This window comes from Vitis vinifera, chromosome 10, assembly GCF_030704535.1.
Source record: "Vitis vinifera cultivar Pinot Noir 40024 chromosome 10, ASM3070453v1".
In the NCBI taxonomy this organism is placed as follows: domain Eukaryota; kingdom Viridiplantae; phylum Streptophyta; class Magnoliopsida; order Vitales; family Vitaceae; genus Vitis; species Vitis vinifera.
In genome coordinates, this window is record NC_081814.1 from 19,879,384 (window position 1) to 19,951,472 (window position 72,089).

General features: G+C 36.9%; 1 protein-coding gene, 1 long non-coding RNA gene and 4 pseudogenes across 2 annotated transcripts; 1 reads left to right on the plus strand and 5 right to left on the minus strand.

Annotated features, from left to right (window-relative positions):
- Positions 1–25,161: 25,161 nt before the first annotated feature.
- LOC104878125 (uncharacterized) lies at positions 25,162–38,430 on the plus strand. Its single transcript, XR_785027.3, has 4 exons — positions 25,162–26,544; positions 35,606–35,823; positions 35,952–36,044; positions 37,799–38,430. It is a non-coding gene; the product is annotated as an uncharacterized LOC104878125 (long non-coding RNA).
- LOC100854314 (amino acid permease 2-like) lies at positions 28,688–31,687 on the minus strand (annotated as a pseudogene).
- An 8,818-nt stretch (positions 38,431–47,248) lies between the features above and the next one.
- On the minus strand, positions 47,249–47,909 carry LOC132254453 (auxilin-related protein 2-like; annotated as a pseudogene).
- Positions 47,910–47,957: 48 nt separating this feature from the next.
- On the minus strand, positions 47,958–52,371 carry LOC100854190 (uncharacterized). The gene is made up of 5 exons (XM_059740455.1): positions 52,076–52,371; positions 50,650–50,886; positions 50,354–50,524; positions 48,826–49,121; positions 47,958–48,568 (listed from the first exon to the last, which is right to left on the minus strand). The coding sequence occupies exons 1-5, from the start codon at positions 52,369–52,371 to the stop codon at positions 47,958–47,960; spliced, it is 1,611 nt and encodes a 536-aa protein (XP_059596438.1).
- Positions 52,372–55,105: 2,734 nt separating this feature from the next.
- Positions 55,106–57,573, minus strand: LOC132254543 (mitochondrial dicarboxylate/tricarboxylate transporter DTC-like; annotated as a pseudogene).
- A 3,029-nt stretch (positions 57,574–60,602) lies between these two features.
- LOC100267704 (uncharacterized) lies at positions 60,603–64,286 on the minus strand (annotated as a pseudogene).
- Positions 64,287–72,089: the final 7,803 nt, after the last annotated feature.

The following is a 72,089-nucleotide window of genomic DNA, read 5'->3' on the forward strand; positions in this document are numbered from 1 at the left end:
GGTTTCTCAGGAGCCAGAGCAGTTTAGGAAGATGTACTTCTTCCATAAGTTTGCTTCGTATTCCCTGTTCTCTCCTATATCCCATTGTTCGTTATCTCTTTTATTTTTTTATGTTGTTTGTTGACTGGGTGCACCTGTGATAAAATTTATTTTTCATGTGTTTATTTTTGTGTCTGTTTGTGCGGTTTATGTTTTGTATGGTATTTATCATTTCTTTGGTTGTGTGTTAGAAGAATTTGATTTCTTTTTCGCTGCATGTTGCCATGCGATGCTACTTTCCTTTTTTGGCCTCTTTATCGGATCTCGGTTTCTTTGCCAACCATTAATATGTGCACGTAACTAGATTTTTCAGGTTTCTCGGGAGCAGGAGAAGTGTCTGAAGAAATACTTCCTGCGTATGTTTTCTTCGAATTCCGTGTTATCTCACAAATCTCATTGTTCGTTATCTCTGTTATGTTTGGGTATTATTTGTTAACTTGATCTATGCGCAATCGAATCGATTTTTAATTTGTTGATTTTTGTGTTTGTTTGTGCGCTTTATGTTTGGTGTTTTATTTCTCAATTCTCTTGTTGTTTGCGAGAAGCGTTTTATTTCCTTTTAACTGCATTTTGGGATGGGGTGTTGTTTTCATTTTCTCGTCTTTTCATCTTATATGGGTTTCATTGCCCACCGCTTATATGCATATGAGCGGATATTTCAGGTTTCTCGGGAGCGAGAGAAACGCATGAGGAAATTCTTCATAGATAAGTATACTTCGTATTCCACGTTCTTTCCTATATGGCATTGTTCAATATATCTGTTATGTTTGGGTATTATTTTTTGACTTCATCTATGCGGTACCCAATTGATTTTGATTGTGTTGATTTCCATGTTTTCTTGTGCACTACGTGTTTGGTTTTTTTTTTTTGTTTTTAATTTTTATTTTTGATTTCATTTGTTTTCTATTATAGGAATTTGATTTCCTTTGCACTGTATTTTTCAATGGGATGTTATTTTCCTTTTCTCATCTTTTCATCGGATCTCGGTTTCTTTGCCAAACATTTATAAGCGTATACTGGATTTTTCAGGTTTCTCGGGAGCAAGAGCAGTTTAGGAGGAAGCACTTCTTCCATAAGTTTGCTTCGTATTCCCTGTTCTCTCCTATATCGCATTGCTCGTTAACTCTGTTATTTTTTTGTGTTGTTTGTGGACTGGGTGTACGTGTGATAAAATTTATTTTTCATGTGTTTATTTTTGTGTCTGTTTGTGCGGTTTTTGTTTGGTATGTTATTTCTCATTTCTTTGGTTGTGTGTTAGAAGAATTTGATTTCTTTTTCGTTGTATGTTGCCATGCGATGCTACTTTCCTTTTTTGGCCTCTTCATCGGATCTCGGTTTCTTTGCCAACCATTAATATGTGCACGTAACTGGATTTTTCAGGTTTCTCGGGAGCAGGAGAAGTGTCTGAAGAAATACTTCCTGCGTAAGTTTTCTATGAATTCCGTGTTATCTCCCAAATCTCATTGTTCGTTATCTCTGTTATGTTTGGGTATTATTTGTTAACTTGATCTATGCGCAATCAAATCGATTTTGAATTTGTTGATTTTTGTGTTTGTTTGTGCGCTTTATGTTTGGTGTTTTATTTTTCATTTCTTTTGTTGTTTGTGAGAAACATTTCATTTCTTTTTAACTGCATTTTGGGATGGGGTATTGTTTTCATTTTCTCAGCTTTTCATCTGATATTGGTTTCATTGCCCACCGCTTAAATGCATATGAGCGGATATTTCAGGTTTCTCAGGAGCGAGAGAAGCGCATGAGGAAATTCTTCATGGATAAGTATACTTCGTATTCCACGTTCTTTCCTATATGGCATTTTTCAATATATCTGTTATGTTTGAGTATTATTTTTTGACTTCATCTATGCCGTATCGAATTGATTTTGATTGTGTTGATTTCCTTGTTTTCTTGTGCGCTACGTGTTTGGGTATTATTTTTTGACTTCATCTATGCGGTACCCAATTGATTTTGATTGTGTTGATTTCCATGTTTTCTTGTGCACTACGTGTTTGGTTTTTTTTTTTTTTTTTTTAATTTTTATTTTTGATTTCAGTTGTTGTCTACTGTTGGAATTTGATTTCCTTTTCACTGCATTTTTCAATGGGTTGTTAATTTCCTTTTTTCTTTTTTTCATTGGATCTCGGTTTCTTTGCCAAGCATTTATGAGCGTATAACTGGATTTTTCAAGTTTCTCGGGTGCAAGAGCAGTTTAGGAGGAAGTACTTCTTCTATAAGTTTGCTTCGTATTCCCTGTTCTCTCCTATATCCCATTGTTTGTTATCTCTGTTATTTTTGGTGTTATTTGTGGACTGGGCGTACGTGTGATAAAATTTGTTTTTCATGCGTTTATTTTTTTTCTGTTTGTGCGGTTGATGTTTGGTATGTTATTTCTCATTTCATTGGTTGTGTGTTAGAAGAATTTGATTTCTTTTTCGCTGCATCTTGCCATGCGATGCTACTTTCCTTTTTTGGCCTCTTCATCGGATCTCGGTTTCTTTGCCAACCATTAATATGTGCACGTAACTGGATTTTTCAGGTTTCTCGGGAGCAGGAGAAGTGTCTGAAGAAATACTTCCTGCGTAAGTTTTCTATGAATTCCGTGTTATCTCCCAAATCTCATTGTTCGTTATCTCTGTTATGTTTGGGTATTATTTGTTAACTTGATCTATGCGCAATCGAATCGATTTTGAATTTGTTGATTTTTGTGTTTGTTTGTGCGCTTTATGTTTGGTGTTTTATTTCTCAATTCTTTTGTTGTTTGTGAGAAGCATTTGATTTCCTTTTAACTATATTTTGGGATGGGGTGTTGTTTTCATTTTCTCGTCTTTTCATCTAATATGGGTTTCATTGCCCACCGCTTATATGCATATGAGCAGATATTTCAAGTTTCTCGATAGCGAGAGAAGCGCATGAGGAAATTCTTCATAGATAAGTATACTTCGTATTCCTTGTTCTTTCCTATATGGCATTGTTCAATATATCTGTTACGTTTAGGTATTATTTTTTGACTTCATCTATGTGGTACCCAATTGATTTTGATTGTGTTGATTTCCATGTTTTCTTGTGCACTACGTGTTTGAATTTTTTTTTTTTTTTAATTTTTATTTGTGATTTCATTTGTTGTCTATTGTAGGAATTTGATTTCCTTTGCACTGTATTTTTCAATGGGATGTTATTTTCCTTTTCTCGTCTTTTCATCGGATCTCGGTTTCTTTGCTAATCATTTATAAGCGTATACTGGATTTTTCATATTTCTCGGGAGCAAGAGCAGTTTAGGAGGAAGTACTTCTTCCATAAGTTTGCTTCGTATTCCCTATTCTCTCCTATATTGCATTGCTCGTTAACTTTGTTATTTTTTTGTGTTGTTTGTGGGCTGGGTGTACGTGTGATAAAATTTATTTTTCATGTATTTATTTTTGTGTTTGTTTGTGTGGTTTATGTTTGGTATGTTATTTCTCATTTCCTTGGTTGTGTGTTAGAAGGATTTGATTTCTTTTTCGCTGTATGTTGCCATGCGATGCTACTTTCCTTTTTTGGCCTCTTCATCGGATCTCGGTTTCTTTGCCAACCATTAATATGTGCACGTAACTGGATTTTTTAGGTTTCTCGGGGGCAAGAGAAGTGTCTGAAGAAATACTTCCTGGGTAAGTTTTCTTCGAATTCCCTTTTATCTCCCAAATCGCATTGTTCGTTATCTCTGTTCTGTTTGGGTATTATTCGTTAACTTGATCTATGCGCAATCGAATCGATTTTGAATATATTGATTTTTGTGTTTGTTTGTGCACTTTATGTTTGGTGTTTTATTTTTCATTTCTTTTGTTGTTTGTGAGAAGCGTTTCATTTCATTTTAACTGCATTTTGGGATGGGGTGTTGTTTTCATTTTCTCGTCTTTTCATCTGATATGGGTTTCATTGCCCACCGGTTATATGCATATGAGCGGATATTTCAGGTTTCTGGGAAGCGAGAGAAGCACATGAGGAAATTCTTCATAGATAAGTTTACTTCGTTTTCCTTGTTTTTTATTATATGGCATTGTTCAATATATCTGATATGTTTGGGTATTATTTTTTCACTTCATCTATGCGGTATCGAAGTGATTTTTATTGTGTTGAGTAGCGTGTTTGGTTTTTTTTTTTTTTTTTTTTAATTTTTATTTCTAATTTCATTTGTTGTTTATTGTAGGAATTTGATTTCCTTTTCACTGCATTTTTCAATGGGATGTTAATTTCCTTCTTTCTTTTTTTCATTGGATCTCGGTTTCTTTGCTAAGCATTTATGACCGTATAACTGGATTTTTCAGGTTGCTAGAGAGCAAGAGCAGTTTAGGAGGAAGTACTTCTTCCATAATTTTGCTTCGTATTCCCTGTTCTCTCCTATATCGCATTGTTTGTTATCTCTGTTATTTTTTGGTGTTATTTGTTGACTGGGTGTACTTTTGATAAAATTTATTTTTCATGTGTTTATTTTTGTGTCTGTTTGTGCGATTTATGTTTGGTATGTTATTTCTCATTTCTTTGGTTGTGTGTTAGAAGAATTTGATTTCTTTTTCGCTGCACGTTGCCGTGCGATGCTACTTTCCTTTTTTGGCCTTTTCATCGGATCTTGGTTTCTTTGCCAACCATTAATATATGCATGTAACTGGATTTTTCAGGTTTCTCGGAAGCAGGAGAAGTGTCTGAAGAAATACTTCCTAGGTAAGTTTACTTTGAATTCCCTGTTATCTCCCAAATCGCATTGTTCGTTATCTCTTTTATGTTTGGGTATTATTTGTTAACTTGATCTATGCGCAATCGAATCGATTTTGAATTTGTTGATTTTTGTGTTTGTTTGTGCGCTTTATGTTTGGTGTTTTATTTCTCATTTCTTTTGTTGTTTGTGAGAAGGGTTTGATTTGCTTTTAATTGCATTTTTTGGTGGGGTCTTGTTTTAATTTTCTCGTTTTTTCATCTGATATGGGTTTCATTGCCCACCGTTTATATGCATATGAGCGGATATTTCAGGTTACTCGGGAGCGAGAGAAGCGCATGAGGAAATTCTTCATGGATAAGTATACTTCGTATTCCTTGTTCTTTCCTATTAGACATTGTTCAATATATCTGTTATGTTTGGGTATTATTTTTTTAACTTCATCTTTGCAGTATCGAATTGATTTTTATTGCGTTGATTTCCATGTTTTCTTGTGCGCTACATGTTTGGTTTTTTTATTTTTAATTTTTATTTCTGATTTCATTTGTTGTCTATTGTAGGAATTTGATTTCCTTTTAACTGCATTTTTCAATGGGATGTTATTTTCCTTTTCTCGTCTTTTCATCGAATCTCGGTTTCTTTGCCAAGCATTTATAAGCGTATAACTGGATTTTTTAGGTTTCTCGGGAGCAAGAGCAGTTTAGGAGGACGTACTTCTTCCATAAGTTTTTTTCGTATTCCTTATTCTTTCCTATATCGCATTGCTTGTTAACTTTGTTATTTTTTGGTGTTGTTTGTGGACTGGGTGTACGTGTGATAAAATTTATTTTTTATGTGTTTATTTTTGTGTCTGTTTGTGCAGTTTATGTTTGGTATGTTATTTCTCATTTTTTTGGTTCTGTTAGAAGAATTTGATTTCTTTTTCGCTGCATCTTGCCATGCGATGCTACTTTCCTTTCTTGGCCTTTTCATCGGATCTCGGTTTCTTGCCAACCATTAATATGCACATAATTGGATTTTTCAGGTTTCTCAGGAGCAGGAGAAGTGTATGAAGAAATACTTCTTGGGCAAGTGTACTTCGAATTCCCTGTTATCTCCTATATCGCATTGTTCGTTATCATTGTTATGTTTGGGTATTATTTGTTGACTTGATCTATGTGCTATCGTATCGATTTTGAATATGTTGATTTTTGTGTTTGTTTGTGCGCTTTATGTTTGGTGTTTTATTTCTCAGTTCTTTTGTGGTTTGTGAGAAGCGTTTGCTTTCCTTTTAACTGCAATTTGGGATGGGGTGTTGTTTTCATTTTCTCGTCTTTTCATCTGATATGGGTTTCATTGCCCACCGCTTATATGCATATAAACTGATATTTCAGGTTTCTCGGTAGCGAGAGAAGCGTATGTGGAAATTCTTCTTAGATAAGTTTACTTCGTATTCCTTGTTCTGTCCTATAGGGCTTTGTTCAATATATCTGTTATGTTTTGGTAATATTTTTTGACTTCATCTATGAGGTATCGAATTGATTTTGATTATGTTGATTTCTGTGTTTGCTTGTGCGCTACATGTTTGGTTTTTTTTTTTTTTTTTTTTTTTTTCTGATTTCATTTGTTGTCCATTGTAGGAATTTGATTTCCTTTTTACTGCATTTTTCACTGGGATGTTATTTTCCCTTTCTTGTCTTTTCAACGAATCTCGGTTTCTTTGCCCTACATTTATAAGCATATAACTGGATTTTCAGGTTTTTCGGGAGCAAGAGCAGTGTAGGAGGAAGTACTTCTTCCATAAGTTTGCTTCGTATTCCTTGTTCTCTCCTATATCGCATTGTTCGTTATCTCTGTTATTTTTTTATATTGTTTGTTGACTTGGTGTACATGTGATAAAATTCATTTTTAATGTGTTGATTTATTGGTACGTTTGTGCGGTTTATGTTTGGTATTTTATGAATCATTTCTTTGGTTATGGGTGAGAAGAATTTGATTTATTTTTCGCTGCCTGTTGCCATGCGATGCTACTTTCCTTTTTTGGCTTTTTCATCGAATCTCGGTTTCTTTGCCAACCATTAATATGCACATAACTAGATTTTTCAGGTTTCTTGGGAGCAGGAAAAGTGTATGAAGAAATACTTCTTGGGTAAGTTTACTTCGAATTCCCTGTTATCTCCCATGTCGCATTGTGCGTTATCTCAGTTATGTTTGGGCATTATTTGTTGACTTGATCTATGCGCTATCGTATCGATTTTGAATATGTTGATTTTTGTTATTGTTTGTGCGGTTTATGTTTAGTATTTTATTTCTCATTTCTTTGGTTGTGGGTGAGAAGAATTTGATTTCTTTTTCGCTGCATCTTGCCATGCGATGCTACTTTCCTTTTTTGGCCTTTTCATCGGATCTCGGTTTCTTGCCAACCATTAATATGCACATAACTGGATTTTTCAGGTTTCTCGGGAGCAGGAGAAGTGTATGAAGAAATACTTCTTGGGCAAGTGTACTTCGAATTCCCTATTATCTCCTATATCGCATTGTTCGTTATCACTGTTATGTTGGGGTATTATTTGTTGACTTGATCTATACGCTATTGTATCGATTTTGAATATGTTGATTTTTGTGTTTGTTTGTGCGCTTTTGTAGTCCCCCATTTGGAGGCTCGGTTTCATGCACTTTCATGCAGCTTGTTTTGCCAAGTGTCGCAACCCCAGGAGACCACATGGCGTCTTTTAATTGGCTGCTATGGAATCAGATATTGCTTTTTGAAGAGCTATCAGGAGGCGACACCTGGAGGAGGATATGCAGGGGGCGTTCAGAGTCTGTTAGAGGGGGAGCGTCTCCTGGAGGTGGCTGTTTTCTGCAGAGAGGGTTGGAGGGGCAAATGGGGTACTGAAAGAAAGATATTTTGAGGGAAAAAGTTGAGGCTGGCAGCTAGAGAGAGGTGGTCCGGGGATTGCCGGAGGATTCCGGAGGGAGTTTTTCCATGAGAGAGGGAGTTGAGAGCTGTTATTGGGATAGCAGAGGAGGCTGAAGCTAGAGAAAATGAGGAGCGTATGAGAGAGGGAGGAGAGATCTTTTGGCTGAGAGAGAGAGCTGCAGAGGGAGGTTTTTCATGGCTTTTTGACAGAGATTTTAAGGCGTTTGAAGCTGAACAGAACCTTACCGGAGAAGGGCACTCTCAGGTATGAATGCAACAGGTATATTGTTTGATTTCCGATCCTTGCTATCCCTCTGCATTTCTTGTTGATATCTGGATATTTGTTGGTTTGCTTGGGGTGGATGATGAAGGCCACTTGTTGCTTGTTGATATATAATCTTGAACTCATGCTTGCCGTTGTTGATCTTAATGTACCTTGTCTCCGTTATGAAATACCCAATAATCCTTCCAATATTTGCATTTGATGCTATTTTTCTCACCTAAGAAGGAGGTTCACTGATGATTCATGATGTGAAGCCCCTTTTGAGGACATTTTTATTTGTTTCTTCTACGCTCTGTTTTCATTGCATTTTTCATTGTTGAGGCCACTTCCATTCCTGGATCTTGTTCATTATATGGACTGAGAGGGGGGTGAAGAACAAGAAGAAGCAGCAAGGATGAGTAGAAGCTTGGGAATTCCGGTGAAGCTACTTCATGAAGCTGCAGGGCATGTGGTTACAGTGGAGCTCAAGAGTGGAGAACTGTACAGAGGAAGCATGATCGAATGCGAAGACAACTGGAATTGCCAACTCGAAAAAAATCACCTTCACTGCTAAGGGTGAAGAGGTTTCCTAACTTGAGCATGCCTTTATCCGTGGTAGCAAAGTCAGGTTCATGGTCATTCCAGATATGTTAAAGAATGCTCCTGTTGGAAATATATTGAAGCTCTGGCTCCTTGGGATTGAGTGGACCAGGAACAGGTCATGATTACTTAGCCTTTGGAGTGTCAATTTCCAAAGTTCACTGCTCAGTCACAAATTCTGTGGGAGCCCCTGAATGCCCTTTGGACAGTGGCTTTGAGAAATCTGCTTCTCCCTTCTTTGATGATTTAATTCCTTCCAGTGCCTCAGCAGCTGCTTCAAGCATTGGTTTTGGAAAGTTTCCTGGTCAAAATATCAAAGGTGCCAACCCATTCAGACTTCTACAAGACTATGCTTCTGACGACAGTACAGAAAATGGTAATGTGCCATGTGCTGAAGATGCTATCCCTGTAACTGTGTCACCATCAGTCACAGCTGATACTGGTTTGCATAGAGATATTAAATACAATCTGGACTCTGGTCTAAGATCTGAGCGCACTTGCAGGACTGAGAGGAGTTTTGAGCCATCCTCTGAACCTGAATCACCAGTGGATGTAAAAGAAGTTAAAACATCTATTACTACCAGAACCATTGATGAAGATGTTTTGATCTATGAGAATGAGGCACCTATTTCCCATGGTGCTTTTGACAGGGATGGCCATGAAAAAAAAAGTGCTAGCGGTGGTGTTGATATTGTTCCTGAGAGTGGGAAGTCTCAGAAGGAAATGCCTCCACTGAAAATCGATGAGTTTGGGCGATTGGTCAAAGAAGGTGCTAGTGACAGTGTTTCTGATGATTCATGCTATGCTAGGAAACATGGTAAATCTGGGAGTTGTGGAGATACAACTGCTCAGGTGCTGGAAATGTAAGAAGTTCAAGAAGGGCCTGCAAAGGCTGCCACTCATGTTCTAGATAATGAGAATTTTCAGGTACCAGAGGGGACCCATTAGCCATTGTCAGTTGACTGTTTTCCCTCTCAACCTGTAACTGATGCCGATAACCTGAAGTTAGCTGGTGATACTCCTCAAGGCCACAACCAAGCTCTACAACAAGCCAAACCATTCCATCATCTTCACAGAACCTATTCCCCATACTCGTTCCATCAATTCTCATGCACATCTATCAAATTCACTCCCTGCTTATGCATGTAAAGTCCTATGCATGTAACCACCCCGTCGTCCCCCACACAACCATTCACTTCCTTGAGCGCTTCCACGTCGCATTCTCCTTCTATATCTTGAGAATGAGAGGTACCGATGGAGCCACTTGTGAAGAGTACACCCTTGAGGAGCCTGGGAAGTATACTGACAATCTGAAAAGTTCCAGATCTCAATCACTGGTGCTGACGCAATTGTCCACCCATATTTAAGAAAGTCAGCGACTGAAGCAGCTCTTGCATTTTTAAGCCTACACCAGTCACCTCTAGTGGCATTGCAGTCATCCTTGGGTCATTACTTTGCGCATGTAAATCAGAAATGGAGAAAAGGTTATGAGGTTCAACCCTATCTCATAGAAAACCATATTTCTGATCTTTCTCTCTCTCACGTTATCGGCATCTCCATTTCTAGAGGTTTTGATGGTTACCGGGTAAGATCAAAATTGGAATCCCTTGATGATATTGTGCCTCCCACCCACGGATTTACCATTAGTAGCACTTGAACAAGCTCTTGTCGAGTGGCTTCATGCCCGGTAATGAGGACTGAGATGAATTCGCATTTGTTTGTTGCATAGTTCTCGCCTGGAACTGAATTTTCTGAACGCATATCTCTGCAAGTTCCCTTTTAATGATTAGGACGTTGTATTTCCATACTTCCAAACTGGTTAGGGGTGTTTTGTATAAAAATCTGGCGATTAATTCTGAAGGATTGGCTTTGCTGGGATTCCGGGCAGGAGTGGACTGTGATCCATATGGCACCTTTTCCAATGGGAATTCCAGTGACAGTGATGCTTGCATGTGGCTGGGTGTTCACTGTGTTGACAGTAAAGTGCAAACACCTCACTGATCACCACCCTACTCTCCAATACCCAACTCATCCATTCTTTTCCTCACCATGTCCCACATCATCCATTTTCATTCCATCACTTAATACACACAAAGTCCTTTGCTCTCATTATTCAACCTTCTCATACCCATCTCCTGCACCACGCGTCCTTCACGTTCATCTACCCACTTCTTTTTCTAAACCTCCATGCCCTTGGTCCAATACATGCTTTATTCCATCATCAATCTCTGAAACCCAAGAAATCTGTAAACCATCCTTGGTAACATACCCTACACTCTTGGCTGCCTTGACCCTCCAGAAGCACTTCGATTCCATTCGTTCAATTATCTCTCAGGTGGTGAGAGTTTGGTTCTGGGTTAGCGAGGGAATGTAGAGGAATCTATTGGTACCAAAATTGATGAAGGTGTCTTGCGTGCACACAGATTCGAATTTCTTGCTGCTATAACAGCGGAATTAGCAATATAGTTCTAGTAGCAGTGGGTTTATCATTAAATGAATGAGGGTGCAGAACTGCTACAAGGGGTAATTGAAGAGGAGGCTGCCACTAATGCTGTTCCTGAGTCGGAGAAGGATGGAAATATTGAAGCAGAAGAGGATACGGTCTAAGAGGGTGACCAAATTAGCTGTGTCAAGACAACTGATGTCACCATGGCAGACTATGAAGCTCCAGACATGAATGAATCAGAGCAACATTCGATTGGTGAAAATCTAGAAACTCATGAGCTTGAAGCACTATTTCAACATGCAACAGAAGGGGAGCCCGCCATAGGTGCTGTTTCTGAGTCCGAGAATGATGAAAAGATAGAAGCAGAGGAAGCTAAAATTTCAGATGGTAGTCAAGATGAATGTGATGAGGCAATTGACATCACGTCATGAGATGATGAAGCTCCAGATTTGAACCAATTAGAAGAGCACTCAATGGAAGCGGAAACCAAAGATTTAGCCACGGCTAAATTGCAGAAAGAGGAAGTTTCAGAGACCGAGGAAGCCCACGTCTTGAGATTTTGGTCCCTCACTTAGTGTGGCAGGATGATACTCTCTTGGTCATTGGTTGGGGAACATCTGTGAAGATTGCTTCAGTAAGAGCAAATCAGTCTAATGGAACCAATGGGACTCACAGGAATGTTTCCAAGTCCAGCATGAACCAGCCTATATTCCTGGAGAAGAAGATGGAGAGAATGAATTTAGCAGCACCATTCCATCACGCCAGGGAAATGCGCGAAGACCTGAAGTACGCATAGTCACATGGAATAATGATGAGCTTGCGACAGATGCCTTGTCTGTACATGGCTTTGAGCATTACAAGGCAAAAGACTATTCCCTTGCTCATGCTCTTTTCTCAGGTAGTAACCATGCTGGTGGTCAATGGAAAAACTGGGGAGTTGAAAGAATACTCAGTGGAAAAGCTGGAGAGTTGAGAGAATACTCGGTGGAATTACTGCATGCAGAAGAAGTTAAATTTGAAGGTCATGGGCAAATCCAAGAAGCTTTGGCTGCTTATATCAATACCCTTTTACTAGATCCGGGTTATGTGCCTTGCAAGATCTTGATTGGTGCTCTGTTGTTGAAGATGGGCTCGAAGGCATTTCCTGCTGCAAGAAGCCTACTTTCAGATGCATTGGGGATGGAGCCTACCAACCGAATGGCTTGGTGCTACCTGGGAATGGCTCACAGAGACGATGGACGAATAGCTGATGCTACAAACTGCTTCCAAGCAGCCTCCAATCTTGAAGAATCCAATCCCCTCATTCCACCCTGGTCCATACACATATCCAGTTGCATGACCACCTTTGGTCACGTGACATCTCCCCTTTTATCCTTTTCGACTTTGACAATAATTCTTCAGACCTCATTATTTTTAGAAATAATCTCAACTCCAAAATTTTAATCCTTAGAATTCTTTTAGATGCCAAAATCCTATCTTCAATAAATTTTGGTTGCCACTTTCTTTCCGGCAAGCCACTTTTGCATTTTCTTTGTTTTTAAAATGTTTTAAAAATAAACATGAATTTAAATTCCGTAAGTCCGAATAATGGAATTTATGGAATTAATTCATGTAAAAATAAACGGGCTTTGGTGGGGGCCCAACATCAAATAAATTTCATTTGAAATAAAAATGGAATTGAAATAATACCATGTATGATATTGGTGCTCCTTTATCTGGTTGGGTGATATGAGTGATATACTTTGTGTTCATTACTATGCACTAATCCCATTTTGTGCTAGCGTGTTGCCGTTTGCTAATCAGGTACGCATCCACTTCCACTTCGGTTATCCTCTATTGCATATTCTGATACTCATATGCGCATGATTGATTCAAGTATTCATTGATTTTCTTATTGATTGCCATGTCAGCTTCATCTCATTAGTAGAGACCCGACTTTAGGGACTTAGAGGGGTGCTACGGTCTTTACCGTACCTTCCCGATAAGTAACCTGACCCCCGAACCCGATCCGATTTTTCACAGACCGCCTTTTCCAAAATAAGGAGTCACACTTAGGGTTTTTCTTTCTTATTTTGTTTACCCTTTAAAAATAAAACAAAAATAAGTGGCGACTCCAAGTCATTTTCAAATAATCAATAAAAATCAATTTTTCAAATAAAAATCGAGCTCGCCATCGAGTAGGAAACGCATGTGCCCGAAATGCGGGGTTTGCTTTTTTATTTCTCATTTTTTTTGTGGTTTGTTAGAAGCGTTTGCTTTCCTTTTAACTGCAGTTTTGGATGGGATGTTGTTTTCATTTTCTCGTCTTTTCATCTGATATGGGTTTCATTGCCCACCGCTTATATGCATATAATCGGATATTTCAAGTTTCTCGGTAGCGAGAGAAGCGTATGAGGAAATTCTTCTTAGGTAAGTTTACTTCGTATTCCTTGTTCTGTCCTCTAGGGCTTTGTTCAATATATCTATTATGTTTGGGTATTATTTTTTGACTTCATCTATGCGGTATCGAATTGATTTTGATTGTGTTGATTTCTGTGTTTGCTTGTGCGCTACATGTTTGGTTTTTTTTTTTTTTTTTTTTCTAATTTCATTTGTTGTCTATTGTAGGAATTTGATTTCCTTTTCACTGCATTTTTCGTTGGGATGTTATTTTCCTTTTCTCGTCTTTTTATCAGATCTCGGTTTCTTTGCCCAACATTTATAAGCGTCTAACTGGATTTTTCAGGTTTCTCGGGGGCAAGAGCAGTGGAGGAGGAAGCACTTCTTCGATAAGTTTGCTTCGTATTCCCTGTTCTCTCCTATATCGCATTGTTCGTTATCTCTGTTATTTTTTGGTACTGTTTGTTGACTTTGTGTACGTGTGATAAAATTCATTTTTAATGTGTTGATTTTTGTGTCTGTTTGTGCGGTTAATGTTTGGTATTTTATTTCTCATTTCTTTGGTTGTGTGTGAGAAGAATTTGATTTCTTTTTCGCTGCATGTTGCCATGCGATGCTACTTTCCTTTTTTGGCCTTTTCATCGAATCTCGGTTTCTTTGCCAACCATTAATATGCACATAACTGGATTTTTCAGGTTTCTTGGGAGCAGGAGAAGTGTCTGAATAAATACCTCTTAGGCAAGTTTACTTCGAATTCCCTGTTTTCTCCAATATCGCCTTGTTTGTTATCTCTGTTATGTTTGGGTATTATTTGTTGACTTGATCTATGCGCTATCGTATCGATTTTGAATATGTTTATTTTTGTGTTTGTTTATGCGCTTTATGTTTGGTGTTTTATTTCTCATTTCTTTTGTTGTTTGTGAGAAGCGTTTGATTTACTTTTAACTAGAGTTTGGGATGGGGTGTTGTTTTCATTTTCTCGTCTTTTCATCTTATATGGGTTTCATTGCCCACCACTTATATGCATATAAGCGGATATTTCAGGTTTCTCGGGAGCGAGAGAAGCGTATGAGGAAATTCTTCTTAGATAAGTTTACTTTGTATTCCTTGTTATGTCCTATAGGGCTTTGTTCAATATATCTGTTATGTTTTGGTAATATTTTTTGACTTCATCTATGAGGAATCGAATTGATTTTGATTGTGTTGATTTCTGTGTTTGCTTGTGCGCTACATGTTTGGTTTTTTTTTTTTCTGATTTCATTTGTTATCTATTGTAGGAATTTGATTTCCTTTTCACTGCATTTTTCAATGGGATGTTTTTTTCCTTTTCTCGTCTTTTCATCGGATCTCGGTTTCTTTGCCCAGCATTTATAAGCGTATAACTAGATTTTTCAGGTTTCTCGGGAGCAAGAGCAGTGTGCAAGGAAGTACTTCTTCCATAAGTTTACTTCGTATTCCCTGTTCTCTCCTATATCGCATTGTTCGTTATCTCTGTTATTTTTTGGTACTGTTTGTTGACTTGGTGTACGTGTGATAAAATTAATTTTTAATGTGTTGATTTTTGTGTCTGTTTGTGCGGTTTATGTTTGGTATTTTATTTCTCATTTCTTTGGTTTTGTGTGAGAAGAATTTGATTTCTTTTTCGCTTCATGTTGCCATGCGATGCTACTTTCCTTTTTTGGCCTTTTCATCGGATCTCGGTTTCTTTGCCAACCATTAATATGCACATAATTGGATTTTTCAGGTGTCTCGAGAGCAGGAGAAGTGTATGAAGAAATACTTCTTGAGCAAGTTTACTTCGAATTCCCTGTTATCTCCTATATCGCATTGTTCGTTATCTCTGTTATGTTTGGGTATTATTTGTTGACTTGATCTATGCGCTATCGTATCGATTTTGAATATGTTGATTTTTGTGTTTGTTTGTGCGCTTTATGTTTGGTGTTTTATTTCTCATTTCTTTTGTGGTTTGTGAAAAGCGTTTGCTTTCCTTTTAACTGCAGTTTGGGATGGGGTGTTGTTTTCATTTTCTCGTCTTTTCATCTGATATGGGTTTCATTGCCCACCGCTTATATGCATATAAGCGGATATTTCAGGTTTCTCGGGAGCTAGAGAAGCGCATGAGGAAGTTCTTCTTAGATAAGTTTACTTCGTATTCCTTGTTCTGTCCTATAGGGCTTTGTTTAATATATCTGTTATGTTTGGGTATTAGTTTTTGACTTCATCTATGCGGTTTCGAATTGATTTTGATTGTGTTGATTTCTGTGTTTGCTTGTGCGCTACATGTTAGGTTTTTTTTTTTTTTTTCTGATTTCATTTGTTATCTATTGTAGGAATTTGATTTCCTTTTCACTACATTTTTCAATTGGATGTTATTTTCCTTTTCTCGTCTTTTCATCGGATCTTGGTTTCTTTGCCCAGCATTTATAAGCGTGTAACTGGATTTTTCAAGTTTCTCGAGAGCAAGAGCAGTGTAGGAGGAAGTACTTCTTCCATAAGTTTGCTTTGTATTCCCTGTTCTCTCCTATATCGCATTGTTCGTTATCTCTGTTATTTTTTGGTATTGTTTGTTGACTGGGTGTACGTGTGATAAAATTCATTTTTAATGTGTTTATTTTTGTGTCTGTTTGTGCGGTTTATGTTTAGTATTTTATTTCTCATTTCTTTGGTTGTGTGTGAGAAGAATTTGATTTCTTTTTCACTGCATCTTGCCATGCGATGCTACTTTCCTTTTTTAGCCTTTTCATCGGATCTCGGTTTCTTTGCCAACCATTAATATGCACATAACTGGATTTTGCAGGTTTCTCGAGAGCAGGAGAAGTGTGTGAAGAAATACTTCTTGGGTAAGTTTACTTCGAATTCCCTATTATCTCCCATATCGCATTGTTCATTATGATTGGCAATGTTGAAAAGAGAGAAGGTTGCACTATCCGGAACCTAAAGGAACTTCCATCCAAGCTTATCATAGAGGAAAATGTTAATAACAAGTGAAAGAAATCCTGCTGCATCACCTACGACATGGTCATCCAAGTTGCATGTCCTTAAAAACTTTGTATCCAAATCTTTGCTCTAGTCTAGATCTTTCCAAATTTAAATGTGAGAGTGGTGAATTCGCAAAAAATCATTGTATGTCTTTTCTTTAAAAGAAAAAATGAAAGATTTTTTATTCCTTTCTCCTTAGTTCATAGTGATGTATGGGGTTCATCTAGAGTTAGCTCTCTCTTAGGTAAAAAATGGTTGTCACTTTTATAGATGATTGTACTTGGGTCACTTGGATTTCTCTTCTCAAAAATCTTTGATTCCTTTCTCCTTGGTTCATAGTGATGTTTGGGGTTCATTTAGGTTACCTGTCTCTTAAGTTTTTTTTTTTTATGAATAAAGAGAAATATATTAAAAGAAAAGAGGCACATCAAAGAAGCACCCCAAAGTATACAGGTAGTATAGAAAGGAGAGAGAAAAGAACCCTTAACCAGGGCCTAACCAATCTACAAAATCTACAACGGAAGGGGGACAAGAGCCAAAAAAACCCTTATATTCCAGGTCCATAGATTACGAAGGAAAAATAATTTACACCCATGAATCAAATGCTCCTTGTTTTCAAACGCCCTAGTGTTTCTTTTCTTCCAAACAATCCAAAAAGGGCACAAGGGAGATGAAAACCATACTTTCTTCCTTTCCTTACCCACACAAGGCCCAAACCATCCCAATAACACCTCTCTAACTGAAGAGGAGAGCACTTACGAAACCCCAAATAGAGAAAAAAAGTAAGCTCCATAAACTTCTGGTCAGCCCACAATGCAAGAGGATATGATCAATAGACTCTTCCTCTGCCAGACACAAGTAACATTTGTTAGCCAAGGAGAACCCTCTTTTTTTAATACAATCCAGTTGGGTAAGTTTCTTCTGTATTCCCTATTCTTCTCAAATTTACGACTGTTCTTCATTTTTCTCTGGTATGTTTGGGTGTTATGTGTTAAATGTATGTGTGTACTAGCAAAATTAATTTTCATTCTGTTCATTTCTTTGTTTTCTTATGATCTTATTGTTGCGTTGTCTATTATTAATCTATTTAGTTTCGTATGAAAGTACTTTGATTTCCGTTCAACAACACTGTGCCTTAAGAGGTAATTTTCTTATTTTCGTTTTTATATTTGATCTCTATTCGTTTCCCTACCTTCCATAAACGCAAGGGTGAAATTTTTCAGGTTTCCAAGGGAGAAGAGAAGTTTAGTCGGAAATACTTCTTTGGTAAGTTTCCTTCATATACCGTATTCTCTTCCATTTCAGACTGTTCTTCATTCTTCCCTTTTAGCTTTGGTTGTTTCGGCAGTGTGAGCACCCTGGATACTGGGGCATATTTCCCTTCTTAGTTTCAGTAGTCCGACCCTTGACATTTTGAGTATGTGGCTTTGAGCCAATTTATTTCATGTCCACTTTCGAGTTGGTCTTCTCTATTATTCCCTTCTAGGCCCTGAGCCTCATAGCTTTGAGTTATTCATTCCTTCTAGACCCCGAGTCTTATAGCCTTGAGCATCCTTTTTCCCTTAGGCCCTGAGCCCGCTAGCCCTGAGCTATCCTTTTTTAGGCCCTGAGCCTCGTAGCCATGAGTTATTCATTCCTTCTAGGCCCTGAGCCCGCTAGCCCTGAGCTATCATTTCCTATAGACCCAGAGTCTTTCCAGCTCTTAGCTGAGCTTTCATCACTTGGTCGCCCATGAGTGGTTTGACCTGGAGTTTGCGTATCGCATTCTCCTTCTAGCCGATCAGTCATAGAGCCCGGAGCTCATAGCCCTGAGCTATTCATCGACCCAGAGTCATTTTCCATCTTGACCCAGAGTCATTCATAGCACCCCGAGCCCTGAGCTCACGACCCGGAGTCATTTGCATTATTCACATCCCTGAGATGTTTCGTTTTCATCATTCTAGCCACTTGTGAGTGGCCTCGACCCGACATCTTGAGTCGGAAAGTATCCTGATCGGCTATCTATTTAGAGCCCGGAGCTCTCGACCCAGAGTCACTTTCCATTTCGACCCAGAGTCATTGTTTCCTATTTTAGAGCCCGGAGCTCTCGACCCAGAGTCACTTTCCATTTCGACCCAGAGTCATTGTTTCCTATTTTAGAGCCCAGAGCTCTCGACCCAGAGTCACTTTCCATTTCGACCCAGAGTCATTATTTCCTATTTTAGAGCCCGGAGCTCTCGACTCAGAGTCACTTTCCATTTCGACCCTGAGTCATTCTTTCCTATTTTAGAGCTCGGAGCTCTCGACCCAGAGTCACTTTCCATTTTGACCCAGAGTCATTCTTTCCTATTTTAGAGCCTAGAGCTCTCGACCTAGAGTCATTTTCCATTACGGCCCAGAGTCATTCCTTTCCATTTAGAGCCCGGAGCTCTCGACCCAGAGTCACTTTCCATTTCGACCCAGAGTCATTATTTTCTATTTTAGAGCTTGGAGCTCTCGACCCAGAGTCATTTTCCATTACGGCCCAGAGTTATTTCTCTTCCATTTAGAACCTAGGGCTCTCGACCTAGAGTCGTTTTCCATCTTGACCCAGAGTCATTCTTTCCGATTAGAGCCCTGAGCTCATGACCCAGAGTCTTTTATCCTATTTTAGATCCAGAGTCGTTCACCTTGTCCATGATCCAGAGTCATTCATGTCATCTATGACTTTGAATCATCCTTTTCACCTCTTTCCATCTATGTACTACTCGTCACATGCCTTCTCTCTTTATTGTCATTTTCCCCCACATAGAGTTGTCTCATCCATATCATTGAGACCCCATCTTTTGATCTTACCTCTTCATGTGCTAGGACAAAATCTCTGGTTCTTCTTTAATTCTTCGGTATAGTTCACTTCATTCTACTCATTACTCGTATTTTTACTCACATTCTCTACACTCGTGATCTATACCGAAGAGGGGCATATTTGTAGACCCTCAATTTTGTCCCTTTAGCATATGTCTTTAAAATTCATTTTCAATGCTCCACAATAGTTCCTTGGTGGCCCATGGCTACTCATACCACTTACCTTTTTCTGAGTCACCTCGGAGATTTTGGTTGAGGGATTATTTGATCCCTTATTGTGACCCTTGGCAGCCCTAACTTAGACTTAGGCTTTTCTTGTTTTTTTAGGATAGCTTTTAGATACACTTGGCCCATTAGGCACTACCCTAGGCCCACTTAGTCTCACCTTAGGCCCGTTTAGGCACACTAGGCCTACGAAGACTTTTATTTTATTTTATTTTATTTTATTTATTTATTTATTTATTTTGTTTTTAATTTTAATTTTATGATTATCATTCACTTTTTATTGGTTATCTTCCTCTTTATATTATTTTCCTTAACTTATTTATTTATTTATTATTTTTACCATTTTTTAATTTATTTACTTATTTATCTATACATGCAATTATTTAACTTCAAAAATTTCATATTTTTGCAAGGAAACTTACCATTGGAGTTTAAGGAAGATGGGACTCTCCTTGGAAGGTTTTGGAGGGGAATTTGAAATTGGGAAGATTGCTTTTGATTGGAGGATTTAAAAAAAGAAGAGAAGAAGAAAGGAAGGAGGAGAATTTTCCTTTTTGGAAACAAATTTAGGTCTTGAGGGGTGATATATATAGGTGAGAAAAGGAAAAAAATAGGAGATTTTTTTCTTGGGGGCAGAGCACACGGAATTTTGGAAAAAAGCAAGGGACTTCGAACGGAGATCGGGCTGTCATTTAATCATCAAGAGAGGATTTTCTCTTTCACTTCAAAGGTTAGTTTTCTATATAGTACTTTTATTTAGCCTAGATTTTTTTTTTTTTTTTTTTTTTTTTGGAAATTTTAGTTTTTGATTAATTCTTTGTGTTAAAGTTTATATTATTTTCTTTTTAAATCCCCAATTAATTTAATTCTAATCTATCTTTTAGTTTAAGTTTGTTAATGATTTTAATTCTTAAGTTTAAATAATCATATTGAATAAAGTTTGTATTTTTAATCCCAATTAGTTTGATTTCAATTCGTTTTTAATTTAAATGCATTAGTCGATCTTAATTCTTTGTTTTAAATAATCACGTTAAATAAAGTTTGTATTTTTAATCCCAATTAGTTTGATTTCAATTCATTTTTAATCTAAATGCATTAGTTGATTTTAATTCTTAAGTTTAAATAATTGTATTGAATAAAATTTGTATTTTTAATCCCAATTAGTTTGATTTCAATTCATTTTTAATTTAAATGCATTAGTTGATCTTAATTCTTTGTTTTAAATAATCACGTTAAATAAAGTTTGTATTTTTAATCCCAATTAATTTGATTTCAATTCGTTTTTAGTTTAAATGTATTTTGTTGATCTTAATTCTTTAGTTTAAATAATCATATCGAATAAAGTTTGTATTTTTAATCCCAATTAGTTTGATTTTAATTTGTTTTTTAGTTTAAATGTATTTTGTTGATCTTAATTCTTGACTTTAAATAATCACGTTAAATAAAGTTTATGTTTTTAATCTCAATTAGTTTGATTCCAATTCGTTTTTAGTTTAAATACATTTTATTGATCTTAATTCTTAAGTTTAAATAATCATATCGAATAAAGTTTGTATTTTTAATCCCAATTAGTTTGATTTTAACCTGTTTTTTAGTTTAAATGTATTTTGTTGATTTTAATTCTTAAGTTTAAATAATTGTATTGAATAAAGTTTGTATTTTTAATCCCAATTAATTTGATTTCAATTCATTTTTAATTTAAATGCATTAGTTGATCTTAATTCTTTGTTTTAAATAATCACGTTAAATAAAGCTTGTATTTTTAATCCCAATTAATTTGATTTCAATTCGTTTTTTAGTTTAAATATATTTTGTTGATCTTAATTCTTGACTTTTAATAATCACGTTAAATAAAATTTGTGTTTTTAATCTCAATTAGTTTGATTTCAATTCGTTTTTAGTTTAAATATATTTTGTTGATCTTAATTCTTAAGTTTAAATAATCATATCGAATAAATTTTGTATTTTTAATCCCAATTAATTTGATTTTAATTTGTTTTTAGTTTAAATGTATTTTGTTGATTTTAATTCTTTACTTTAAATAATCACGTTAAATAAAGTTTGTGTTTTTAATCTCAATTAGTTTGATTTTAATTCGTTTTTAGTTTAAATGCATTAGTTGATCTTAATTCTTAAGTTTAAATAATTATGTTAGATAAAGTTCATGTTTTTAATCCCAAAATAGTTTATTTTTAATTTATTTGTTAGTTTAAATATGTATGTGATTTTAATTTATTAGTTTAAATAATCATGTTAGATAAAGTTTATATTTTTTTAATTCTAAATTAGTTCAGTTTTAACCTATCTTTTAGTTTAAGTATATTTGTGATTTTAATTCATTAGTTTAAATAATCTTGTTAGATAAAGTTCATATTTGAAATTCCGATTTAGTTTAGCTTTTATTTATTTTTAATTTGGATGTGTTTGTAATTGTAATTTAGTAGTTTAATTAATCTTATTAAATAAAGTTCATGTTTTTAATTACAATTTAATTTAGTTTTAATTTGTTCTTCACTTGTATGTGTTTGTGATTTGAATACATCAGTTTAATTAATCCCGTTAGATAAAGTTTAATCTTGATTTAATTTATTTTTTTAGTCTAGAGGCATTTATGTGTTTAGTTAATCTTATGTTAATTATGGATTGTTATTCTCAATTTATGCGCTTCTTGAATCCTTGTTGCTAATTCTTGATGGATATTTCATTAGCTCATTTGATCTAAATATTAATAATTTATTGCTTTGATAGTTTCCTTTTTGTTCAAAGGCCATTGGAAAATCATGAAGATTGGCCTCTACCATCACCATTATCATTTTTGTTAATTACTAAAAAATTTTACTTTGAGGTTTCATTTTTGTTTTGTTGGGTATTTTATTTCTTATATTTTATTTTTTTCCAAATTAATTCCTTTTATTTTAAAATAAAATACTTTTCTCAAAAAAATCATTTTAAAAATCTATTTCAAAAACTCATTTAGAGTCCTCAGGATCAAAATCTTTTTTTTTTATTATTTAAAAATAATATGCAACCATATCTTGTTCGGTTTGCATCCTTCTCGGTTTTCAACAAAAATTTTGGTTTTGAACAAAAACACGAATCAAAGCTTGTGGTCTCAAATAATGGGATGATTCTGGGCTAAATTCGTGTATATCAATTGGGGAATTGGTGAAACCCCTACATAAGAAAATCTTTTCAAAAATTATTTTTGTTGCCATTTTTGTCACTTGTTGAAATTATGTCTGTCTTTTTTAGGAATTGTATATAAGATGTGTGTGATAATTAATGTTTTCATATACTTTGATAATTTTTGTTATGCTAATTAGATAACAAGCATGCTAGGGTTTCTTTATTTTATTATTATCTAATCCCTCATGTCTTATGGGAGCGCGTTGTAAGTTATTTATGCTATCCAGGTACGCCCCCCCTATCGCCTACTTTCTAAATTTTGTAAACAATCGTGTCACTATGAAGTATGCATATGTTTGATAATCCTTAGGTGTTTAGATGTATGTTTGATTCACTATGATTAAATACATGTTGTGTGTTATACTTCTATACTAACTCTGATGTTTTATGATAGCGCTTGAGAAGCGGTCTGGGTACTCATCCTAACCTTTCTTTTATGGCAATTTGATCTTGTTTAGCATGCAAATTTTTTGAAATCACCTAGCCTACTTAGGTATCCATAATTAACCGATTAATTGCCATATTCCCCTTAACTTAATTAGTAGAGACCTCTTTAGGGCTTAGAGGGGTGCTACCTCCTAGAGGTACCTTCCCAATAAGTAACCTGATCCCCGGACCAAGACTTGGGTTTTCAAAGACACGCTTTTCCAAAAATTATGGAGTCATTTTTTTTAGGGTTTTATTTCTTGTTTTATTTTCCCTTCAAAAATAAAAATAAAATAAGTGGCGACTCCAACTTTTTTTCAAAAAATCAAATTTTCACAAATAAATAAAAAGCGAGTCTCGCCGATCGAGTGGGGACGCACGTGAAAAATGCGGGTCCACACTACCTCCAGATTTGGCAATGATGGTTGGATGTAGAAAAAGGTGATAAAAAAGGAAAACACAAACAAAATTTTTCTTGGATTCTATCCCACTTGCTCCGTTAGTGGGTAATAAAAAAATAAAGGTAGCAATAAGGGTGGCATAAATTGCAAAAAGGGTGAAGTGATGGAATTGTTATCTCTTGAATTCCTTATTTTCAATTCTAAGAACTTGGGATTTTAAGGAGTAAACATTAAGGATCAAATAAGCTAATAACTTTAGGTTCCATTATTAACTCTACTAAGTATTGTGCAATACATCATACTCTATCGTCATACTCTATCACAGAGATTTGAGCTTGCTTATTGGGAAGTAGGAGAATATTAGGAAGAGGGAGGTTGATACAAGATGGGGTTTTAGGGATCACATGGAAAGGGTTGGGAGGAGTTTTCAAGGTTGCACCTTGTTCAGATGGGGAATAGGCAAAAGATCCAATTTAATATGATGGTTGGGGTGGTTACTCTATGTTGATGGGAAGATTTCCTAATCTCTTCAAACTTGCAGTTGATGGCAAGGTCAATAAGTAGGTTTCCTCTTCTTTTGAAACTTACTGCTGATCTCTTTATGATTGGGAGCTAGATGGGGTGGAGACTTTCTTTAGGATATTGCAAACATTGACAATTAGTAAGGTGTAGAGGATAAATGGTTTGGCTGAACTGGAAGTGTGACAAATTCTCTGTTAAATCTCTCTCTTCCTATTTATTTGATGGAAGAATCGAGGTGTTCCCTTTTGGGATTGTTTGGACCCCTTCGCTTCTGTTGAAGGTAAGCTTTTTTGCTTGGGGCAATGGTGGCGTCTAATTTTGGCTTGATATGTTCACCTAGGAATTTGAGTTGGGTCCATGACAAACAAGATTGGTGACCAGTGGAATTCATTTTTGGTTGTTTGGCTCTACACAATCCTTAACCTCCTGAAATTTGAAAGAAAACCAGGTAATTCGATTGAGCTCATTATGTGGAGTGATATGATGGAGGTGCAAGGAGGTAGAAGTTGGTTTGTGATTGAAAAATCTTTTGAAATTTTGATTGAGCTTTTGAAAGGCAAGCATTGTTGATAATCATTGAGAGGGGTCATGACTTCTCAAAGTGGATTAGATTTAGAGAAAAGGGTTGTCCATTCTCTTGGAAAGGATGGATGTCTACTGCTAGACTGAGAACTTGAAGGATTTCAACAAGGTGTGGTTAGAGGGAGGGCGAAGCTAGAAGTTACAACTTCTTAGCTATAAGGATGATATATTTCCCATGTGTTCAATTCTATGTGTAGAAGCAAAAAGGTTTGCCTTGGTTTTTCCTGAAGGAAAGGGTCAGCAAAGAAGGAAGGGGGGAGGAGGTTGCTGATTTGGAGAGAATTTATCTGCATATTTACTTCATAGATCGTACAATGTTTATGAACGAGAAGATAAAACTATACAAGGATTAAAACAAACTATACAAGGAAGAATCTAAAACAAATCCCTATAAACTATTCTTATCTAGTAGCAATAATAATAATAATCAAATTCCTATAATCAAGGAACTAAATATGACAACTACAAATATGCTCCTTGCAAATGCAAATTAAAATAATTAATCCCTAAAATAAATGGTCAATTAGAATCAAATATGAAATTTGGAAATCTTTAAATATACTTGTCAACAGTCGACACTCCCCCGCAAGTTGGAGCATAGATGTCTCGAATGGCCAACTTGTTGAGTATCAAATTATTGAAGAGGCTAGTCCAAGTTTACAGCCAAGGATAAGAAGACCCAAATGGTATTTTATCTTTGCTATTGGCGCAAATTTTTCTTGATAAACTACACATTTGTGTATAACCTTTATCCACCAATCTTGCTTTAAACCTCTCCACAAAACCCTTTGCCTCATGTTTCACTGTGAATACCCACTTGCAACCATCTTCTTTCCCTCCAGTAGCTCAACTAGTTCCAAGTAACATTTCTTTTGTAATGCATCCATTTCTTCAATCATGATTGAAGGGAATTAAAGATTACATCGTTCCCATGCCTTAAATCTCATTAGGTGCATGCAACTATTCCTAGGGTTACTAGATCCTATGCACAATGGAAAACAATAACATTTAAAACTTTGTTGGATCTAGAGGCCCTGCAGGGGGTATATTGGTCTTTTGGAATAATCAGGTCTTGAATTTATTGGAATGAAAATGGATGCCTTTTCCATTTTCTGTGGTTTTAAAAACTGTGACAAAAAATTTGTGTGGATGTTCTCAGGGGGTTATGGCCTAGTCCAAAATGAGGGGGGAGAGGAGTTCTGGATGAAGTTATGTGATATTAGAGGCCTTTAGAGAGGGGATTTTAATGTTATGAGATTCCTGGGGAAAGGAGGAACCATCAAGGAAGATTGGCAACAATGAGACACCTCTTGGAATTTATACAGGAGCTAGAGCTGAAAAATCACCCTCTGGCTGGTGGCTCCTTTACATGGAGTGGTGGTTTAAATGATCAGTTTGCCTCTAGGTTGGTGGACTATTTTCTAGTTATTGAAGGATGGGAGAATCATTCCAGTGGTTTGACTTAGAGCATTCTGCCAAGACTTGTTTCTGATCATGTTCTTATTTTGTTAGATGGAGGAGGGATAAGGAGATGAGAAATGCCTTTAAGATTTTTCAGTTTATTCTTATTATTCCATCACTTGTGGTTTATTCCTGACCATGGCATAGTTTGAAGTTCTATTTTTGTCTTCTTTTTTTTAAAAAAATAAATAAATTCTCAGCCTAAATTCTGATTATTTCTTTGGACGTCAAGTATTTATTATCATTGTTTTAGGTGTCAAGTATTAAAAACTTCAAGGGTATTAATCAATGATTGTTTAAAACTTGCTATTGTTTCAAGCACTTGTCGTCTTTAACTGATTACTTATGAAGATATTTTGTTATCTGGTGAATGGGTTCTCAATCTGTTTTTTTTTGTGGTAAACTTGTAATGGTTGTAACAATTGGATCTTCTTGTTTTTGAATGATGATCAGGTACTATGGCCTGAATGTGGTTGGCAGCCTGTTTCTTTGACTAATATGATTACTGCTGCTTCAGTTAAAAAAGTTTATAGAAAGGCCACTTTGTGCATCCACCCTGATAAGGTGCAGCAGAAAGGTGCTAATCTTCAACAAAAGTACATTGCTGAGAAGGTTTTTAACCTCCTTAAGGTACTTCTATCAGATATCTAACTTGTCCAAATTATTCTAACCTTCTAGTCAAGAATTTATGCTATGATTAGTAAAATTATCATTGGATATCAGTCACTACGCTGTTGGTTGTGCTTAAAGGAATTATATTGTTACCTGTTCCAACATATGAAGCATATTAAACACTTAATAACTTTTTGATGCTTTTTGATGTTTGATAACTTCCACTAGCATATCACCTAGAATTTATATGCTTCAATTTTTTAGGAATCACATCTACTAGTATATCACTTGAAATTTACGTGCCTCCATTTTTTTAGAGACGATGGATTGCAAGTGTTACTGTCTATGTTCTATGTTTTGGATTTCGCTATATATTTGAATTTTTTATAATTGTTCTATAATAATTCTGTCTGATAATCATTTCATTTGATATGTTGTTATATTGCTAATGCAATTTTCTATTTTGATGTGTCAAATTACTCATATGTTCAGTTGAATTTCTATTGTTATTTAATATATTAGACTACTTGTCTCATTGATTCATTTATTGGACCTTGCTTTAATTTTAGTTTGATATAATGATATATAGGAAGCCTAGAACAAGTTTAACTCAGAGGAGCTATTTTGAATTCCTTGGATGATTTTTCCATAAGCATATCACTTAAATTGACCATTTGTTGGGAGGGGAAAAGCATGTTGTTCCTGAAGAAATACTACTCTTCTACCCAAAGAGACCATGTGACCTTGAGAAGGCGAATTCTGGTTGAAGCTCACTTGTCAACATTTAGTACAATTGTGATCGTGATTGTGATATGAATTACAATATCTTTGGAAGCATTGGGAAATGCTACATCAAATTCTGTGTTTCAAATTCCCTTAATTTTGCGGAATCTCAATGGATTCGATGAGAGCACGATTAACCAAACATGTACACATTCCCACGAAAATTCATAGAAAGGGGACACTTGATTGTACTGGTGTTGGGAGGGAGAATCAAGACTCCCCAACTATATAACAATATATTGCAGCATCTCTTTCTCTGTAAAAACTGTCCTTTTCCGGGTTCTTTTTCCTGAGATCTTCGTTGAACCGACCACTGTCGTCCCCATTGAATACCCTGAATGGTGCTTGGTGGTTCAAGCCTCTGTAAAACGCTTTCGCACATACATGCATGTGCTGACAATGAAAGCGAAGCCTTCCAAAATAAACGTACTAGTTTGGCAACCTGACACTGCACCAAGACTGGTTGGTGATGAGTGCACCTCTCGATTATCCTTTTGGCATCATCAATGGAACGATTTAAAGGTGTCATTATAAGGACTAACTGGCAGCTGAAAATGAAGCCAATTGAAAATTTATTGATATTTTTCTAGTAAGATATATTACTATAAGAGAGTTTTCGATTATTATAAAGTAATAAACATTTTATTGTGAGATATTCTTTTTTTTTTAAAATGACATTTTTGATAATTACACAATATGTTACTATGAAATATATATACATATAGGAAGAGATTTTGATTGTGTGTGAGAGAGGGAGGGTATCTTTTCTTTGGGTGTGATTGGGATTTTAGGATTTGGGGGCTTTAAGATTGTAGTATCTTTTGATGATAGTGGAAGTTCTTATTTGTCATTTCTCGTTGTGTCAACTTGAACCCAAACAACTTTGTGTGTGTGTGTGTTTTTTTTTTCCTTCTTTCATTTTCTTCTCTCTATTATTTTTTTTGTTCTTTATCGTAGTTTTTCACAACCACTTTTATGCCCGAGTAGGAATTAGGAATTGAGTGTAAACGCTTAGTGTATCTTCCTACTTATAGTTTTGTGGAGTAAAAGTAGACACCCAAAACAAAAAGGTTGTTGTTGATGTGATTTTGAGGACATAGTTACAAGCTTACTCAAGAGGATGTTGTTGACCTCTCTTTCTTTACTTGTTGATGGATGCAATATTGGTTAGCCTGTTCATGTTCATGTTGTGGCTACCTATATAAGTTTATTCCTGTAAATGCAAATCCCATTTCGTCCTACCATATGAAGCAACTGAATGTATGCTGAGATTGTCCTTGGTGGCCAAATTCCTTGGAGCAAATGATCAACTCCATTACATACCGTCTGCTAATAATTAGCCGAGAGACTTGAGCCCGGTATCCCTACGGACCAAAGCTTTTGATATCATATTGAATAAGGTTTCAACACCCACAATTCATTGAGATTTTGGAACAAATTTAGCAGAAATTAATAATATGCTTATTACACAAATGAACTAAGATTTCCCTTTAGATTAGAACTGAGAGGTGAGAAGAGCTGGAGGCTCATGCTTTGAATTCCACATGCCGAATTACATACAGAGTCCTGCCTCTCGTTGACACATTAAACAGGCGACTGGTGAAGTAAAAAAAAGCGGAGGGAACATAAAAGACTACAAAGAAACCACACCCAAACCATTGTAGGGGTTTGTCATGGACATTGAACTGAAATATAAACATTTCGCCTTTTCTCTCATTTGTTTTTGTTGATCAATCGATGAAAAGACATGGGCTAATTTTTGATTAATTAGTAGCTGGTTTTGAATGGGTGGTAAACCTTGAGATAAAGCACTACACCAGCAATGGAGCCAGCAGCAGCTGCAATTGAAATGATTAGACAAGCAACACTCAGCATCTGGAGGCAAATCCATCTGGTACTCCACTTGGGTATCTTCTTCTGTACAATATACAGCTCAACCGGGAAATAGACTATTAGAGGCCAAAAGCCGAATGCCCCTAGGATTCCCACCACCTCGTTGAAGAAAGGGAGGAGCATGGATATAACAGTGGTTGCAACCACAAAAGCCGATCGCCACACTAATCTGAAGAGGTTTAGGCTATAAGGGCTACAACCCGGGATTGGGATTTTGATTTCCTTGGTGCTGAAGTCACTGTGGGGCCATTTTTGGGCTGCCCATTTCCCAGTGAAGGCGAAAAGTGGCTGGCAGTAGACTTGATATGCTCCAACAAGGTGGACTACTACGGCAACATTTGCAATATCCAGGAGCCAAAAGGGGTTGTAGAAGCCAAATCTGGTTAGAAGGTTTCCAGGTGCAAGGTCCCCAAAGGCTGCATACCCCATGCACCCACAAAGCTGTTGTGACCGCAATATTTACTGAGGTGGCCTTCTTCATTGTCTTTGATTCTGATGGTGGGGGCTTGAGGGTGTCCTGTTAACCACAACATGGATTAGTCACTGCTTCAGGGATTTTTTATTTTATTTTTGGTTTGGTTTCCATGAGTTTTACAACTGATAATTTTTTTATTTATTTTTACCTGAATTTCGATGAGGATGATGGAATATGAGTATGCAAAAGCTATGTCGCCTAAAGCTTGGAAGCTCCTCCAAATCTTTTGGGTTTGAGTTACAGTTCCAATGCTTATTCCAGTGAGACTACCCTTGAAACCTCCAGCAGCTGCCATAGATATGAAGATCAAAGCTCAATTCATCAGCTCAAACAGATGAAGTCATTCAATTTTCTTGGCACAAATTAAAGCAACATCCATACCTACAACTTTGGAAACTCCAAGTGCAAGACCTATTGAAGAGTAAGTAAAGGACATGACCCCGGCCACAATTGAGAGCCACCATATTTGATCAAAGTCCGGGATTTGAGAAAATGCAATTTCCGCTATACCAAACATGATCATATAAGGGTTGCTTGATATGTGACACGGGTTCTTCCCCCCACTCTCATGGAAACAATTAGACCTTTTCACCGCCCTGCCCATTGAAATTCAGCAGACCCATTAGTCCAAATTAAGATTGGAAAGCCAAAAGAAGGCAAAACAGATTTTCACTCACATCATACTAATAGAAGCTGCAATAGTGTATCCAATGGCGACACCAAAAATATTCAAGTACTGAATTAGCCCACATACCTTGACCTTAACTCCACCTAAATGAGATAAAAAGATGAACAAAAATGACATTTTAGAACAACTGAAACAACCCCAGATGCTAAAATGACTAGAAAAGCTTGAAAACTGTTAAAATTGGTTACCGAGATTGGATCAAATTGCATCCATATAAGTATAGTTTCTCTTGCCGGAGACAGGGTCGCCAGAGCGGTAGCAGTCAGCTAGAAGTGATGAAGTGTAGTAAATTACAAAGGAGAACAAGAACATGACTGCTGGACCAGCAATCCATCCAAGCTGAGCTATAGCCCATGCTAAAGAAAGGACTCCAGAACCAATCACAGCTGTTATTATGTGGGCACTTGCAGTCCAAACAGTTCCTAATTCACATCAAGAAAATCCAACATAAGCTTCATCTCCATTTCAGGACTGAAAATGCAATAACAGGAGAGGCAATTAATATGTACAAAAGTACCAGTTCGCTTGAGGCGGCCATCGCCATTGAAGCATTTGGAGGTGTTTTGATGAGGAAGCACATCTATGGAGATATCAAAGACTTGGTGGTGGTGGTGGTTTTTTTTGGAAGCATTCTCACCCATCTTGTGGCCAAAAACAAAGAAGTTGTATTGAAAAAAGGCACAAAAAAAAAATGCAGGAAATGAAGCTTGTTATGTCAAAAATAGAAGTTGAAATACAGTTGAGAAACAAGTTTAGGAAGGTGGCTTATGTTTTACTTATTAACGACCTATCCCAAATGCCCAAACACACAGGAGGCAGAGAGTGTATGCAGAGAGAAGTTTGGAGGGGGAGGAGAGAAATGCATGGAGATATGAAATTGGTTGGGAGAGGAGAATTGACAATTTATAAGGGTGGTGTGAATGGAAAAGGAAGCAGTGATTGATATATAGACTAAACATGACTCATACTTGAGATGGGGATGGGCCACACCCAAACCCCAAGTTGCTCTTTTTCAAACACCTCATCACCCCAATGCATGAACAATTTGAGGTTGGTTCCAAGTCAATGTGCTCTCTTTTAGTCTATTATTCATCTCCAATGGCATTATAGATTGAGTTATGCTTCTTTGAGTAGATACATTCCTTAAGACTATCTTCAAAGTTGTCAAATAAGGTTGAGTGAGCATCATGTGAACCTAGTAAATACCATAGGTTATCTTTTCCATCTAGAGGGAATAATAGGAGTTCTAGTCCTTTTGCTTTAATACATTCAAATGTTTGGGGCTTGTGTCATACCACTAATGTTCAAGGGTTTAAGTACTTTGTTGGTTTTATTGATGATCGTTTTCGAGTCACGTAATTGTTTTAACTAAAAGACAGGTTCGGAGTATCTCATGTATTTAAACTTTTTTTATCAAGAAATAAAAAATCAGTTGGTATTTCGATTGGTATTCTTCAATCTAATGATGCCCTTGACTATTATGATAGTTCCCTATCCTCTTTTTGTGCCGGAAATGGAATTGTCCATCAGTTTTTGTGCGTTTGTACGCCCCAACAGAGTGGGTTGCTAAAAGAAAAAATTATCACTTGTTAGATGTTGCTCATTCTATTATGTTTAATATGAGGGTTTCGAAATCTTATTAGGAGATGTTATTCTAACTGCATGTTATTTAATAAATCGATTACCCTCCTCTGTATTGCATTAGAAGACTAGTTATATATTATTTCTTGATTGCCCCTAATTTTCTCCTTCTCTTAAAGCTTTTGGATGTGTTTTCTTTGTTTATGATTTTTCCCTAAATAAAGACAAGTTTGATGCTCGATTTGTCAAATATTTATTTTTGGGATATTCTAGAAATCATAGAGAGTACAAGTGTTTTGATTTTGAATTTTGTAAATTCTTTTATGTAGCAACCCACTCCCTTCTATATAAATATTGTTTGCTTTGGGCCTAAGGGGCCTCACGATTTTAAAATGTGTCTACATAATTAAGAGGAGTCCACCACATATATGTACCAAAAACTTCTTCCCCTATCCAGTGTGAGATATCACACTTTATTAATGTTAATTTAATTGAGACTAATTTATTTTTTTAAAATTATTTATCATGGTTTATAGTTAGAAAATGAGACACTTCAATCTAAGTCTATTCCTCTTTCTGTTGTTATTGATACTTTTGTATCTAAAGACTAACAAACCACTACAAATATATCAACAAAAAAGACTGCCTAGAGATAGTGAAGCAATTCATACTTAATTTCTACCTTTTTTGAGCTCGTCAATGGATGATCCTATACCACCACCTATTTTCATTTCCTCAATTCCCGATGAGGCAAACCTCTCTATTGCACTCAATATCCTCCTACTCATTATGTATCTTTAGATAGCCTTTTCCCCACCTTTCAGTGTTTTGGTTGTGCCTTGTCTTCTATTTCTATCCTTAATTCTTATCAAGAAACTTTTAATCATATTGCATGGAAGAAGAGATGCATGCTCTCCTAAACAGAGGTAGATGGAGCTTGTTGATTTGCCTCAAGGATAGGATGTTGTAGGCTGCCACTAGGTTTTCACTAATAAATCTCATCCAGGTGAGACTATAGAATAGTTGAAGGCTCAGTTAGTTGCTAAGGGGTATACTTAAACTCATGGTGGGTCTTTTTGAGACTCTCTTATTGCTCATCTTAATTCAATATGTATCATGATTTTCTTAGCTATTAATTTTGGGTGGAGACTACATCAACTAGATATGAAGAATGTATTTGAGTCAAGAAGCTATGAAAGGTCAACCTTTAAATTTTTATTTTCTTACCAAATTTACTTCCTTGATTATAGGTTAATTGATTGACTATATTTAGATAGGTTCCCAGTTTATCTTTCTTTTTTTTTTTTGTTATTCTTTTGAATAGATTTTCTCTTTGATTTTTTATTGTAATTTAGGAACATTATAGTTGTGGGTGCAATTAGCATCCTGAGGTTTGGGTCCCTATGGAGAGTCCTAAGGGCTTAGTCATGGAAGGTTATATATATATATATATTCAGAATTTACACAAAAGTCTATGTGGAGCAACCACTTGGTTTTGCTATTAAGTGGGAGTCAAGAGTTAGAGTTTGCAAACTAAATAAAATTATTTATGGATTAAAGCAATCTCCTAAAGCTTGGTTTGATAAATCGAGTCCTATTCTTCTATCATTTAGTTTTAGAAGATGAAAATTTGACAACTCCGTATTTGTTCTCAAGAGGAACACTGGCATGGTAGTACCGATTATATACATGGATGATATTATTGTCTTTGGTGATGTTACAAGTATTGAAGAAGTGAAAGGTTACTTGAAAAAAATATTTCAGACAAAGGATCTTAGGCTATTGCATTACTTCCTAGGCCAAGTTCACATGCTAGAGTTGAGATTGTTTTGTCCCAAATGAAGTATGTATTGGACTTGCTTAGTAAAATTGACATTTTAGGAGTAGCCAACTGACACTCCTATGGAGCAAAACAAGAATCTTAATGGAGATGATAACTTTGTTTTCAGATAAAAGAAGACATCAAAGTCTAGTGGGCAAGCTCATTTATTTGACAGTCACCAGACTTGACATTATTTTTCCTATTAGAATAATGAGTCAGTTCATTTGTGGTAATCTGTTTATATGGAGGAGTAAACAACATAATGTAGTGGCTATATTTAGTGGTGAATCAGAATACAGGGCCATGGCACATCCAGTGTGTGAGTTAATGTGGATTTAGAACCTGTTACAGGAGCTTGGATTTTCTCTTAAAAAGCCCATGATTATGTATTGTGATAATCAGATTGCTATTCATAACGCTAGTAATTCAATGTTTCATGGAAGAACCAAACATATGGAAGTAGACTATCATTTTATCAAAGAAATTGTGATGAGAAAGAAAGTGATAACTCCTTACAACAGGTGATGTGTTTATTAAAACTTTAAATGTTAAAAAGTCATTAGTAGTTATTTGGTAAAGGGTGGATTAATCTTTTTTTTTTTTTTTTTTTTGTTAAAGTCTATATACATGCTCTATACTCTTTTCTCGTTGAGTAAGGCACATTTTTTTCTCTCACTCAATAGAAAGTGATTAGGATAGATGTATTTGAGGTAAGGACTAACTTAGCTGTGGGTGATGGAAGGAGTTCAATTTTGCCATGATGTATGGTATAGTGCTTCTTAGCTGACTGTCTCCTTCCCCCTCCTTGGTCGCCATTGCAATTGTAAGGAAGCTTGGGTAGTTGATAGTTGGGATAATTCTAGTGGTAGGGGCCTTGGAACTTGTCTTGTTTGAGATAGTTTCATGATTGGGAGTTCAATACTTTAGAGCTATTCCTTGAGGATTCAAGAGGTGGTGGTGCATAGCGATGGTGAGGATAAGATGATATGGGCTGTATCAAGAACAGGAAGTTCTGAATCAAATATTTCTGCTGCTCTTTGAAGACTAAGAAGAGAGGTTCTTTTCCTCCCAAGCTAGTTTGTGTTTCATGCACTCCTACAAAAGTGAGTTCCTTTTCTCAGGAGGCTAACTGGAAAAAGATGCTACATATAAAACTACATAAAAGGAGAGGACACATGCTAGCAGGTTAGGTTGTTTGTGTGAGAGTGAGGAAGAATTGATCATCATATTCTCATTCTTTGTGGCACACCTAGGGTCCTTCAGCATCTTATATATTCTCTATTTTTGGTATCTCCTGGATGCTTTTCCAATCTAGGAGGGAGATATTATTGTGTTGGCATGAGAGTTTTGTTAGAAAGAAGTATAGCAAGGTTTGGAGGACAACCCCTTTATATCTATTTTGGACCATTTGGCAAGAGCACAATTGTAGATCTTTCAATCATTTGGGCTGTTTGGATCAATAACTTAAAGACTCTTTTATTTATGCTCTTTTTTGTTGGTCTAGAGAGTCACTTGGAGCTGGCTCCTTGTCTTGCTAGATTTCATTGATTCTTTAGGATTATGTTAGTAGGGTGGTCTCTTCTTTTATTTTTCTTTCCTCTTTCACCTATAAACAAATTTCGTGTACTTAATATACACTTGTGTTGGCACCCTATTTTTTGGCACTTATTTACTATCATGAATTTTTGCCTATTAGAGAAAAATAAAAAAAATAAAAAATAAAAAACATTGAACTTGGGACAGTTTATTTATTAAAAGAAAATAAGTTAGGATGTCTTGAGCTTGGAGATATATTGTGGAGATCCAAGTTGCTTATTGTGGTTTTTTTGACTTTCAGGGGGAGATTTGGCTGCTGATGTTACTCATTTGTCTGGTCGGCCAGTGTAGGACTCCTCAACTCTGGAGAGTATTCTTAAGAAACCGCATGTACAATATAAAGTTCTGGATAAACATGGTTTTGGAAATGAACTTCTGTCCAAAATAGAGAAAGAATGTGTGGACATTGATATCAAGTATGAGGGCTTTATTATGCTGCAGCAGAGCCAGCTCTAGCAGGTGAATGATCCATATTTTGTGACTTATTGCCTTTCATTTCCTATTTGGAATAATTTGTCATGTCTAAATTTCTGGGCATATACTTGTCTGTTTAATCTATCATAGATTTTTCCTTATTGTATTTGTAGATGGCTTATCAGCAACACAGACCACTACCAGAGAGGACTTGGATTACTATGCAATGACGACTTTGTCTTGAGGCTCGTGAGAAACTATCCAAGGTATGTAGTATATATAATTTTCATCATGCAATATGGACAAGAAAATATTTTATAAATATTATCAGTATCTTCTATTAGTGCAAATGGAGAAAATTCATTAATCCTTTTTATGTTAAATGTTGATGGAATGAAGAGACATTACTTGTACAATTATATTTTTTTTTGGGTATTATATACTTTTGATTCATTTATGTTTATAATAAAGTGGTTTTAGGTTATAAGAAAAAGAAAAAGCTATTGCTTATCTCTACTTGTATTGAACCTTTCTGTTGATCCACCTTTCTCATCTTTGTCTTATCTTTGCTTAATTTATGAAAATTATTTCTTTACCCCTCAGCCCTCTTCTGCATAACCAACCGCTAGGTGAGTTTTCTTTTTCTTTTTATTTTTATTATCAGTTCTCATGAAACATCTTGAGCGTGTCTCCCTTTTAACCATCTAGCTCTAGTTTTTTATCCAACATCTTCCCCATAATCACCTTCGAATAGAGGTACCCAAGACAATTTAAACAGTTCAGTTAGTATCTTCTAACCTTTGTTATGACTAAACAGTTCGTTTCTATTCATCTTATTGAATCTGAACTTGACACACTTTATTGTGATACTTCTGTAGTCCTAAATCTCCTACATTTATTATATATATCACCTACTCCTCTGATACTGTCAGTTGACGTCATGTCCTTGACAAACTACATGCAACAACCTGTAATTTCAAATTCTACATGAGCAATCTGTCCATCCATCATTTTGTGCAAAAACATGACTGGCTCAAGGCTTATCTTAGTTGCAAACAAAGTTGGAGAAGCTAGTGCTTGATAAATTATTCTTCCTTCTTCCTTATTGCTAACAATGCCTATCTTTCAGATATCACTCTTTCCTTTTCATTTGATGTGGGTTTCTCAACTGAATGCAAAATTTTAAGAATTGAGACTAAAGCGTGCTTGAAATTGTTAGTGAGCCTAGCTGTTAGCAGCCTTAAAAGTGAATTTTAATGCCTTCTCCTTAAAAAATCTATGTTTAGATAGGCATTGGGGATGGTGGAAGAACGACTAAAGATTATCATTAGGAGAAACCATCCATATCTTCTCCACTCCATCTAGATCAATCTAGTCACTGAAGAGGAATTGTTCCCATTACTAAAGGGCCTGAAAGTTGCATCTTCTTTGGGGTTTTGAATATCCACTCTTGAGCTGCTTCTTTTTTGCAGGGATGATTTGTGGGAATTATCCCATTCCTTTTATCTCTTAGTCAAATCTTGGAAATATGTCTCATTCTTCTGTATACATCTCATTTCCATTCAATTGATTGGTTGTTTCTTATTTTAATAAGATGAATTTGCATTGCAAGTATGTATATATTAGAGCTATAGCATAAAGGGGGTGACAGAACTATAAAGCTAATTGACTTCACTTTTGTTAGGTATTTCCCATTAATTTTGTTTTCTAGCAGTATCACATCCCTTCCGATTATTGTTTCCTCCCTTCAGACTTAAGAGAGCCATAATCACATAGAAGGTAAATTGAGAGTGGAAAGAGTTTTTACTGTCCTGGCCAGCAGCATCTTCCCTCTAATTCTTTCTAGCCACAAACAAAAAAGAAAAAAACAAAGATCAGCAAGATTACTCTAGATTATGCCTGTAACTGTTGGGAACTGATGCATTGGTTTGAACTTGTAATTCTGCAATTATTTCAGATTTTAGTACTTGGAAATCTCACATGACTGGTCCATTGAAATATTTGGTTTGCATGCTCTCAGATCCGCCCACAAACCATTGGTCAAGCAAGTAGAGTGGGTGGAGTGAGCCCTGCTGACATTACTGCTCTTCTCATCATCCTTGAAGAAGAAAAGCCCCGGAACAAAGAAGGCGCCAGATGCTGACTTCCGTCATGGTAGATCAGGACAAATGTATTTCCGCTCCTCTTCCTGAGACACTCAATCCTCAGAAAATCTGCTAGGAACTGTGGTTGTATGCGGTGTTTGTCAGATATCTGAAAAAAAAATGCCAAATATTCGAGCATATAGAGCAAGGTGATGTAGTCTTCCAAAGGAACAATCCAGACGGAAAGCAATTGAAAGGAAATGCATAGGTATTTGCATGATCCCCAGACATAAGAAACTTGAATGCCCAATCCTGCTAAGTGAAGGTTTGGTTTTATCAAAAAGGCGAGACTCATTGCATCCGCTCGGCAGTTGGCACTGCCAATGAGGAGCGTATAGGTTTGTAGGAATATCATAAAGCATTTTTCATTTTAGAGAACCCCTTTTGGCTAGAGATGTCTCTCAAATGTAAATGAATTATTGATTTAGGGTCACTCTGTTGATTAATTACTATACACAGCAGAGCAGAGCAATTACTAGTAATAAAAATAAAATGATTTTTTTGTTTTTGTTTTTGTTTTTACTTCTAATGTTGAAGTAGAAGAGGCCGAGGGGTTATTGGAGGGGGTTTCAAAATTCAATTTTTCTTGTTTTATACGAATATTACCTTACAGGAGCCTTAGCCCTGACATGCAACTTTGATTTTTATTTTTTTGTTTAATTTCTAATGTAGTAAATTTATATCCTATTCGGTTATAAGTGGTGTAAAGAGGGCCCTTTTGAGCCAACTTTTAGAGAATCATGTTTGACATTATGTTTAAAATAGTCACATAATTATTATTACTATTAATTCTTTTAAAAAAATTAATTTAAAACCGCAATTGAATAATGTAGTTTTTGTGAAAATCGTTGTAAGGAAAAATTGTATCTTGGAATTAGTATTTTAACATAAATTAAGAAATTATTTATGTCATGTTAATTTGTATTTGTGGCATTTATTGAATTTTACTTTTATTTTTTATTTTCTTTGGGAATCCTTTGATTACTGTTGCAATTGCATAGAAGGCGAATTATGTTTGTTTCTCAGATTTATTTAGTTTTTATATCCATGTTGTTCTATCACAATTATTCTAGGTGGGTTTTTGGTTGAGTCTTGCTATTGGGGTAAAAGCTCTGATACACAATGTCTTACCTCCTTTACATCCATGAACATGTATTGTAATTTAACTGATACACAATGTCTCTAGCTCTTTCATTCAACTATTTCGTGTTGTCTTGCTTTTGTCTCCTAGTATTTGTATGTTTATTTAATGGGTTGATGTTGTTGATCCAAATCAAGTCATTGAATAATTTTTTAGTCATTAATTGGTGAATTTAATGCATGAGAAAAGAATTCATATTTATTCATGAGTAGATGAATATAAATTAAAAATGGAATTATTTGTGAGTTTTATTGGAAGTATGCTTTAAATTCTTTTCCTCATAAAAGTTTTCATTTTCTAATGAATGAGGGTTGAATTGAAGAATAAAATAAAACAATGACAGTAAAACAAGCTTGAATTGATGTGGGCATTAGGCAAAATAGTAGTCAACTCTTAGTTGCAAAGGTTAGCCCTCAAACATGAATATTGTTTTGCTTATATGTGACTAGTGGGCATAATAGAGGTCAACCCTTGGATTAAAGGGTTGACCCTAATTTGGGTTATGACATTTGGACATAATTATTGTTAGGAAATTTATGCAACCATACATCAAGGGGAAAAAAATTCCCAAAAAAAAAATTCTAAAAAAGAAAAAAACATATTTTGAGATTTACCCCAAAGCTGTTTTCTTTCTCCAACCAAACCTTAACTCCAAAAACCCATTTCATTTCTCCTTCGTTCATAGCCACAACCCATCAACCTATCACAACCCCAAAAAGCTATAAAAAAAATTTGCTATCTCCTCATTTCAGCACAACCCATTAGCCCTAAACAAGAGCCTAATTGTCAATCCTAAAAAAGCCCTAGGAAAAAGGAAGAAATTGTGGTGTGTTAAAAATGATGAAACTAGTGGGAAAGAGGAGCTTTTCAACCTTAAAGTAGCTCTAGAGCTGGAGACTACCAATAGCTAGCTTCACCGATTTTTGGCTATCGAACTTGAATGTGTGTAGAAAGGCGATGGCCTATAGCATGGGAATCCTTTTGTTTTATTTTGTGATTTTTTTTTTTGTCCTTTTTTTTTTGTGTGTCAATCCTTTAAGAATGTGAATGTGTTCATTTTCACAACTGTCTTCATCCAAGGACTCCTTAGGACTCATCCCACTAACCTTGTCCTCTCATTTTCCATTACCGATATTTCAATACAGGTGAGAATCCCAAGTCATATGAGTTTGAATGAGTTGAAAGACACAATTGGATTTTATTTTATTTTTTCTTGGATGGATTAGAGAAGGAAAATGTGTTTAAACTGATATTTTTGGACAACCTAGATGGTATATTAGTTGTTTGAATGATATATGGGTAGGTTGGATTTGCTTTGGCCAAATTTGGTTAAGAAAATGTTTTGGAAATTGTATTTGTGGATAACCTAAATAGGATTTTTTTTCTTGAATGAAATAATGGTTTGATCATATTTGTATTATTTGTGGATATAATAGAATTTATAATATACATGAATGTTATTCCTAGCTTGCATATATGTTGTTTGTATAAATGCCTAGGTTTTTTTGTACTTGTTTTAATAAACAATCCTTGTTGCTTGCAAGGAATATAATGTGAAAAGTATAGAAATGGAGAAAAAGAAGAAAATTATGAATGTAGAGATGGAGAAATACACAAATGTTCTTTTGATTTTTTAAATGGATTTTCTTGATTTATGTCTTCATTTAACTTACTAGATTTTAAGGTTAATAAATTTTATTAAATGTTTAGAGGTAGATAATTAAGTTAGTCTAAGTTAATCTTATTCTGAGCATATAATTTGAGCTTGTAAACTTTCCAAAGAATGATCAACACTAATCACACACTAGCTCTAATAATTCAAATTCAACACACAAGTTCCAAATTACACCTTTAAGAACTAATCTATTAAACTAGGATGCTTTGGACTTTTTAGTTCTAATTTAAAATATGCATTTCCCTACTTTGATAGGTTGAATCCTTGAATAAAGAAGCCTTTCTTCACCAAGCTTTCTCCTATTTTCTCTTTCTTGCTTCTCTTTCTAAGCTCTCAAGTTAATAGAGCCTTTAGGCTTCAAGGAATTAAAAACTATAATTTTTAGTTGATAAAAAATGTTCTATTAATTAAAAATAATTTTAATTATTTTTAAAATAAATTCAGTTGATTCAATAATGTTATCACAATATTTAATTAAAGTTGAAATTGATGAAAAAATAAATATTCAAACATCTTGCTTTTATTTTATTATGTACATAATAGTAAAGATTAAGACTGAAGATTAGTTATAAAAATAAAAGTTATCATATTTATTTAAAAATTTGTTCAACTTTAGGCAAAGTTAATTGGGTGGCATATATTTTTAAACATTAGATTAAGTGTAATATGAATGAATTTGGTCAAATTTGTGTTAAATTATAAAAAAAGTTCCTATCATTTCTAAATTGTAATAATGTAAACTAAACATTGATTTGATTTGGGTAGTACATAAAATAGAGGCCTACCATATGATTTAGAGGTTGACCCTTTGAAATGTAGATTGTGTGTTTTTATGTGAGCAGTGTGCATCATAGTGGGTGACCCTATAATTAATAGGCTAACCCCCGTGACAACCATATAATTGAGAGGTTGGGCCTAACCTATCTCAATGATTTTCATTTAAAAACAAAATGTTTCCCATTTCTTTGTTAATGTATATCATATTTGTTTCAAAATTATGATGATTGCATATCAAAACATTCTATTCACATTGACATGTCTTTAACATTTGATTCTTTTACTAATGAACTATGGTTATTTAATGGAGTGATATTATGGCAAGACTTTCTCATTGTTTTGGGTGTAGTTCCTTTCTAAAATACAATTACTCTGTGATGTAAAGAAGGATGTGACAAGATAACTTGGTTTCAAGGGGTTATTGGAATTAGGTTGTAAGGAGTTGAATTTTGATTTGTGTTCTTAGTTGTTGAGCAACATGAACATTGCTTATTCCCAACTTGAGTTATTTAGGGGGGAGACAATCCCTTTGACATCTCATGATGTAGGGATCATGATGGGAATTCCACATATCAAAACGGAGTTAATTGTTGAAGAGGCAATTGTTAAACCTAGTCCAATGTCGACTTTGAAGGATATAGAGGCAATGACGATTGACATTGATGATATTGATAAATTTAATTTGTTTTTCTTGATATTCTCATGTGCAACCTTATCGGCTCCCACTTTTCATTTGAAAGGTAGTCACACGTTATGGTATATACCATGAGAGTAGTTAATTGGGAACATAAATTGGAGATAATTTGTATTAGAATTTCTTATTCAGTCTATACATGAACATAGGAGGAAGGAAAGTATTTGGGTTAATGGGTGTTTGAGGTTTCTATAGGTGACTATTCGTCTTATTTATAAGTATATGATGAAATATTTGACATTTAATAATGCAAGTAGACTATGTTGGTCATGATGTTAACCCTAATTATGTCTTACATAATGAAACAAATATTCTACCTTTCAATATCGCATTTTCCAACTATGTATGCAGAACTTATCACATCACGTTGTGCTGCATAGACCAATTTGTTAGTGAAGCAAAAATTAAAGTTGAAGTTGGAAATGCTTTGAGGATTTGGTAAAGTTGAGGTATAATTGGTTGTTAGTTATGTTAAGATAGTTAATGAACAATGCAATTGGATTACTGGGATAACAATTTACATGTTTTGCAATGATAGTTGGTTAACACATAGGTGGAGCAAGATAGGACGGAAGGAAATGAGGGTCCTCTAGTTGTGAGCCAATTGACACAACTGAGACTGAAGACTCTGATGTAATCCTTCATACCTAATGATTATAAATAGTAACTTCTATTTAACTAAGTCCCAGGTCCAAATATATGCAATTTAATGTCCTTTAATTTTGTTTGACTTAAGTTGTTTTTGCTCACATGGAGACAACTTGACATCATATACAAGATGCACAAAGTCATGTATATAGACTTATTGCATCCTACCATTGTGATATGAATGTATTGACGACTAGTTTTATGTCTTCACACTATGGCACTGATGAAGGATAATCGTCGAGTTGGTATCAAGATGTAAATGAAGATGATGCACCTTTTAATACAAATAATGTGCAACAGACACTTATTGATTCTGATGGTAAAAAAACATCTGTTGAAGGTGGCATTGGATGTACTCATGAAGAAGTGTCTGAAACACCCCATGTAGAAGAATGTGTTCTCTACAAACGAGGATGACCTTCACCTCGGAACACACAATATGTTGGTTTCAATGCAATCGTATTGGTACAACAACAATGTGGATATAGAGTCAAAATCTTGAGAAGAAATAAGACCACAAAGAACAAAAACTAAAGCATGGCGTCATAGGCAATGAGGAACTGTGTGCAAGTTACCTTTTGTACAATTATGTATCAAAATACAAAAAGTTGGATGAAGAAGAGATATTTGTTGTTGACTATGAGTTTGATGAGTAGAAAGATCCTAGGTAAGTTTGAAATCACGAGTTAAGCAACCATTGTTGTAACGACCTACTCCCAACTGTGTAGATATTGTTCACTCTAGGCCCGAAGGGGTCCTCATGGCTTTAAAACACGTCTACAAGGTTAATAGGAGTCCATACTTATATAGCGCCATAAACTTTCCCTCCTATCTGATGTGGCCAAACAAACCCCCACATCGAGATCAGGGATCGACTCTGATACCATTTGTAATGACCTGCTTCTAACCATGTAGATATTATCCGCTCTGGGCTCAAATGGGCCCTCACGGCTTTAAAACATGTCTATAAGGTTAAGAGGAGTCTATACTTATATAGCACCATGAACTTCCCCCTTATTCGATTTGGGATGTCACACCTGGAGAGGACAATTGATCTTTAGGAACTTACAGGGCAGTTAACTGGAATGAGAGAATAAAAGAGACTAGTACATGATTTTTATAAACAGAAAAAAATAAAAAATAAAAAGGATGAAGGAAAAGAATATAGAACAAGGCCTTATGAAATTATGTAGTGAGTTTCAAATAAAAAAAAGAAAGGCCATTGGACCAGGCTCACTTGGTAAGGGGTAAGGTGTTTTAGTTGGACTCGAAACAAATATTACCACAAAAAATGTAGTACAAGAAAAGGGCAGGCAGGAGATATGTTAATATGATCAGCAAGGCAGCCCCCACCCCCAAGCCTAACTCAAGTGGCAAGGGATTCAATGGGGTGTGTGGGTGTTGCTGTTTGGTTAAGTTCTAGGTCCAATTCCATGTAAGAGCAAAATAAAAATAAAAAATAAAAATAAAAAGTAAAATAAATAAATAAATAAATAGGTAACAAAGAAAAATAAATCAATCCTAATACCATAAAATAATAGATGTAATAAAGGATTTGTAAAACAAAGCAACAATTAAATGAAAACAATTAAAGAGACAAAGTCAATGAAGAGACTCAACTTAAAACCAAATCATAATATGCTTACCTCAAGGATTGGAATTGAGCCCTTAACATTTGTACTTCTCAATGAATTTGCTAAGTATATCCCATATCATATCTCATGATGTATTTTTTTATATCTGATGACATTGTTGACTATAGAAGATCAAGTCTAGGTTATTTATGAAGAGAAACAATAGAATCTAGAGGTTTTGAATAAACAGGATTAAAATGAGCATATGAAATGTAATTTCGTGCAATATAAGTAAGAGAATAGTTGAAATTAGTATCCAAAAAATATCTAAAATTGACTATTGTCGTTGCATGAAAGGAAGATCGAAAAGAAGAATGCCTATAGAATTAGAGAATGATGGTTTTAGTTGAGAACATCTTTCGGTGTGTTGTGTGGTCATTCCATACCCATGAAGATGAAGAAAAGGTTCTTCAAGACAACTATAGGACTTGTCATGCTTTTTGGGTCGATATAAGGAGCAATTAAGAAACATTATGCTTAAAAATTGCACATAAGTGAAATAAGGATCCTAAAATGTATAAAATAATTAAAGAGAAGATAGTTAAGAATGAATGTTTCTATAGGAGGTTAGAGGCAGCACTGACAGAGAGCAAGATGTGGAGAATCATTCAAAATGATTCAGAAGTGCAATGAAGACAAACAAATATAAAAGTGGGCAGGAGTGATTTAGAGTGCATTTGGTAATGATTCTAGGAAGTGTTTCTAACCTCTGTAACACTTGAAAATTTTCATAATTCAAATATTAAAAATGATAGAAACACTTCCTATAATTACTATCAAACACACCTTTAGTCCAAATAGAAGTTGTTCAATTAACATTTTCATATTTCATGATATATTTTCCCACAAATCCCTAGGCAAGGATCCCAGATGTTGCAGTGAATTCTTTTACAATAAAAGAATCTCTTTCTAGAAGATATATGGCTCTTTGCCTTCTAGAAACATGTTTTTAGTTCATTGCTAATTTAAGAGTTTAATCCAAAGTATTCAAATATCAATATGAATGACTCTACAAATATTTCTGCAAACTAGTTGATGATCATTAGTACAAGAAATTGGAGTTGTTGGGCAGTGGCAAAGCAGTATGCTTCATCCAAAAGGATAAATGCTCAGTGGCACAAGTAAATGCTGCTACTACTCATTTATATTTTCCATTTTAAAAGAGGATCAACTACTACAAACCATCACCAAATCAAATTTCATAAAATCTAAAATGATGAGTGATTGTTAAATGAATCATAAAAGTTAAGAGGCTGATATTTCCTGTGAGATTCTAGAGTTCAGTTGTCTAAAACAACAAATTAGAGAACCATACAATATATTAAAGATGACCGCTGCTGCTAGGCAGCTAGAATGCATTTCAATTATCTACAAAAACCAGCATTCTAATCAGCTTGCAGAAAAATAAAGTTGCAATCCATGTTATCCTGAAAAGGAAAAGGATTCGTCTTCCAAACATAAAAGAAAAGAACTCAGAAAAATGGAGCTCCATAAATTTTACGGCATCAAACCAATACATTATGAGATTTGAGGGAGGAAATAGAAACCACTGATTTTTAAAAAACTCACATATTGCAAAGTTGATAGCATAGAGCGCAAATTTCCCTATTTCCCTGCTACCCATCTTTTGATCTCAACATCCAGTGTTTCATCAATCCTCTGGAATTAGGGCAGATCAAAGTTAGAAAAAAAAAATACTATAACTCAAATTGATTTCAAGCAGGTGTTAATGTAGACAAGCAGAAAACATGCACAAAATAAATATGTATGCATTAGCGAATAATACACAATTAACAGGAACAAAGAATTAATAAAAGAAATGAATAATAAAAAGCACTTTTTACCAATTAACTATCATTGCCAAATTCTTAGCAAGATCAGAATTAGGATTTAGAAATGTAAAACAGAAAATCTATGACAACCAGGCCTAGAGCCAGTGCTTTTTGGTTCAGTTCTAGCAATACATAGATAATTGTATCACATTTATATACATATTGAAAGAATCTCGTTTTTGGTTGATAGTGTGGATCATTGTAATGTGAATCAAATTAAAAATAAAATAAAATCAATTGGCCACAGATAGTTTTTTGTTGTGCATAATGTTTAAGTTAAGCAAATTAAGTGCTTGGAAAATGATAAAAAAAACAAGACCTAACTTGAATTGTGTTGCAACCCTACTTGGAATCCACTCCACTTCATGAGAGGAAGAGGTGGTGCTTCTATGTCCAATATAAGAGCAAGCCAAGACCCCTTCAAAACGATGCCCCAAACACACACACGCAAGAAAGTAGAATAATTCTTTTAGCCACTGTAATCTACAGAGCTTACATGTCTTTCTGCTTGTTCCCTCAGAGTTTGAAAGTCCCACTGATTCTTCTCAGTGAGTGCTTTTGCCTGAACATTGCAAACTCAACAATCAAACACTGCAGAGAGCCAACCTACATGAAATTGAATACAAATATCTGAAAAACCATCATATTGAGAAATTTGTATTGTTTTTTTTCTAAGTTCAAGGGAACTAATGTTTATGAAATCATGCGATAAAAAACACATACCACACGTTTCTGAGCCCTTTGGTGGCCTTCCAATCTGGCTCTTATTCTTTCCTCACTGTCATCTTCAACTTCTTGGAATTCACTGGATGATGGAGAAGCTTTGCAAGAAAAAATAATGTTTAGACATGAATGTGTGTGTGTGTGTGTGTGTGTGTGAGAGAGAGAGAGAGAGAGAGATTTCTAACTAGTAAACTACCTTCAAAAATTGAAGAGCATCAACAACATTTGTGGTTGAAGATGCTTCCTCATGGAGGATGAGGATCCAGGAGATGTCCTCCTTGCTCCTTCAGGCCCAGGCCCGTTCTGAGAGTGAGTTTCAAACAAAGGATCCTGAAAAACATAATCAGAAATCAATCATGGAACATTCAACAAAAAAATATAGCTCGATGTGTTTCAGGCTCAAATTCTCACTGAAGAGCTAGCACTAGGTCTTGGTTCCCTACTCTGTCAATTACTCATATTGAAAAAGGATTCAAAATCATTTTCATTTTTTCGCTGGTTCATCCTTGCAGTTGCAACAGTCCTTTCTCGAGCCTCTGCAGCAACACTCTCCCATGCTTCCTTCTCCTTTGCTTGTACACTAGCCCTTTTCCTTGCATCCGCAACAGCTCTTTCTGCTCTTTCCTTTGCCTCTGTTGCTGCTATTTCACGAGCTTCAGCTTGTGCTCTCTGAACTGCACCCTTTCTACATGTTCTCGAGCTTCAGCATTTGCCTTCTCCACAGCAGCCCTCTGAGCCTTTAAGCAAAACTCAGAAGCCGCTCTTTCATGTGCTTCCCTTGTAGCCCTTTCTACAGCTTGTCTTGTCTTTTCCCTTTCTTTCTCAATCTCTCTAGTTTTCTCCCTTTCTTTTTCAAGCCTCATTTTTTCTCTGTCCTCTTTACATTCTCTCTCACTTTCTTCCTCATGTCTCTATTGTTCTCTCTCTTGCTCTTCATTTTCCCTGTGTTGTTGCTTATGTCCTAATCTGTCCTGTTTTTCTCTGAGTATTCTCTCCTGAGCATCTTCCATAGATTTCTCATCTTTCTCCAGTCTCACATCTTCTCTACCTCTAGCAGCATTTTTATTTTCACTCTCCCTTGCTACCTCAGCATGTCTGAATTTAGCCTCAGCTCTACCCATAGCCTCCTTCATAACAGCAGCAGCTGAGTTTGTCTCCATTTCTCCACAAAAAAGAACATCCTCATGTTCAGTATTATTTTTAGTCCTACCCATGATAAAACGCTCAAACTCATCAATTTGAGACATGTCTGAGCTTCTCACTACAGCGGGGACTGACTTGCAACTCTGGAAATGCTGAGAGGAATAATGGAAGGAACAAAACTCGCTAGCCTTTTTTCTAGGATTTGTGGAACCAAGAGAACCTGTTTCTGGCTTTGAAACTAGAGTTGGTCTTGGAGGAGGGGGTCTTGAAGGCGGTGGAGCAAATGCTGGTGGTGGAGCACATGTTGGTTGTGTAAAGAGATGAATTTCTGATATAATTAACCATACATTATCCGATAAATCCAAGTTTTTTTTCAGATCTTACAGACATCTACTTGGGAATTTGTCTCCTTAGGGCCAGCATTTGGAAATGAAAGAGTAGAAGCAGTTTGACAAACAAATTTATGAGAATTGGTTGAATCCGTTGGCATGTCAAACAGATTTTCTCTAGATTCCCTCTAATTGTTAACCATCTTCCTCTGTGTGTGGTTCTCAGGAATTTTCACAAAATATTTTCTTTTTTTGCAATATACAATTAGTTTTAATCTCTCCTGTGCTTGGCCCAGTTCTTAAGGGCTCATATTCTTCCCCCTTTTATTCATCTCAGATGAAAATGCAACCACAGATTTTCCAAGGCCGCTCAGGGGATCATCATCAAATATCTTCCCATTAGCAGCAGATGAACCACCAACTTTTTTGCCTCCAGAACTACTGAGTTTATTAATCTCTCCTAGTGGGTCACTAAACACCCCTGGGGATAAAACCACAGGGGTTGAAGTTGATTCTAAAACTACAAAGGGGTCTTCCATCTTAGAGATTGTTTCAGTTGAATTAACAGTTGGTCTCGGCACCCAAGGAGCCTCTGAAGTTCGCCTGTTTAAAAAGCGAAATGGGACTCAGATGTAAATCAACTGATACTTGATACATTTGAGTGACCATATAAATATAAACCAAGCACATGGGAACAAGATATAGATATGACTAATGAAACAAGTAGAGTATAGAGAATAGCACATGACCATTAAGTAATAGTGTCATACCTGTAAGAAAATAAGTGGAACTATATTTGATTCATTTGTACAGAAGTTTTCCCTGGTTTCATGGTTCTTGAGATACCAAAGGATATTGCCCATAATGACAATTCGACCATCATCCACGTGAACATGTGCTTCGCATGATCCTTCAATAATCAGAAGAACCTTGTGCATGCAAGCTTTTGGACCATCAGAAAAGTTTGAGCAGGTTCAAGACTAAAGCCCTGCCTAGAGATCAGTTTACCCTATACGTGAAACAGGCTCAATCTTGTTTTCTTTCTAATCCATGTATACATAAACACCATGCATGGACACCACTGAAGTTCCCAGATTCTAATTCTTTTCCAAATAGCTGTTTCATATCTTCATCCTTTCCCCACTCTCGATCTTATCAGTGACTGCATCATCAGATGGATTGTTGGGCTTGCACCATCCTGACTGTATGCACCAGTTGCTCTTCCAGGAATTTGATCCAAGGTCGGCCAAAGCTCACTCTATGGCGTCAAGAGATAGAGGATTTCCCGCTGCAGTTGGCCAGAGTGGCAATGCACTAGAAACTTCAACTGAGCATAGGTCAAGTCATTTTCTCCATCAGTTTCATCCCAATCCTTCTGACTGGCCATGCATGCCAAAATTATAGACTGCCAATACTGAAGAACTGAGTATAGAGGGAGCCGTAACTTCCCACCATTAATCTGATACTGATCCTGAACTTTGTTGAGCAAGGCAGGCCAAGAATTAAACTCGATTTTTTTATCAGGATGCCAAAACAATAATAGGTTCCTGTTGAATGGAGAGAGAGAATTTTGAGTCATTTTCTCGTAATATCAAGATTCTGTTAAGCAGGAATTGCAACCCTAAAAGAGCCTTAGAAAAGGGGTGCTTGAAAGAATAGCCAGTTGCATTTCTATAACATCCAAGATTTTCTAGAGAATAGGATGATCTTCCCAGTTTCATTTTTGTCAACAGCTGTGGATGATTTTTGACCCGTTTGAGGGAGAACTGATCCTGTAGAAAATTTTCTTTTTCTGCCTTTTGAACTCTCACTCTCAGGAATTTTTAGGACCAAACCTTGCTGAATGTACATCTCCAAAAGCAACAGCATTTAAGTCAGCATTCTCTGTAAGGCCTTCATTGTTCACTGGTAATTCATAGGTAGGATCTGTAGAAGCAGAGCCACTGAACCTCACAGATGAGAAATCAAGAACTTCACCAGCTGGAGGGCAAGAATTGAGTCCTCGTCTATGTATTGAGTTTCAGATGGAAGCAAATGAGCAGAGAGCTTCATTTCTAACATCTGGGCATTGGGAATCTGAATCTAACTCATTCTCCATAGGCTCAGTTGAGTATCTTTGGTCATTGATAACTTAACAGATATGTTCAAATTTCTGAACTTAGGAGTCAGTGTGCCCCTCTTGCACTGGGTTGGCCACATCACCGTAACCAGTGGCAGAATTACAACCTTGCTGCTGATCATATCCTGCAATTGGCCGAGGTTGACCATAGACAAGTTAAGGAGCATGTGCATGATACCCAGTACCATAGTAGTCCTGAGGAAGACCTTGTCCTTGTTGAAAAGTGAAAGCCGATCCTTCAGCCTATTCCTTCAACAACATTAGTAGGAAAAGGTAGCAGAAAATTTGGAGGCCCTGAAGAGGAATTCAAGCTGATATTCAATGATGGTCCAACCAATAATTCATTCCCCCTCTTTTTGGGAATTTTGATCATTTAACTCTTGTAGGGCCAACAAAGGAGTTTCCAGATTCTTCTTAGATGACTATGTGGAAGGAAGCAAACTGGAAGGAACATTGTGGAATTCAACACCAGATGGATGTCACTGAGTTGGTATATTTGTCCAGATGAGCTGTCCAAATACATAGTCTTTAGCTGCAGGAGTACCGTTAGCTTTAGCAGTAGTGTTGGTTTTCATCCTCTATGCAGATTGTTTCATATCTCAGGTGATAGGTTACATCAGACATTAACTCAAGTGGTTTCTGCAACATTAAGGACTCCCAATGTTCAAATTCTTCCTCACCAAGCAATCCTTTCAACAAAACAGGTGGAACCATGCCCTTGCATTTTGTTTCTAGACAAAAAAGCAAACTTACAGCGCCTTCCCTCACATGCATCTCAGAATAAGCTTTCATGCATTTCCAGCAGAAGAAGTTTCAGAATTTACATTCATTGTATCGGCTGCAGTTTCAATGCCATCTTTTGAAACAGAGTCATTCTCTACCAAAATCACAATCTAGGCGATCATTGAGCATTATGTCAGAATTTCCATCACAAATGAATTTCTTGTTATCATCATTAGTAATCCCCAGCAATCAAGCTCACTAAACCATCTCCTTCACCTGTAGAGCATTGAGATTTATAAACATTAACTGCAATATCACGGCAAGAGAATTCACTTTTACCCAGTGTTGACATGCAAGGTAAAGAATTGCTTGTTTCACCATGAAAAACAGCAGGCGACACAATATCTCTTTAGCAACTTCATAATACAGTGTCAGACAGAGGATGGTGGGCTTTCCAGTAATCAAGCTTCCTTTGATATAAGATCTACAGGGCTTAACTGAGCTCAGTTTAATTTAGTGTGGCACCCATTGACAGCAGACCCATCCCAATTTGCAACTTAGCTTTGATTACTAAGGGTTTCTCTTCTTCTACCTTCATTGTTGATCACAACCGATGCATGTTCATTAGAAAGAGCACTTGGAGCAGAGGACAAAGTATTGGATGCTGAGCTCTCCACAAAACAGCATCAGAGGCAACATAAAATTGCTTGCTTGCCTGTGGTAATAATGTGGGTGTTGGAGATTCAAGATCAGTTTTTTGGTTGTTGTAAAGAGGTTTCTGAATTGATCTCGGTATTCCCTGACAAATGAAATGAGCGAGTTCTTCTTTTCCGTGAGCAGGGACACTCGGAGTTGAATGCTGAACTGAAGGAGACTGTTTTGCGCGATGAAACCATATGCTGCCTGGGCATCACGTTTGTGTTTGTACACAACCTGATATGCTGAGGACCTCAAAAATACACGTGTGGCATAGTGATCAAGAGGCTCAAAATGCACAGATCTTGCTTTCATCTGTACAATAGATGGCAGAGGTGTTCTAGGTGGGAATTTCATCAGCCTTCTTTCAGATTGGTATGATTATCACCTGAATTGGAGCAATTTTTGGAGGGAGGCATCAAACCAGCATCATCTCATGGGTCATGATGATGTCACCAATAAAACAGATACTGATTACCCATGATGTCTGCCGAGCGATATGCATACTGCATGCAACATTAATCCAATCCAGCCAGTCTATGCAATTGGTCTTGAGCACCCCCTTTTAGAGCATTGGTGGCTTCAGAATCCTGATCCTTCTTTGACAATATAATATCAGGTTTCATATTCAAGCGTGACATTTCCTGGTGCCAACATAATGTCATGAATGGAATCAATAACCTTGCCAAAATAGTGACACTCCCTCAAAATTTGTGGTCCAGAGCAAGAATAGAGACCACAGATTTTGAAGAAGGGGACACATCCAGAGGATCATTATGTCATTGAGGAAGCAGCATGACCTTTCCTTCCTTTTTAATAATGACCCAGTAGAATCAGAAGAACCCGGATGATGCAATTGAAGACTGGCTCTAAGCCACTGGTTTGAAGGACCATCAGCACTTAGTCATTGAAGGCTAGTAGCATGGCCAAGGTCAAGATATAAATTCAGAAGATTAGAGAATTAGGATTCAACACTCCATCGACATTCCAAATCTTTATTCCCCATGATAGTCTCAACTCTCCCACTCCAAGCATTCCAGAAATTGCTGCTTAACAAATAATGGGTACCCAAAAAAAAAGAAAAACGAACACAAGAAAAAAAAAGAAAAAAAAAAAAAAAGAAAGGAACTCCAGAAAACAAAGTGGAGACATGAAAAGACTGAATAACCAAACCAAGCCACATTCCATTGTTTTGTCAATGGGCTTGAAAACAGGTGGGGATATCAGAGAACAAGAGCACAATTCTTAGATACCGATATCAGTAATAATTCCATGCTAATAGAAGAATTTTAAAATTAAACTCAATTGTGACTTATATGACTAATTCTTTGGATTGAAGAGATTGTTTCATACTCTTACCAATTTGTAGTTTGTTTGCATTAGATATGAGGAGTTTTATAAGAAAATATGCAATGTTAAAGCATCAAAAGGCTAGAACTTGAAACTAGCCTAAGATGCTATAGCAAAAAAATCAATGATATTGGTAGAATTATCGGTTCAAATATCACATATGGGGAAAATGAAAAAATGGATGGGAAGTTGGTACACCTAGTTTTTTGGCTAAAAATATGGAAGAAAAAAAAAATCAAGTCTTTTGTTAAAAAAAAAAAAAACCCAACGTTATCCTTTATTTTAAATTTTTATTTTAAAATTTTCCAAAAAAATAAAAATAAAAATTATGAGCACTTTATTTCTGATTTTTCATTATTTTATCACTTTAGTTATGTTGATTTAAAAAAAATTGAAAGATAAAGTTATTGACAAATAACTAAAATATAAAAAAAATTATAAAATATCAGTTTTTAATATTTTTATAAAATATAAGTTTTACGTAAAAATTAATTAGATAAGATAAATTATAAATACAATTTTCAATAATTTTAATAATTTAAATAAAGTTACAAAAAAAAAATTGTCGGGAGACTTTTAAAATGGACTTTCAAATAAAATTATATAACATTCTATTTAAAATTTTGAATGATTTAATTTTTGTCTTCAAAATATAATAAAAATATTCAATAAAATTAATAATTTTGTTGAGATATTTTAATTTTTTAAATAAATGAATATAAATATATTGAATTTTTTAACAATTTTAGTAAAACAAGAATTTGAATCATTTTAATTAGCTATATGTGTGTGTGTATGTGGGTTATTTTGGCTTCTAAGCTAAATAATGTTTTGCATGATCAGACCAGACTTCTAGTTAAAAATTGACATCTCCATCTCTCCTTCATCGGAGCAAATTTAAGGTTGTAAGAAAGAGGGGTGCAACCTTGAACACAACATAAGTAGCATAAGTGGTATTTGGGAACAACATAAGTTTTTGTCTTCATGATATGGTGTGGTTTGGAATGGGATGGTTTTTATCAGTGATTCAATAATATTATAGTTGGGTTTAAATGATGTGTAATAAAGTGGAAATGAGTTTGAAATTCAGTTTGGAAATGGATCATTTAATATGAGGTGAAAATTAGTTTTAAGTGTATGAAAGAAATATTTTTACTAAAAGCTTGAAATATTGACCACTTTAAAAGAATAATTTTCATGAATTTGAATTTAAATATAACCTTTAATGAACTAAACCACTCCTTATCAGAAATTTTAATGAAAGGTATTTTTATTGAAAAAGAAAAATACAACATTTTTTTAAAAAAAATAGGTGAAGGTTATTTTTGGCAAAATGGGATCATATTTTGACCTTTTTATCCCTATATGAGATGTGGTAGTTGTATTTTACTAAAAATGGTTTTTTAATTAAGTGGAGCTAAGTTTCGGGGAAAAAAAATAGGGGAAAGAAAATGATTAACTTCAATTATTCAATAAGTAATAGTGATTAAGTAATTACAGTAATTTAAGTTAAATTAAATAAATACATGAAAAGTTTGGCATAAAAATTAAGGGTTTATTTATTTTTTTTTCAAGTATACAACATGTAATAGTTTGGTAGGTGACTGCAGTCAAAATAGGGGAACCCAAGTAATAATTTATTGGTAAATGGACTCAAATTGCTGGAAAAATGTTCTTTATTATAGGAGAAAAGTGTTGTTTATGATAGGAAAAAAACATACTCATATGGTCATTTTGATTCAAAATATACGCATATGGGCAATTTTAATACTAAAACCTAAGCATTCAACAGTACTAATAATAGCTCAAAAGTAACATATACAACTCATTCGGAATTATTAAACTGTCCAATTCATACGCTTCAAATCAGCTTAAAGTGATGCCAAGTTTGATGCAAAGAGATATAGCCATGTTAATGATGCCCCGTGATAGAACAATGGTTGCATCTTCTTGCAACTTTTCCTCCTCCAAGAATCCAGAAATTCAATCAAGTGAAACCTTTGTATGAGCCATCATTGAGACCAAGTCGCGGTCTTGAAATAGGATTCAGAAAATGGCCAGAGCAGGAAGACCACCTCCTGCTGTGAGCTGACCACACCTAACAAGATTGAAGAATCAAAGGTGATGGTAGTAACAAAAATTGGGCGAGCTCCAGAAAATGAATGTAACAAAATCCAGCAAGCAGAGAGCTTTCCGGAGCCACTGGAGCTTGTTCTGAAGGTTTGCTCTTAAGAGTTAAGGAACTCATGGCCCATCCAAGTAAGCTAGCATTTCTTGGCATTGATGAGGTTTACAACCCCATGGATTCCTCCAACTTCTGGATTTGGTTCAAGCAAGAAGATTCAAGTTAACATGACATATGGAGCAATCCCAACACAATGGACAGGAAATCCGGTGTAAAGTTTTAAAGGTCCTCCAGATTTCAATGTTTTCATGGCATAATCCAAAGAACTGGTGTACAGATACTTCCCACTAGCATTAGGTTGCATCTTCTGTATTTGAGTTTTAACATAATCAAAGGGTAAACTAAATGCTGAAGCAAAGAACCCCGAAACAACACTGGGTCCCATTGCAATACTAGCTTCACCCAAACCAAGGAAATCCTGGAAAAACTCAACACTTTGATCATAGGATGCAAGCATCTCCATGTTCAATGCCATTGCTCGCACTGCAGTAAGACCTATGCCTTGCCAAAGTGCTAGAACCCATTCATCTGCAACAATATAGTGCATGGAAAGCATATTTGTAATTCTGGCATCGAGCAACAGGTAAAGTGGCATCAGTTTGCATACGAATGAGTGATGAATTTGCAGGACTACCAACAGTGGCTCCAATAGCTCTAGCAGTTACGCCACAAAGAGCTTTCTGATACAAAGGTAATGGTTTTCCATCATTAGCAGCAACAACTTTATTAGTCAGGACCTTGAACTATCTAAGTCTTGCAGTTGTATATGTAGCTTGCCTAAGCAACCCAGCAGACAATCCCTTGGGGAAGGCTTTAATGCCCTCATTTTGAAGCATTGTCTTAGTAATACAATGATTTGCACCCCAGGATCAAGCTTGTCAAGAAAGACAACTTCCATTGCATTTCCATGGCAGCCCAAGGTATTGCAATGCTTCATTCCAGTAGATTAGCCTTGGTGGCTCACCCATAGGCTGGTTTCAAGATAGATCAAAAGTTTTCAGGTTGGGAATCTTCAAGCAGTGGGGTTCCCAGAGATGCAATAACCAGCCGTCTAGGACTGCGATTCCTGCCAACAAATCTTTCCACACCAGAAGTTGTATGAACTGATCTGTCGGAGGGATCATGCACCACTTCCACTGATATTTGACTTGTCATCTAAGCAAGAATGGTTAGATGAAACCATGTCTAATGATTGCTCACTGATCTGTTCCGGAAAAAGCAGGTTTTGTCTGATCAAAAGGAAGTTGTAGCTTGCCCTCGTAGAATTTTGAAAGTGCACAAGCAGCAATTCTGAGCGTATACAACTTTGTAGGCTAGTTCAATTATGCTAGCAAATGAAGTAGAGCTCCATTGCTAAGGACAAGATCACCGCATTTGAAATCTCATGATGCCACCAGTAAGCTTGTTGTCCTTTTGAAACCCAAAGCAGATCTCTTCAAGAATTAGACCAAGGGAAATAGTTATTGGATAGTACCAGATTATCAATTAGTTTCAACTATGACATAGATTTTGGAATTGAACCTATAAGCCTGTTTGCACCTAAGTCCAGAGATGTTATCTTCTTGCAAAATGAAAAGATTCAAAAGGATCTCTCCAGTTAATTGCTTTCCCAGTCCTCTCTTGAAACAGAATCATTTTCTACTAAAATCACCATCTGGGCAATCGTTGGGCATTATGTCAGAATTTCCTTCACAAATGAATTTCTTGGTAGCACCACTAGTAGTCTAGACAGTCAAGCTTGCTGAATCATCTCTTTCACTATCTTGTTCAAGTGCTCAATAGCAGCAAGAAATTCCACATAGTCTATTGTACTGTTGCCAATGTTAGCCGCATCCAATGTTGTGTCATCCTTGAAAATCTTTCCAAATGTAATCAATTGATAACATTGCTCATTCAGTGTCAACTGATCCAGCTTGCATAGCCTTGGCCAGAGGTACTTTTGTGTGAACTCCAGCATACGACACAGTTCCAGGAGATACAACTGAAGCGGCTCTGGTAGTGGTTGGAGAGGGACCCATCCTAACCCCTCAGCTATTCGACCAATATTTGTGTCCCCGGGAAAGCAAACTGATGAAGTGTTAATAGCTTCACACTTTCCACACTTTGCATACATATCTGCCAGTGCATTCTCCAAGAACTAGCCCAAGACCATCCCTCTCTCATAGATAAATCCATCAATCCACTTCCCCAGATCAAGTGCATTAGAAAACTAAAGAGAAAGAACAGAGACCCGAACAGAGGAGAACTAGAGAAAACCATAAAAAACAAACAAACAATATACGAACCAAGAAAAGCCTCATCTCATGCTCTTTCAATGGGCTCGGACTAATGGGAAGAGTACTAGTATATTCAAACAGGAAAAAGGCAACCAATATATTCAAATAACGCAAAATGAAACAGAGCTTCACCGAGTTTAAATAATACTAAAAAGAACAATGAATGAAACAATAACAATGGGCATATGAACAAACCAGAAATCAGCAAAACTCGTGTAGCCTCTGTCATCCATAACCAAACAAGCAGACAAAGCCCCAAACTGCAAGAGGAGAAGATGAAAAACACTGGTAGTGAAGATGAACAAGAGATACACAGTAAACTTACCTGAGAACTCCTCTAAAGCAAAGATTCATCAGAGGAACTTTGTGAGAGCCCTCTTCTCATACATTAATGAGAAACGGAATTTCCACAACAACCGCTTCTCATATCCACTCAAAATCCTATGGGGGCTTCAATGCATGAATAAACATCCCGACAACTTTGAACACATGATTTAGATTCTGCCATTTTCTGAGAAATTCTAATGCAAGAGCAAGAATGCTTGGATATCATACTTGACTTCTAACTTACAGGAGACCATTTTTTGTCTTAAACAGTCCGCCTTCAACTTGGTTTTCATCTTTAATGAAGGCATTCCTCCGAGCATCTGAAATTGCAGAAGCATTCAGTTAAATGCCAACAACCATTCCAACACGATGTGCTAAGGTAAGACCAAGGTAGTTAAATTCTGTCAACCACTCCTTGTGGCCTTGAAAACCTTCTAGTTTGAGTTTCTTAACAGCAATAAGCATTCCTAATACAGGCTTTACAGCAACAAGTTTTGTTCATCATTCCATCTTTTGAAAACACAGCTAAATCCTCCTTCATCGAGTAGACTATCTGGACGGAAGTTTCTGGTGTCATTCTTTAGTCATTAAATGAGAAGGCTTTCAAACTCTGGGACAACAATGTTCTACTTTTTGATCTTAGAGTGGGAAGACTTTCAGTAGTGTTGTACACAGAAACCAAGAATGGGAGTTTGACAATGACCATATAGGGTAATTCCATCATTGCCAATAACAAACCTTAATTCTCCATTGCTCCATGTATGCACCAATGCCCTTGTTCTGGATGCATCTTCATTAGAACTATGTGTTCTTGGTAAAAGCAAGTTAACATCTGAAGCAGCTGGTGATGACTCCAGTTTCAGCTTACTCGAGAAATCTTTATTTGAGAAACTTACTGGGGACCACAATTGCATTGCTAAATTTTTCCCAACTTACTGTGATTTCAGGAACTATGTACGAGGAGGATTGGCAATGCTAGGGAAGTGGATGGACTGTTTATCCTTGAAGAAGAAGAAAAGTCATGGTAGAAACTTCTCAGGATCTCCAATGCGGAAGTTCTATAACTTATGTGAAAGAAATAATTTTATGAAGTTTGTGAACTTGCAAAACATCACTGCAACTATTTTCCTCCTCAAGTTTATGAGAAATCTAGTCCATTCTCCCTTGTGCAATGTGATGTGTGGGGGAGGGGGGCCCTCTCTGGTGAAAACAATTTCAGGTGCTAGGTGGTTTATGACATTGATAAATGATCACACACGAGTGTGTTGGACTTATCTCTTGAAAGAAAATCTGAGGAAGCCACAATTTTTTAAAACTTTCACCAAATGATCCAAATTCCAAACTCAAATTCACATTCTAAGAACTGAAAATGGAAAAGAATATTTCTCACAAATTTTAGGGAGGTACCTTGAAAAGAATGGCATTGTCTACCAAACGTCTTGTATTGACACACCCCAACAAAATAGGATTGCAAAGAGGAAAAATAGACATTTACTTGAGGTAGCTAGAGAAATGATGTTTCAAATGAGGGTTCCTAAGCATTTTTGGGGAGAAGCAATGTTGACAGCCTCATACCTAATCATTAGGATGTCAACTTGTGTCCTTAAGTTTGATATACCCATAAACACCTTGAAAAATGTTTATCCCACATCTCACCAATTCTTCACCTTACTTTCCCTAAAGGTTTTTAGGAATCTAGCCTTTATACATATCCATAATCACAACACAAGCAAATCGGACCGAAGAGTTATAAAATGTGTTTTCCTTGGCTACTCTCCTACACAAAAGGGGTATAAGTGCTTTCACCCACCTTCTAAATTTTTTTGTCTCTATGGATGTATCATTCTTCGAAGACCAGCCCTACTTTGCCGAAAATTTGTTTGGACTAGAGAGTGAAAAGACTAATGAAGAAGTGAATTTTTAGGATATTTCACCTACAAACATTGCCCATACTCCTATTCATAGTGAGTTCACTGCAAATTCTTTACCATTGTGTTCTGGAAATGAAGCAAATGGAGAACTACTTGATTCTACACAACAAACTCATTGTGATGATATTGAGGAGAAGCAAGGAGAAACAGAAAGCAAACTACAAGAGGTTGAAACAAAAAATGCTAGAGCAGCAAGATGGAACAAAAAGAGAGTTGCAAGTTTATTCAAGGAAGAGGAAAGATGCAACATACCATGGAAATGAAGTCCCTATTCATTGTCAATCCTCCCTACCAAACATGGTTGAACCTAAAAACTTAGGTGAGTATATCTAACTTGTAATTTCTAGTTCTAATATTTTTTTTTTCTAATCTAAAGGTTCCCATTGCACTTAGAAAAGGAATCAAAGTTTGTATCCAACATTCAATATTCGAATATATTTCCTATAGAAAACTCAATCCCAGCATTGCCTGTGAAATTCCCTTGCATGCATTACAAAATCACTGCAGTTGCCGACTGTCACGCAACTAATCCATTTTTAGGTAAAGCCTATATTTTTGGAGATTTAGAAGAAGATCCTTCACACAAGCAACTGATAACATGTCTTGAGGTCCTATGTCTTTGAGAATATTTACGAAGGGCAGATACAGTGCCAAGTTCAAATGGAAATTGGGGAGAGGTTTATTGTCAGACGCACAAAAAAAGATTTTGTCATCACTAGGCGTGTACCACTTGCAAAGAGAATAAATGCCATTTTCTGCAACTCTGCTTTACCTGAAGAAGGGAGGGATCCCCAAACCTTATCCAGATACTTCAAGACCACACATGAAGCTTCATCAATGGTTATCATGCCAAATGCAGTTGGTCAATGAGCAAGAGTGTCTTCACCACTATTTCTTCTAATAATCTGCAAATGTTCTATAACTATTGAAAAAAACTGGAGGGCTTCTTAAGTTAAATGCTCCCCAAGAGTACTCAGGCAAAACAACATTTTGTTTATAGAGAATGGGAGCACATCTCCAAGCTGGTGGCCAATCTTTCAACAAAACAGCTTCGCTATATGAAGAGTGTACTCTCTTCCTACCTTTCTTACCTCCAACACTTGGAAATCCTCTTTCAGATTCCTACAACCCACAATCTCAAATTTCATATTCTCAAGACTTAGTGGAGATTTTTCAGCTGTTTTCGAGACTATGCATTTTTTGTATCCTAGTTTTGCTACTGTGCTCACCCTTTTCTCCATTCTGGGTACCATGCGAAGCTCACCACTGAGGCTGATTTATCCAATGAATGCAATGCCATTGGGAAAAGGAAACTCCAAGAAGCTACTGCAAATTGCAGCTGCTGCAACAAGATCTGCAGCAGTCTCTGCCAGTGTCACCCCACTTACAACATTTAAAAAGATGTCATTCTCTTGGAGCTTTAGACCGACTTGCTTCATGAGCATTGAGATAATCATGTCAGCTCTGCTTGCTAGAACCCCATTAACTTGCCTTGCAATTGTTGATCCTACACAATGCTTGAATTTCTAGGAGAAGAGATCAATATCTATGCATAATTACAGCAACTACAAGCCCAGCTAAAATCTCCTATTCCGAGTTTTGCTCACTTATGAACAACCTACTGGGGTTTGAAACAACTTGTAATCACAATTGTGACATTTCAAACACTCCAAGCTCATCAGTGGACCTAAACCAATCCTTCACAGATGGAAGCAATTGATGAGATGAGTGCTCCTCCATTTCCATATATAAAACAATGCCAACAATGTGCTCCAGGGCACAAGACCTGGCTATGTCTCCAGATTCTGTCACATGTCTAATAAAAAACACAAGAATGTTAGTCTTCTTAGCAAAACACAGAAAGGCTAATGTGCATTCTTTCACTTACGAGAGACCTCTTGCATTTCCAATGACTCCTTTCAATTATACAGTTTGAATGGAATCAATAACTAGAGCCCTAGGGGAAAGAAGATGAACTGTTCCCAATATGTCCTCAATATCAGTATTTGAATATAAGAAAAGGTCTTCCATTTCAATCTTCATGTGGCTCTATTTCCAATTTGTTCAACACTCTCTTCATTAGATACATACACAACTAGACTTAATCCACCAATATCATGCCATTCGGCTATTATTGCAACAATCTATAGTAACAGTGTACTTTTGTGAGCACTAGGACAACCACCAAGCAGAGATGCGCATGTTGTTGCACATTAGGAAACATACATCAGAAAAGAGAACGAGAAACAAACGCAATAGCACAAAATAAACCAAGAAAAACAGAGAAAAGGTAGATGCAAATTGAATAGCCAAACAAAGCCACATCTCATTCTTTTGTCAATGGGCTTGGAGGCTAGTGGATAAACTAGAAGTAGATCCAAAACAAAAATACAGTCGATATCTCCAGATAGTGGAATGTCAAACAGAGCCTTACCGAATTCAAACAATGCTAAAAAGAATAGTCAATAAAACAACAACAATAAGCATATAAACAAACTAGAAATCAACAAAACTCGCATGTGGCCTCAGCTATCCACAACCAGACAAACAAACAATGCCCAAGCAACAAGAGGAGAAGACGAAGAACAATGATAGTAAAGATGAACAGGAAATCCATAACACCCATACATGGGAAAGCTCCTCTCCAAAAAAATTTGTTGGGGCTTTTAGCTTCTCTCTTTCTCTAGAAAACCTTCAAAATCCATGAGCTCACCTCTGGTTTTCTTTCTCCTCAAGCTTTTCCTCTCACGAATGTTTTTTTCTCTGCCCCTATAAAAAGAATCCCTCAACAGGAGAGTACTCTCTCTCTCTAGTGAACCACTCTCTTTCTTTACCACCCAAAAAAACACGTTCTCTGGCTCTCCTGTTTCCCTCATAAAAAATGTCTCTCCAGGTTGCCAAAAAACTGAAAAAAAAAAAAAAAAAAAAAAAGCCCTTACCCAAAACGTCCCAAAAAAGGAGCCCCCACGATAAGAGGCCAAAATAGCCTCTTAAAGAGAAATGGAAGGCTACCTTCCAAGCTGCCAAGGAGTCAAAAAAACCCTCAAGAGCCAAAGCTAGAAAAAAAAAAAAAAAAACAAACAACAAACTAAGCCTAATGAGCCTCCAATAATCAAGCTAGGATCCGAAATAACTCTATAAATGGTTTCTAAAATATGGCTCAAAAATCAGTAATGATTCGAGCAAACATGGACCAACAAGGGACGATGAATGATCAAGCAAGAAGAATCCTAAACACGCAATAAACATGACTATATGGTGAGAGGAAAATAGAAATGCAACAATATGTGTTAAGGGACGAAATGGAGGATCTACATAATAATAACAATAACAATAATAATAATAATAATATAACAATATATATATATATATATATATATATATATATATATATATATATATATATATATATAGAGAGAGAGAGAGAGAGAGAGAGAGAGAGAGAGAGAGAGAGAACTCTAAAAATTTAATTATGCCGTGCATTCTCATCCCTTAGCCTATCAACAGTCTTATGTGTGGCAGTGATTAAGTGAATAGTGGTCAATAAAACATGGATTTAAAAAAATCAATTCAAAACTGTAAGTTCTCAATCAAAGGAACGAAAGGAGAAAGAGGTGTGCACCGAGGCGGCCATGTAAGAGTGCCATCCAAGTACGAGATTGAGGCTGTCTTGCTAGTGTTGAAGGCGCTGCTGTTATTCTCTATAAATTTTCCCTTTCTACTCTCTTGCATGCACTCGAATACCTTGCATCGCTGTACTCCCGGGTCCCTTCTGATTCCTTGAAACTCCCTACATTCAGACCTACTTCAGGAGCTTTGGCATTAATCCCCTGTATGAATCTCTGAAATTTTGCTGAGAAATTTAGTCTCTCTGGACTGCCGTTTCTGATAGTTGAAGAACAGAAGGCTGAAGAATCATATCTGATTGGATTCAGTTTGGGAGGGTGACCATAGGTCATGGTAAAAAATGAAGTCAATTTCCTTTTCCTTAAACCTTTCTGTACGTCCATATTCATCTGCTAGCAGCCTGACTTCCTCCTCAGGCCTGTGGTGCAGGGAATTACCTAACTCCTTTACATGCAAATCAGAATTCTCCAGTTGCAATTTTATATTAGAATTCTTTAACTTCCCTACTTTATTCTCTGAATCAAGTTCGGACATCATCATCTGTTTCAATTTTTGGAGACTAATTTCAGACTCAAAGGTAGAGCTTTCTATTTCTCTTGCAATTGAGAGTGTAAATTCTGTAGATTCTAGGGAGTCATCTCAGCTTGGATGGATAGCAGGTGTTTACTCCGTGCATTGATTTAAAGTCACTCCAATTCTTCATGCTTCTTGATAAGCTTGAGAGTGTTGAAGGAGTTCTTTTTTTTTTTTTTTTTTTTTTTATTGGAAACGACACAAAGATTTATTGATAGAAAAAAAGTACAAAAGAAGGATGAGGAATCCTCCTGCCAAAGACAGCTAAACTATAGAAAAATACACTAAAAAACGAGCAAACACTCTAAAAAGACCACTCCTTATGGAGTACATACAGCTATCCAATCAAGAAGTAACGCATTAAGGGGAGTCCCCTTAAAAACCTTGGAACAATAGGCCCAAAGAGAAGCAAGGAAAACAATAGAGTCCCATAGAGCCTCTGAATTCCTTGCTTTATCCTCAAAAATCCTCGCATTCCTTTCCCTCCACACAATCCGAATAAGAGCGATGTTTGCAGCTTGCCACAAGGCTATCCCCCTCTTAGACGAACCAAATCCATTGAATTTGATGTACATCATGTCAAGGATGCTTCTTGGGGGAACCCAATCCATCTTAGCTAACTGAAATAACCTGTGCCATAACCCAATCGTCAAGGAGCAATGAAGAAAAATATGATCAGCTGATTCCCCATGCTTCATGCACAGAATACAAATATCCGGACTAAGGGCTTTGTAGGGTCTTCTCACTTGTAGCATGTCATTAGTATTCACCTTCTTGTGTGCCACTAACCAGATGAAGGACTGCACTTTGAAAGGAATTTGAGAATTCCAAACGAATTTAGAAGGAAAAACCTGAGGAGGACCAAAAAATTGGGATAAAGCTAGAAAGAACGATTTAACTGAAAAAAGCCCTGAAGAAGACAAGGGCCACAATCTAGCATCTGGAACCGAAGGAGATAAATGCACTCCATCAAGAGAGCGCATGAGGCCTTCTAAGTCCTCAATCTCAGAATCTGACAAGTTACGACGGAAATTTAAATTCCAAGAGAAAGGACGAGTAGGACCAAGAACTGAAGAAATAGGTATGTTTTTATCCAAGACTACTCTAAATAGACTTGGATATTGGGATCCCAAAGGTTGGTCCCCCCACCACAAATCTTCCCAGAAGCGAATTCTTTCCCCATTTCCTACCACAAATCGAGTAAACGAGGAAAACTCTTGAAAGACTTGAGAAATAGCCTTCCAAGGACAACGATGTGACCATCTGACTATTGTGTTAGCATCCCAACCATTGGAGTGTGAACCATAGATGCTTAGTATGACCTGATGCCATAGAGCTGGACCCTCTCTAGGGTACCTCTACAACCATTTCCCTAAAAGAGCGAGATTTCTCAGAGAAATATTCCCAAAACCCAAACCCCCTATTTCCTTCGGTTTACACACGACATCCCACCTGACTAAATGATCCTTTTTACCTTCCCCAATCCCTGACCATAAAAAATCCCTCTGCAACCTCTCGATTTTTGCAGCAACTGAAGCGGGTAACTTAAATAAAGAAAGATAGTAACAGGGCATATGGGTAAGGCAAGATTGGATGAGAGTTATCCTCCCACCGAAGGATAGGTATGCCTTTTGCCAACCATCTAATCTTCTTGAAATTCTCTCAATCACAGGATCCCAAAAACCACCTGCCTTGGGGTTCCCGCCCAAAGGAAGACCCAGATATAGTATAGGCCAGCCAGAAGCCTTGCATCCAAGTGTCTCAACCAATCTTGAAATATGAGCATGATCCAAATTGATGCCATAAATATTACTCTTGTCTAAATTGACCTTAAGTCCAGAAATATGCCCAAATGCTAACAAAAGACTCTTGAGAGTCTGCAAGTCTTCCTCCCTAGTGTTAGAAAAGAAGATGGTGTCATCGGCAAATTGCAAATGAGATACCCTAGTTCTATTTCTACCCACCCTGAAACCCTCCAACATATTTCTCTCCTCTGCTCTCACAAGCATCCTACTCAATACATCTGCTACTAAAGTAAACAAAAAGGGGGATAAAGGGTCTCCTTGTCTTAATCCTCTCGATGCCTTAACCCAACCTTTAGCGCTACCATTCACCAATACTGCATAAGATACCGAGGACAAGCATCCATTCATCCATTTCCTCCATTTAGGACTAAACCCCTTCTTCTCCAACACTTGATCTAAAAAATCTCACCTTACGTGATTGTAAGCCTTTTCAAAATCAATTTTAAAGACGACTCCTTCCTCCCCTGATCGTCTTCTCTCATCCACTATCTCATTTGCTATGAGGACTGCATCCATTATTTGTCTCCCTTGAACAAAAGCTCCTTGAGTAGAATGGATGGTTTCATGTAAGACCCCTCTTAGACGCCCTGAGAGCACTTTGGCTATTATCTTATAGAGACTAGTGATCAAACTAATGGGTCTAAAGTCTGAGATTTTCTTTGTCGTACTCTTTTTGGGCAAAAGAACAATGAAAGAGGCATTAGTGCTTTGATTGATAACTCCGCTCCTATGAAACTCTGCAAACACTCTCACTAAATCCTCCTTAATCACATCCCAGCAGTCTTGGAATACTGCAATAGTAAAGCCATCAGGCCCTGGAGCCTTGTCCCTATCCATCTGAAATATGGCCTTAGAAATCTCTTCTTCTGTAAAAGGGGCAACCAAACTTATTGCACTTTCTTCCGAAATAGGAGACCAATCTAAACCTTCAATACTCCAAGACTCTCCTATAGGATTCGCGTAGAGTTTTTCAAAGTAGAGTAAGATCTCCTCTGTGATGCTCACGGCATTATTCAACACTAAGCCCGTTTCATTTTCCAATGACTTGATATACTTCCTATTTCGCCTACCATTAGCCACTTTATGAAAAAACTTAGAATTGCAATCCCCTTCCTTAACCCATTTCACCCTAGCTTTTTGTCTCCAATGGATTTCCTCCCTCAAAATTAAATCCTCTAGCTCCCCTTTTCTTAAGGCTCTTTGACCTAACAATTCAGAGGTGAGACCCCCATCCTGCTCGATGGCGTCTAAGTTAGCTAAATCCTTGAGGATACTTTTTTTCTTTTCATTAAGCACTCCAAAAGAAAGCTTATTCCATTCCTTCGCTTTGGCTTTAACAAATTGTAATCTCCTCATGAACTTGTGGCCTTCCCATCCGTTTCCTTGAAAACCCCTCCACCAATTTCTAAAGTTCTCCTTGAAACTAGGATGTTGCAGCCACATGTTCTCAAATCTAAAAGGAGTTGGGCCCCACGTGAACGGATTGGTATCCAAAGCAATTGGCCAATGATCCGAGGTCCTTCTGATAAGGGTTTCTTGAATGCCTTGGGGAAATAGATGCCCCTACTCATTTGAGTAAAGAAAACGGTCTAATCTCTTGCACACGGGAGACTCTTGCATATTTGACCAAGTGAATGATGCGTTCCGAAGAGGTGGATCAAGTAATTCACTTTCACTAATAAAACTATCAAAGTCCCTCATGCTTGAAGTTAGCCTAGAGCCCCCCAATTTTTCTGAACTTCTCCTTATGACATTAAAATCACCGCCCACACACCACAACGGAAAAGTTAGACCACAAATGTCATAAAGTTCCACCCAAAAATCCTTCCTAAGTGAGGGACTATTTGGACCATAAACTGCAGAAATCCAAAGAGATCCACATCCCTCCAAGGCGAATTTGACCGATATCGAGAAAGAGCCTAATACCACCTCCTCCTTGCTCAACTTTTTTGAGTCCCAAATGAACAAAATCCCACCAGAAGCCCCACACGCCGGGAGAAAAACCCAATCCTTATTTCTGACCGTCCATACACTGCCCACTAGCCTTCTGTCGCACTTCTCCTTTTTTGTTTCCTGAATCATCACAACATCCGGCTTCTCTAACCTAAGGAAATCTTTAATCACTCTTCGCTTATTACTTGAACCCAAACCCTTAACATTCCAACTGATGATTTTCATGGAAAAACACGCAGGCCCTAACCCTCCAAACCAAATCCACCTGGATTCAAACGCCTATGGACCTCTATTCTTCCTCCTAGAGTACACCTTAATGTCCAGAGAGCATAGGACCTCACGTACTTTAGCCATTTTCCTGGGGGATAGGCCATCTATAAGAAAGTCTTCCGGCGGGGATGCCTCATTAACCCCCGGACTGCCTAGCATCAGGTTAGAAGACTTCCCAGGGGTGGAACTCTCGGACATCTGGTTAAAAACAGCTCTCTGATTCTCCTCCTCAACATGGACAGGGATGCCAACAAAATTTAATGGGCCAACATCGCCTATTTCGGGAAAAATTTTGAATTTACCTTGATTTACCGAAGGAGACTGGGAAAGAATTTCTGAATATGGGAGATGAGGACCGGAGGGACACGGAAGATTCATTGCCAGATTACAGGATGGAGAGGGATAAGGCTCGGGTGGCTGAGAAGAAAAAGGCTGACTTACCTCCAAGCTTTCCACTCCCGGAACTTCACAATTTCCTCCCAAAATGATGTCTTTACCTCTGGTTCTTGGAATAGAAGGTGACACCGTGACTAAAGAGCTACCAGGATCGTACCCCGCTCGTCCCGTAAATCCTCCTTTGTCTTCTTTGAGTTGGGATTTTCGCGATTCCATCACTCCTCTTGACGTCGAGGTTTCCTCCTTCGACCAACTGTTGCAATTCCTTGGCAGAAGACAACGGAAGATGGGACTCTCTCTGATACCTCGAGTCTGATGAGATCCCATCCCACCATCCACTTCCAGATTGTGGCCTTTGCTAAATGACGCTGCGCTCCGTAGGGGAAGAGTCTCGCTGCTACTCCGTTGTCCATGACGGCGATCCGCGCTTGGAAGGAAGAGTTTGGACCACATCTCCCTTGAATCCATCGTTTTTTCCCCTTGCGTGAAGTCTTCCTTCTGATCCATTGAAGCTTTCCCCTTTCTTGCTGCACTTTCTCTCTCTCGAGACCCATATCTCAAGCCAGACGACATCGAGCCACCTTGAACTTGGCCCAACCCCGACGGGCCTGATGACTTACAGCCCACAGTCCGACGCCCATAACTCTCCTCTTCTATCTCTGAAGGTGGGCTAGGGTTGGATGAAATCAGGGCCTGAAACTCATCGGCCCGACCATCCTCTCCAAGATTTACTTCGACGCCGGCCCTCTCATCGCCTGAACGAGGCTGCGTGGTCGCCTTTGCAGAGGAGCCCGCTCTCTGTGGAGAAGAAAGGGATGCGGCAGCGTCATGGGCTTGAGGGACGTCTGGGCCAGCGTGAAGCCCACGACTCCTTCTCCCTTTTTGGGCCCTTACTGGATGGGCTTTAGTGGAAGACTCAGGCCCTGTGGGCCCAAGAATGACTTCCTCTACAAAGCCCAATCTGCTCCCTTCCCATCCATTCTCCCTTTTGGCCGCCATGCTTGTACTTGAACGCCGATAGCGTGCCCGGGGAAGAAGCTCCCTCCTGTAGCACTCATTACCCCTGATACTACCTCGTAGCCCCTCTGCAAATTTTGGCGTCTGAGAGACGCAAACCCCTTCTTTCAACCACTCGTACCTGCAGTGGGATGTCCCGGACGTGACATTGCCGTCTTCGCCCTCTTCTCCGATGACTGAAACTGCTACAGTATGCTTCCAGGCCCCGTCTTCCACCTCGAGCAACGCTGGAAGCACGACACTAGGATGCATCTCCACCCACAGCTTCACCTTCGTCAAATCCAACAGCTTCACGGTTTCCCTTGCTACCTCCGTCACCCTCCCCCACTTCTTCAAGATGAATTTCAGCTGGTCTACCTCCCACAAGTGAAAAGGAAGGCCTTTCAACACTAACCAACCCCTTCTAAATTTTCCAGGAATAAACATATTTTCTCTTGGCGACCATCTTCTTAGGAGAACAAGCCTTCCTTTCACTAAAAGCCTCTCCTGCTCTTGTAACCATTTTGCTCTTCCTGCTGTACTCACAAAGAAACACCCCTTAAAGGCGGAAATGGGATTTATAGACACCATACCTTTCACTCCCAACAACCTCGCAATGGCCTTGCCTTCATCAGTCCAGTCTTGAACTTTTTCTTTGCATTCACATATTACGGCTCTGGCCCATTTTCCAGCTGCTAATGGAACTCCACTCCTAATTCCATCCTCTGCAACCACCTCTGCATATGACCGGCCACCTCTATATCTGCTTTTGCTCAACTGATTATTGCCAAACATCTTCTTCCGCTCTTCTCCAACTTGATCAGAATAATCTTGCACTGAAATAATCGCCCTCCTAAGGACTTCCCATCCACTACCTTTATCACCCTCGGGGATGACAAGAAGTAAAGGATTCCTTCTTGTGGCAATCTCGGTGATTTTCATGAAACGCCCTCTATTGTTGAAGCAAATCTCCATCAAATGGATCTTATTCTCGCCCCTGAACTTTCGTGTGAATCCCCTAGTATTCTCCAACTCCACAGCTTTCTTCAAATGCTCCGTTAACCAAACCACCTCCTCCCTTCCAAATCCTACTGATACAACAAAACCACGGCTCCTTTCTGTTACTGAAACCCAAGTTCCACCATTCGATCCTTCAAACTTCACCTGAAAAGACTTTTTTTCCACTTCAAACTTTTCAACTTTGCACTTCATCGTGCCTAAACCTTCATCAAAGTTCATGTCTCAAGAAGAAGCAGCTGCTTTTTTCGGGGCAATAGATCTCATAAATTTGAGCTGGAGATTATTGCTACCTAAGCTGGCTGCATATAATTATTGGAATAATTGGTTTGTGTTGAAGGAGTTCTTGAAAATCTGAAGTACATTTATGAGCAATCATGAAAACATTTAGGCAATCTGCAGGTTCTTCGTCTGCTCTCATCACTAAGGAAACTTCTCATTTTTACTTTTCATCCATAATCGGACTGAATCTGTAAGTGAATGATTTCCTTCGCTTTGCAAAATTCTTTGAGGTTGTTGCTGCTCTATTCCTGCTGCAATCCATGAATTCCTGTTGGCTGCTTCTATTCTGATTAACCCCACCAATCTCTGCAGCCAATGGTGCAATCAACTGATCATCAGATCTTCCATTTGAAGCTGTGGATTTTTTTTTTCTTGTTCAGACCATCAGACTTGAAAACTTGATCACTCAAGAATGCTAGCTAGGCACTGAACCATTCCTCCATCTATCATGCTTTTTGCTTTTTGCTTTTTATCTGGCAATAAAATGCTCTTCGAAGAATTGCACTCCAGGTTTGAAAATGAAGATAATGCTTTAACAAGTTCACTGATTACTTGCCCGTGCCCTTCAATAGGACAACTTAACAAATCCTGCAGATCGCTTGGAAAGACTGTCCAACTCAATCTTCTTAGTCTCTGCAACTTCTGGTATACTCCAGAAACTGAGCTTGACACCAGAATCATATTTCATTCGAGTCTTTGCTGCAAACAAACTGCTGGATAGATGGCCATTCTTATTTATGCTAATAGGGAGCTTGGATTTGCATTCTTCGGTACTATCTTCCATTGATAATGCTTTGAAATCAAGAATGCCAGATTTGGTGGAAATTATAGGAAGAACACCTCTGTCATCTTCAAATTTGAAATCAGGACTGCCCTTGGTACATTATGGGCGGCAATTAGACTGATCTTTCCTATCCACACTTAACAACCATTGACCAAACAGACAAAAATAGTTATTGTGAATGACCACAGCTGTGGCCTTGGGCCCCCAAAGGAAAGTCATGAATAGAAGGGAAAGTACAAGCAGATGCCATACAAAACCAAA

Excerpts from the sequence above, each read along its gene's own strand:
- LOC100854190 (XM_059740455.1), bottom strand. The coding sequence starts at position 52,371 with ATGAAAGCAAGATCTGTGCATTTTGAGCCTCTTGATCACTATGCCACA. Across the intron at positions 50,887-52,075 it reads CACCCACATTATTACCACAG|GAATAGGCTGAAGGATCGGC; the intron begins GCAAGCAAGCAA and ends ATGTTGTTGAAG. Across the intron at positions 48,569-48,825 it reads TAAAAGGGGGAAGAATATGA|ATCTGAAAAAAAACTTGGAT; the intron begins GCCCTTAAGAAC and ends GATGTCTGTAAG.